Source organism: Desmodus rotundus, chromosome 12 (assembly GCF_022682495.2).
Source record: "Desmodus rotundus isolate HL8 chromosome 12, HLdesRot8A.1, whole genome shotgun sequence".
In the NCBI taxonomy this organism is placed as follows: Eukaryota; Metazoa; Chordata; class Mammalia; order Chiroptera; family Phyllostomidae; genus Desmodus; species Desmodus rotundus.
In genome coordinates this window covers 63440517-63498253 of record NC_071398.1, presented here as the reverse complement: position 1 = coordinate 63498253, position 57737 = coordinate 63440517, and the positions used below count along the sequence as shown (strand labels likewise).

The window sequence follows — 57737 nt, the reverse complement described above, 5'->3', positions numbered from 1 at the left end:
GATCAATTGCAATAGGTTAGCAAGCCAGAAATGAGATTTCATATTTCTCTTTAGTAGAAATTACCCTTCTTACTGCCAGTTGAAGATACATGATGTATTCCTTTGTCCTTTCCATTACTATTAACTCAAAATGGTTAGTTTTGTGGTATTTGACCTCTGAGGCAAAGTCACTGTTTTCACTTTGCCTAATGCTTTTCTGTTCATGAAATAAAATTCTTCTGTCTATGCATTCAAACTAGTTCCCAGCAAGTGCAATCTCAATTGAATGATATATTGGGTTGGCCAAAAAGTCTGTTATGTTTTTTCCATAAAATGAAAGACATATTTTTCATTTTCACCAATTACTTTATTGATTTGGATATTTTGAGTACATCAGCTATTTCCTGCTATTGGCCTCTAATGGGTAGAGGCCAGGGGTGCTGCCAAACTACTTCCAATGCATGAGACAGCCCCACATCAAAGAATTATTTGACCAAAATGTCAATAGTACCAAGAAACTTCACAAACCACTTTTGACACGTTTGATCAATCACAGCACCTTCTGCATACACTGCACAAATCTTTTTTTGCATTTCAGTTGTGTTTTTACCCTTCTGGAAATAATAAAGCATAATGTGCCCAAAATGTTGCATGTCTTTTTCCACTTTCAGTATTAAAATGGCTGCACAAAAATTCACCAATTTTGGTAAGTTTTTTAAATGCACACTGATATGACAGATGTCATGGTACAATCCAAAAAAATTGTTTCAAATGAAGTTAAAGACAACTAAGCACTACTAGAGCCATCTTATGGAAAAAATTCAATGAGTATTTTGGCCAACCCAATATAAGCCTATGTCTCAAAATGCAGAATATATGTTGAAAAAATTGAAAAAACTTATTGTAAACGCAATGGCTACATATGGAATCTTATTTCCTGTATCATTTCATTAGAAAATAAAATTACAGTGTTCCACATAAATGGTAATTTCATTAGGAAGTATGGAAGTCATGTCTAAGAATGTGGAAACCTCCAGTTACATTTAGAAATGCAGACGATTGTTTGTGGCACTGGAAAGTCTACAAGCTGGGGTGCTTGTGTGAGGGAGGTGTTGAGACTTTCTGCCTCAGCTTATGAACCCTCTTGTTCCCCGAACCCCTGTCACAGAGGAACAGAAGAGCCGAGGGGGGCTCTCACCCCATGTGTCGCAATAAGATTGTGATTTCCACATTCCCATCCTTTCTCATTTTCCCGTTGTTCCGTAATGCAGTCTGTTCGGTTCCTTTTTTCTCTCTCTCAAAAATGGGAAATGTGTGCTTATTGATCTGCTGAGCCATTTGAAAGGTAAAGTTTTTTTGAGGTTGTTTTTCTGAGGACACACTTGTGACTTTCCCATTAGGAAGTCAGTGTCAGCACCTTGTGGGAATAAACCAGGATTCGGGCTTCCCATGGCACTTTCCATAGAAGCAGGTAGCATTTTTATCTCTCACTGCAGTCACTTACTGACCATGACTCTCTGTGTGTTTGGTTTCTGACAGAGTCGGAGCAAGCAGGAGGAAAAGAGGGGCTGGGGGAGACTGAGAGATTACCGGGAGGCCAGGAGAGCGGTAGTGGTGTAAACCCGGGAGAAACTACAGGGAGAGCGGAGCAGATTCGAAACCCGTAAATGCACACTTAGCCTAACTTGCAAAACTATTTGTAAGGTTATGAATAGATAATCTATTCATATACATATGTACAAACATAGGATCCCTGATTACCATCCAACTAGCTCAGAACCTCAGTCATTTTTTCCTTTTTCCCATTCTTCTCACCCAAGTAGTCTTTGTCACATATTTCCGTCCTTTTTGTTCTGATTCTTTTTAAAAATATTTATTTTAGTTTTAGACAGAGGGGGAGGAGACAGAGAGGAAGGGAAACATCAATGTGTGGTTGCTTCTTATATGCCCCCTACTGGGGACCTGGCTGAACCCTAGGCATGTGCCCTGACTGGGAATCAAGCCAGCAACCCTGTGGTTTGCAGGCCAGTGCTCAATCCACTGAGCCATGCCAGCCAGGGCTGTTCTGATTCTTCCTGTAAGAGTTTATCACTACCTGTCTGAGCTATCGGTAAAGACTCCTAGTTAAGCTTTCAATTGATTCTCCTGTTCTAGGCTTGTCCAATTCCAGTCTGTCCTCTACACAGTCTGCCACCAGATTGACCGAGGCTGTGGTTCCTTTGTCTGTGGTTTTATTCATTTTTAGATAGGGTATAACTCATTTTGAAATTATGAGGCCTGTCCAGAAAAATGTCCAACCATTGTTAATATAATAAGAACAGTTTGCATGACATTGATGTAACCTGGCAGCCAAGAAGAGTGGACTGGAATGCACATGCGTGAATAATGATGGCTTTACCGTACTAGTCAGTGGGGGCAGTAGATGCCATTGAGTGAGCATGTGTACTGTGTGGCTGTCACATTCAAAATGAGCGAGTAGAGCAATGAGTCTGCATCAGATTTTGCATTAAGCTTGAACATTCCTCCATAGAAACTATTGGGTGATCAGGAGGCTGTGGCTATGGGCAACTGGTGACTGGCAGCTTCATCACGACAACATGCCTACTCGCGCATCATGTCTCATGCAGAGTTTTTTGGCGAAACATCAAATCACCCAGGTGACTCAGCCCCACTACAGCCCAGATTTGGCACCTTGAGATTTCTGTCTTTTCCCAAAACTAAAATCACCTTTGAAAGAGAAGAGATTTCAGACCATTGATGGGATTCAGGAAAATATGGGCAGTTGATGATGACTGGGAGAACTGCGTGGGGTCCCAAGGTGCCCTTGAATGAACTGTGACATCATTGTCCTGTGTACATTGTTTCTTGTATCTTGTATCTTCTTCAATAAATGTCTCTATTTTTCATATTACCTGGTTGGATGCCTTCTGGACAGACCTCATATGCCATATTTTGCTGTGTGTAATGCATACTTTTTTGCCCAAGTTTTTGAGGGAAAGTAAGGATGCACATTATACCTGGGTAGTACTAATTCCATATCTATATAAATGTTTTAATTCTTTTATTTATGATTATGCATTAAAAGTATAACTCTAGAAAGTAATAATGATATCTGTATTCAAAATAAAACCCTGGACTATGAGAATCAGTTTTCTTTCTAAATATAAATAAATAAAAATTGAATTAAAAAATTAAAGTGAAAGATTTTTTTCTTGAAAGTTTGGGCCAAAAATGTGGGTGTGCATTATACACGGCAAACTATGGTTACATGCCCTGGCTAGTGTGGCTTGGTGGATTGAGTGCCAGCCTGTGAACCAAAAGATCGCTGGTTCGATTCCCAGTCAGGGCACATGCCTGGATTGCAGGCCAGGTCCCCATTAAGGGGTGCATGAGAGACAACCACACATTGATGTTTCCCTCTCTTTCTCCCTCCTCTCCCCCCCCTCTAAAAATAAATAAATAAAATCTTAAGAAACAACCCCCCCCAATACTGTACATACCACTGAAGGAAATTACGAGGCTTTCAAAACTTTATCAGAAGGGAGCATTTATTTATTTATTTATAGCAAGAAACATTTTCCCAAAGCATTGTTTTGATTGACATTCTCTCACAATCTTCCAGTGGAACTTCTGAAGGGCATTGGGTGTGTTCATTACCTTGACTGTGGCCGTGGTTCCGTGGGTGCCTGCACATACCAAAACTTGTTAAATTGTCCACTTTGAAATGCATGGTTTATTGTATGTCAGCAATACGTCAATGAAGCTGTAAAAAAAAAAATCCTTAAGTGGTTTTCCACTGCCCATCAAATAAAGCCTGGCTTTAAAAAATATTTTATTTGTATATTTTTAGACAAAGGAGAAGGGAGGGAGAAAGAGAGGGAGAGAAACATCAATGTGTGGTTGCCTCTCGCATGCCCCACACCGGGGAACCTGGCCCGCAACTCAAGCATGTGCTCCGACTGGGAATCAACCGATGACTCTTTGGTTTGCAGGCCAGCACTCAGTCCGCTGAGCCGCACCAGCCAGGGCTAAAGCCTGACTTTTCAGCCTGGTTCTCAAACTTCCCTTGCAATCTGGCCCCAGTGGCCCATTCCACCCTTATCCATCAAGGCTCCTCTCCATAACCAATGCTCCAGTCACGTGGAGCCGGTCACTAAGCTGTCCTCCTGCTGTTCTCTGTGTTTCGCACGGCTTTCTCTCTCGCTCTGTGTCTTTAAGATCCAACTCAAATGTCACTTTCTCCACGAAAGCTACCCAGATAACCTGAATGAGAAGTGATCTTTGCCACCTTAAACTTTGGTTTGCACCATATTTCTTATCACAATTGCCTTAAATTGTAGTTATTTGTGTAGTTACCTTCCCTGGTAGACTAAAGGATCCTCAAATGAAAATAATCTGTGCAACACTTCTGCAGCTCCCCTCCCCCCTCACACTCTTGCACGTGTGTGGGTCTCTGAATGAATGAATGAATGATGGAGGCTAAATGGACATTAAACAAAACACAAGGCTTCAAGTCTGATTACATTTTGAACACGATGCCAACCAAACCTCACCAAGAGTCCTGAATGGCTAGTAAAAAAAAAAAAGAAAAGGAAATTGCTTCTATTGCAAGTTATTAGTTGACCTTTGCCTCCTAAGAGGATTGTGTTTCTGAAAGCAAAGGCAGAGTATGATTCCCGGAGTCCCTGTGTTGTGTGTGGGAAGCTCTGAAGTTCACAGCAGGTGACCTGAAGAGCTCGGAGAATCTCAGAATGCTGTAGTGACAAGAAGCAGACTGGAAGGTGGGTAGGGGACGTCCCTGCTGTGGATGATGTGAAAACATGAGCAAAAGGCTTCATTAGAGGAGCTTCATAAACCTCTTCCATGTCTAGTTATAAAAGAAGAAAGGAAGGTCTCTTGTGGAAGTTAAGGAAGTCATATGTTTTTTTCTGGCCATTGCAGCCCTCCGGGGCTGGACCGTGTGTCTCATTAGCAACCCCATTCCTTTCGTAAGACTAGCCCCGCTGCTCGAGTCACCGCGTTCAGGGAGGCCCCTTTGCCAGGTTCCTGGACCTCCCTGCAGGGAAGGCCCATCTGCTCCTGGCAAAGTGCAAGTGCCTCGCCAGCGACAAACATAGACTGTGCCAGGCAAGAGACCTGGAGTAACTGAGGCAGCGGGTGGCCAAGTCAGCGAGGACCCCTCACCAAACCTCATTCTGCAGCTCACTCTATCGCAGTACACTTCTTTCAGATGTGCTGGCGACCACCTTAAGCCCTATGAGTTATGCGAATGCATAGAAGAAACTAGCAATGCCGTTGATAAACTTAAAACTGCAGGGGGCAGTTTTTGTGTTTTCTTTCGAATAAACTCTTAAATAAACTGGTGGGAGACAAGGAACATGTGAAGAAACTGAGAAAAGTTCTATAGCTGAACATAAATATTTATACTGAAAGGATTCGGGCTCAGAGAAGGGTGTGGTGAGGTGGAGATGGGATAGGATTTTGGAAGAAAGGAGTAATGAGGATTTATGGCTTTATTTCCATCTTGGTGAAAATTAGGGGGAAAGATGAGAAGCAGCAAAAGAAGGGGCAGTAGGAGGAAGAAGGTCTACTTGTTCGGTGAGATGGGTGTGTGGCTGGATAGGCTGGGTGGGGCTCCAGAAAGGAATTGGCTCGGTGACAAGCTGGGTGGGGACACTTGATAGGAATTGACTTGGATCCCCTTTCCTGGATCCCAGTGGCAATCCGGGCTTGTTCCCATAGACTCTGCACTAGTAAGTACTTTGGTCCTTCAGGTTAAAGTGGCTTTAAGACCTTTCCCCCAGCCTTGGTTACCAGTAGATACTAGAGTGGGAAATAGAGAGAGAGGAAGATAACTAAGAGCTTATTGCTGTGGGAATGGGATGTGAAAGGGGAATGAATGGTGGTTAACCTGGGAGTTGAGTCTAAAATACATCGAGGAGGAAGGACCAATAGGCCTTGCTGACTAAGAGGATGCTTGTGAAGGACCGTTTCACAGATAGCACACACAGCCCATGTCAAATCAGTGACCCTGGAACGTAGGGGAAGCAGCATCGCTAGGGTAAAACATGCCTCCTCGTAGAGAGAGGCGGATGTTCTGCGAAAACCATTGACGAGGGTACCTCGTCCTCATAATCTCCCCTGACATTCTCTTTGGTTCAAGGTTTTTTGCCATCTAACTCCTGACCTCTGTGATGATATTTCCCCCTAAACTGGCACACTCCCCTCCTGCTGGTGACGATGTGATGGGCACTCTGCTGGCATATTACACCAGAGCCCCATGAGGGAGCGGTGGGACGTTCCTTTCTCACTGCTCATTCACAATTTCACTTTCCACCAGAACTCACCCTTGATGGTTCTGATGGAGAGTTCATGAGGCTTTTACTGCATGGAATTGTTGAGTTCACTCAGGGCTTGGGCCAGACACGTTTAAGCATTTTTTAGGTACCTGACAATCTTTGCTGCAGGACTCATTTCCTCTCCCCTGTTCTTGATCTTCCCACAAGATGCAAGTGAGTCATCAGAATCTCCACCAAAAGGCATCCCGTACCTGCAGAAGGAAATGTGAAAAATTAAGGAGTAGCTTCGATTTATTTAAAACAAAACACATTCTTTGTTTTCTTCTTCCGTTTTTTGTTGTTGTTGTTGTTTTTTGGGTTGGATTTTTTTTTTTTTTTTTTTTTTTTTTGCTTGCTTGCTTGAGTGGTCTGCTCAGGAAGTGGCCTCTCAGCTAAGTGGGTTTTTGAGGTTTGGTAATTTCATGATGTTTCTATAGAGTCGAAGAGGCTCTTAAGAATCACTATTTGCTTCAGAAACGATCTGTGGTTCCGCTAAGACATTATTTTCAGATCCTTATATTTTTGGTAAAAGTCTAAGTAAGTTTTTCTTTCAAATACCTGTCTCCATTTTCTCCCTCCCCAAGAAAATAAGAAAGAGATTGTTCTGAAATATGAGCCTGAGGAAAATATAGATTTAAATTTCATTTTGTTAGGAATCTTCTTGTTTATTCATTAGAAAAGTTCTGGTTTTGATGTAAGTGAGGGCATTCTTAGGGGACAGATTATGAAACTGTATATATCTCTTTTTTGTTCAAATACAGAAAATCATTTTCCTTCTCAGATTAAGCTTTGCTACTCTGAAAATAAGCAAGTTAGTTTGGAATATTTTTTATCAGTAATTAAGTCCATTTCTTTAGTTTCTGAGATGCTTTATTAACTGGTTAATCATGTTTTCACCATATCCTGTCTTGTTTACTGTTCTATACCCAGCCTCTTACATAGTTCTCAGCATTTAGTGGATACTCAGTATATTTTTTGAACAAATAAATGGATTTTTGTCTTTCTTTTCTAATTTAAAAAGTGATATAGTAATTTTTTTAAAGAAGAACTTTTTTATAGCATTCTTAATCCCAACGCTTAAACAATTGATTCTTTTTTACATCTTTTAGTCTTCATTTAAACATGTACATAGTTTGCCCTGGCTGGTGTGGCTCAGTGGATTGAGTGTTGGCCTGCAAACCTAAGTGGTGCCAGTTCTATTCCCAGCCAGGGCACATACCTGGCTTGTGGGCCAGGTCCCCAGTAGGGGGTGTGCGAGAGGCAACCAATCTATGTTTCTCTTGCACATTGATGTTTCTCGCCCTCTCTTTCTCCCTTCCTTCTCCTGTCTCTCTTTCTGCCTTCCTTCCCCTGTAACTAAAATAAATAAAATCTTTAAGAAAAAACCCATGTACATAGTTTTACATGATTTTAGCTATTGTAAACTTGAAATTTTGACCTTTAAAAAATTGCCCCATATTTTATGTGTTAAAATAGCCAAATTAAACATTGCATTATTTAGAGCAGCAAGAAACACTCTTTTAATGCTAAAGGGGATAATTTGAGAAATACTATCCTATTGGCAACAAATATCGTTGAAGAATTATGGTTCATTTTAATTTATTACGTGGATTGGGATTGAAATTCTTTATTGGCTTCACATTGCCGCTAAGCAGCCCACCTCAGCGACCTTTCCGTTCGTGTCGTGGGGCTCAGCAAAGTGGAGGAAGCCTGTACTGTTCAGAATCATGATTTCCTGAAGGGAGTTAATGTTGCAAAACAGAGAGGATTGCCAATAACTAGAGGAAGTTCTCATAGCACATTTAAAAATTTTCTTCAGGACCATTTCAGACTAATTTCGTGAATACAACCGTTGAAATCTGTCCTCAAAGAGGCAATAGGCTGATTTTTGGTTGTTCTCACGCTGAATGAGACACTCTTAGGTAGGTTTGTACGCACTGAGGAGACAATTTATGCAGGCTGAGATGTGGAAGCTTTTTCCAGAACAGCCTGCCTGTCAGATGGGGTCAAAATGCCACACACAGGGTGGCTTCCTGAAACAATGGCCTTTTTTTAAGGCCTGAGCTGCAGAGCAGAAATGTCTTCTCTAGAAGTAGTTCTTCAGGCTTTCTGTCCTGAAAGTTAAGCTGTTGCCAGCAAGGTGGTTGCTTTGCTCTTTTCTGTTCCTTCATAGTTTCCTTCATTACATGCAGGGGATAGTATGCTAACTTCCTGATTGGGTTACCCCCTGGGGTTGAGGGGGGCGCCGAGGACCTCTGTGCTCCTGGATCCTCAATAGACCAATGCTCTCAGTCTACATATCCAGAACCCAAGTGAAGCTCAGAAAGTACTGGGCGCTCGTGGGAGTCCCGAAATCCACCACACTTCCCTGAATGAGGCCAGGACTTCCCCAGCCCGGGGACAGGCACTGGCTTTGTCAGGAGCAGCTGACTTTGCTTCATCCGAAAGAGAGTTTGAGGTCTACGCGGCAGACTTCAGAGTTCTGACTAAAAATGCCTTCTCTTGATGAACAGGAGTTTGCCATTGATCACCGCGACAAAAAACTTAAAAAAAACCTTCTTGACTCCAAACAGCCAAACAGTGTCTGTCTCCCTTCCTGGGCCTAACAGACCTTGGCGGGGTTCATCTGGGACGTGAGGAAACAGGTGTCAACAAGGCCTCTGTGCTCACGGGGGGGAAATGGGCAGAGGCAGAATCCCTGCAGGAGACCTGTCATTCTACCTTTTCTCTAGGAAGCAAAAAAATAAAAATAAAAAATAAAAAATAGAGGGGTTGGAGTGGAACAGCCTCAGAGCTAGCTGACCACACGTTATATTCTGGTTAGTGTCTTGTTTGTTAAAAACTTGAGTTGTAACCAGACTCCTTCCTTGAGGAGGAAGGCGCTAGGGCCCGGGAGGGAGAGGATGGCTTTGTTGTGTGACCACAAAGGCTGGTTACATACTAATTTCCTCTCAGGCTTGTGATGAAGTCAGTAAACCACAGCCTTCAACATGCTCGGCTCAGGCTGCAGCAGTGGCTTCTCGCCGGCGTCTCGGCCATGAGACACACGGGCCATGCCCTCCCATGACTTGCTGGCAGAGGGTCTCTGTCGCCCCGCAGCATGGACCAGAGGCGGATTCTGCAGAAGTTCCTGGATGAGGTCCAGAACAAGAAAACGATCAGAGAGGAGTTCGCCAGTGAATTTCTGGTGAGTCCGCTGCGTGGCCCCCTTGGGGGAGCTGCAGGGACTTTTACTGACTTGGGTGGTCCCACTTTCCGAGACCAAATTGCTCTTGAGATACAGCGAGTATCGGACCGCTCAGGGGAGGAGCGGAAGGAGGCCACCTAAGAGTTTGACTTCTCTGAGCTCTGTGTGCATTTTAGATATTCTCTCCAAGGGACTGGTTTTTAAAACTTTCTTTGCCAGCTCTTGGAGTTTGACTAGAACTCTGCAGCAGACATACCTAGTTCCAGGTGTATAAGTACTAATATTAATTGAACATCTGGCATTCCCTGGTGCCTGAGGTATAACTTATGCTTCCAGTAACTAACTTTAATTAATATGAAGAGGAGAGAGACCAAGGGTAACTTTTCACGGAACCTTTTTATGTAGCCTCCCCAGGGGATTTCACTTCGACGACCAAGAACCTGCTGCCGCAGTTCTTTATTTTTTTTAAATTTTTTTCTAAGATAAAAAAGAAGATTGAAACCTGTGTTTTTGCAACAACAGGGTTTCCTTGGCCTTTTCTTGGAGGAGTGGAAGGGCTAGGATGGGGAGTAGAGAAAATTGAGGTATGCAGTGAGAACCCCTAAACCAGGGAGATTAGGTGATGGAGAGGAACCCCACGTCTGCTGGGGGGCTGTGATTACCGATGCAATGGACTAGGGGGGGCCTCGGGCACCCTGCAGCCCAGCCCACCCCGCAACTTAGGGTGCCTGACAGTACCCCCGACGTATTTTGGAGTGCTCCCAGCCGGTGTGTCAGCGCTAGGAGAACTCCAAACCTTAGCTCTTCAGCTGTGAAGAAACAGGGAGCATGAAGGAACTGAAGTACAATCCTGAAATGAAATTGTGATTCTGTCACCAACCGAATGATCAACTATTTGACATGTTCCCTCCTCTCTCTTCTCTAACTTCTCAAATGGGGAGAATAATTCATGTCCTGCCTATTCTCACAGGATTGCTGTGATGAGTAAGTACCAAGAATAATTAAAGGTGGTCATTCATTCAGTAACATTTTTTGAACACCCAATCTGTTCCAAGTTCAGTGCGAAGATACAGTACTGAGCAAAGCCAAAACCTTTGCCCTCATGGAGTAATACTCTGGTAATAGATAACACGATGCTCTGTGAAGTCTCTAGTGATCAGATATTATGATTGAATTATTTCCTATTATAATAGAAACCTCTGTGTCGGCTCTACTTGGATGATAGTGTGGTGCCATGGAAAGTGTGCTCTAACGCCACTGGCCAGGCAGTCTGAGTCCCTCTGGGGAGAGTCCGTGGGGATGGCGGGAGGGGGAGAGTCCTGCTTAGACAGTTCCCTGCCCATGGAATGTGGTTCCTGAGCCAAATTCACCCAACGCAGAGAGGTAAAATGTGAGCCGAGGGGGCAGAGCCAGCCTCTGTTTTATTTTGGTTGTGTTTTAAAGACATAATGTAGACTAGCCCTGGCCGGGTGGCTCAGTCGGTTGCTTGTGGGTTTGTCTGATCCCTTGTCAGGGCAGAAAAATAGGTTGTGGGTTCCGTCCGGGTCAGTTTGGGAGGCAGCCGATCTACGTTTCTCACATTGGTGTTTCTCTCTCTCTCAAATCAGTAAACATATCCTCGGATGAGGACTAAAATAATAATGATGATGATGATATAGACTGTATCCCTACTGTTTCACCTTTTCTTTGCTCAGTCATTAAAACCTCTCATCGAATTGTACAGTCAGTTCCCCTCCGGTTTTCTCTGCCTGTGGCCTTGCTCCCCCTTCCAATAATTCTCTGTTCAACACCCAGGTGATCTCTTAGTAATTAAAACCCAGTCATTTTTTCCCTGCTTACAAACCTTTTATAGTCTGTCTTCTCAAGCTATGGAAAATTGTGAACTGTAATGCACATTTAGAGAAGTGCAGCAAAGGCGTGAGAGTGTGAATGCAAAGCCACCACCACCCAGCCGGAGGGCTAGAGCATTGCCAGGCCTCAGGAGGCTCCTGTCTATTCCTTCCCCATTGGGTCCCTCGCCCGCACCCCACCCTGCCCTGCCCTGAGAATAATCACTGTCCTGACTTTTACATTAATCACTTCCTTGCTTTTTTAGCTCCTGGTTGAGGACCTTATTTTTGGGTGATTAAGTGGAACCTCACTGTTCACTGACTCATGGCCTCCAGTGGAAAAACAAAGTCTTGCTCTCGGCCCCACCTAAAGGTTCAGCTGAGATAGAAGAGAGACTAGCTTTGGGGGGGGGTGAGGGGGGGGGTGAAGGAGGACAGTTTGCTTGCTTGGGCAAGATAAACACTACCATTGAGTTGCGGGAGAGGGAAGGGGATGTTCCACCTGGTCATGACCCAAATCCCACCTGAAGCCTTTAATGTATTCCCCCAGGATGTGATGTTGCTGAGATCTAAGGACTGATTCTGGGACACAGGCCACTGTTAGCGCTTCTCGGTCTATGGCTGAGCCTTCAGTCCCCACGTGCCCCTGGCCGGCTGTCGCTGTGTAGAGCACGAAGCTGTGCTGTGGCCGCCAACGCCACACCGTGCCACTTAGGTCCGCTCGTCTGGGCCAAGACTAAATTCAGTAACCCTTTCTGTGGTTGAAACTGCTGTTGACCGCTCCTACAAGGTTTTCATGCATTCATTCAAATATTTTATCGAGTGCTTACTGCGTGCAAAGCATTGTGCTGGGAGCTGGCACTGGCTCCGTGCTGCGGTGGAGCCTGTCTCCCCAGGCGCTGGAGGATGTCTTCGAGAGGCAGACGTTAAACAACTGGTTACGCTATTAAAGGTTTAATTATAACTGTGATAGTCTTGGTGGGGTGTCAAGGAAACATCACATTCATTATCTTGTTTACTATGCATTAAAAAAAAATCCTATGAGGTAGTTACAATCTCTGGCTTACAGACAAGGAAACTGAGGCTCGGAGAGTTTAACTACCTGGTCTAAGCTCATTTAGCCATTCAGCCATAGACGTGAAATTTAACCTGGACCTGTTATTTCAGAGCCTGTGAAATTAGTTCCTTGCTTCAGCCAGTAACACTGAGTCCCTCAAAGGGCCGAGCCTGAGGGTGAGGCCCTAGTTAGTACAGTTTCTAATAGCAGAAATGCAGTGTGCAACTACGGTATGGAAAATCTCTTCTTCTTTTTTTAAAAAAATGTTCATTGATTGAGTTTTAAAGTGAGCAAGAGAGGAGAGAGAGAGAGAGTGAGAGAGAGAGATCACTCTGTTGTCCCACTCATTGATGCATTCATTGTTTGAATCTTGTATGTGCCCCCGACCAGGAATCCAACCGGCCCGCTTGGTGTATTAAAGCGATGCCCTGACAAACTGAATTTTTCTTTTTTTAAAAAACCCTATGTTGCTTGTTGCTATTCTTTTTTAAAAAAATCCTCACCTGAGGAAATGTTTATTGATTTTAGAGAGAGAGGAAGGAAGAAAGAGAGAGAGAAAAACATCGATGTGAGAGAGAAACATTAATCGGTTGCCCCCCTTCCACACTCTGATGGAAGGTCGAACCTGCACCTTTCGATGCATGAGACAGTGCTCCAACCCACTGAGCAACCCAGCCAGGGCAAAGACTTATTGTTGCTATTCTTATAAAATAATGTTATTGCAAGTTAAAAGAAAATAAATTCACCATAGTACCAAGATCCCAGCAAATACAATTTTTTTGGAGGGGGGGTAGAAAAGTTCTAGTTCTTGTCTATTTATGTAGTGCCTTTTATATTATTGTAATTATAAGCATAGATACAATTTTTTACTCTTATTTTCACTTAACATTGCACCAAAACTATCAGGTTGATTAAAATCTATTAATGACTTCTGATGCAGTTTGGTATAATGAGAAAAAAATAATCATAATAATAGCTAATGCTTCTATACCTGTTATAGAAACTGTTCTAAATACTTATTTAGTGACTTATTTAATCCATTGAGGAAGGCACAGTTGACACAGAGAGGTTAATGACTTGCTTGGGGTCACACAGCTAATGCACAGCGGTGCAACTGAGTTCTGAGTTCAAGTCTTCTTGCTTCACCATCTGTACTTATAATAACTTTGGGGCCAGATAAATCTGGGTTTGAATTTAGGTTCTGCCTATTATCAGCTGTGTGACCTTAAGAAAAGTAATACAAAGTGGAAACAAATAATATTCACTTCGCAGAGCTGCTCTGAAGATAATAGAATAGCTACACAAAATTCCTGACATGTAGCAGGCACCCAAATAATCAGATTATTTCTCTGTTGTTGGACGTGTAGGTTATTTCTAATTTCCCATGATTATTAATAACCCTGCAATAAATATGTTTGTCCATGTGGTTTTTGGATTATATCCTAAGGCAAGAGTCTCCAAAGTGTTCACACAAAGGGTCACAGAATATTAGTATCAAATTGGTAAGTAGTGCCAAATATTTCCAAAAGAGTTTTTAATTTACAGTATCGTATCATCTTCTCTACCACCTTGCTGATCTTAAATTAATAACTATAAAGGATAATATAGACACCTGTTTTTTGACTGCTTACCTTCTAGGAGGCAGTCGAAGTGGGTTGCCGTATATAATCTTAACCACTACAACTCCAAGGGGAAGTGTTATCTTCCTTTTACCCGTAAAAATGGCAAGTCTAGGATTTGAAACTCTGGTTGGAAACCCTAAAGCTTTCTAACTTTTGAGCCCGTGCTCTTAGTTCTCTACCCTCCTCCACACCCGGTTGCTTCCAGTTTCTTCATTGGTCTTATCATTTTTAACTTTAAAAGAATGCAGAATCTAACATATACACAGAAATGTGCTTTCAACACACATATACAATTTAACAACTAGTAATAAAGGAGGTACCCATGTAAGCACCACACAGGTCAAGAAAAAGAACATTGCCCTCACCTCAGAAATCTGGGTGTCTTTCCAGATCATAACTCGCCAAACTCCCGCCAGACTCAAGGTAAACACCACCCTGAGATGGTTTTTGTTCTTTGTTGTCATGTAGCTTCAAGACCTGGATATGTCACTGAACAATAGACACTCATCTTCCCGGTTTTTGAACTTCATGTAAATGTCTTTGTAATGTCTTCCTTCTTTCACTCTACGTTATATTACAGAATCCATCCTTGCACACAGCTGGGTTATCTCAGGGCCAGTTGAATCTTGTCCCCCGTTCCCGCCAGCAGTCCTCTTGTTCACTGGATTCAGAGGCCCAAGCTCCTAATTCCATTTATTAGCATTTATTTCTCAGTCCTGTTGGAGTCGAGGGAGAGGTAATAACACTGACCTGCAGCCATAAGACACTGAGGAGCTACCTTGAGAGGCTCTGCAGACAGCCGAACTTTTCTTCCCTGTCCCAGCTAGCGCAGGAGGACCAAGTCTCATTGCTCCCCCTCGGAAATATGACTTACGCTATGCCTTCATTACAATAATGCAGTCTTCGGAGGCTAAGATATTGGGGTCTCGTGCTTTCTTTTTCTCTTCTGCAAGTGAACTTCACTCATTTATCAGTAATTAATTTCCTAGGCAATGAGGAGACCGTGCAAAAGACTCAGTCCTGATTTCTAGCATGTGATGGCCAGGCCCTCGCCTCCACTTTCATGTCTTGAAAGGAAAGGGGTAGCATAGTCCACAGATCAAATGAGCTTACTCTTGGCTCCTCCAGCACCCGCAGAATCTGGTCTCTCATCAGGCCCAGGAGGGATGCTGGCTTCTTTTATTTTTCTTTCCATTTTTACTTTATTTTTATTTTATATATTTTTTCAGTTATAGTAAATATCCAGTATTTTATTAGTTTCAGGTGTATAGCACAGTGGTTGGACATTTATATATATACCTTATGAAGTGTTTGCCCCAGTGAGTCTCTCTGGTACCCGCCTGGCACCACACACAGTTATTACAATATCACTGACTGTATCCTCTGTCCTGCTCTGGACTCTTTACTGTCTCAGCAGCTCTTCCCCTGAGGTCTCTCGCTGGTGCCGCTGGCAGGGAACTCGCATCTCCTACTCTGAGATTTGCAGAGAAATACCTTCCCCACCTTGGCCTATCTTTTCTTCTGCAGCCCCAACACACCTCCGCGGCCCTGCTTTCTCTTTTATGCCCTTTTGCTTCCTACCCTCAGAGTTTCTCCTTTCTTGGTATGGTTTATCACTTCTGTTCTAATTCTGCTCTGTTTTGTTCTCGATTGGGGTGCTGGGGCCTGGGGGGTCGACGGGGAGAAAAGGGGAACAACAAAAAAGGAGGATTTCACAGTGGTCTGACCTCAAAGTAAGCTATGGGGGGTAGAGGGTGGAAAGAATCTTTCCCACTTTCCAAGTTAACAATTCTGTCGGAATTTCCTACGTGCTGTTTTCTGTGAGTGTCCCCTTTGTCATCCAGCCGGATGGCTCCAGGAAGATGAATGCAGTAGGGAAGAAAAAGCCACCCTGTCCCATTGTTGAAGGTGGCGGTCAAGGCAGGTAAACAAGCACAGCCCCCCCCCCACACACACACACTCACATGTACGCACACAACCTTTATCTGTGTTCTAGGTGACTCAGAGACGATGGGGCACGCGGTACCTAGCTAACAGTCTGAAGCCCTCTATTTTCCATACTTAATTCAAATTAGGCTAAGCGGAACACATTAAGTTCTCCTTTCTGAAGCAGGTTTCTCTGTCTGAATCTCTTGGGCAGGAGAGGAGAGAAGATCAAAGATTCTTTCTGAGTCTTGTTTCTTAAGAAACAACTTAAAATTAATATCCCAAAAAGGCAGCTTCAGGGTGGTGAAACTTTGGTCCATGTGGGGAGAATCTTAAGCACCTGGCTAAGGAGTGTAGACTTTTCCCTGGTAGCAAGGGGGATTCACTGAATTGTTTGGAGCATGAGCAAGATAAAAAGGCAATATTTTAGTAAGTTTATCTTGGTACAACCATGCCTAACAGATTTCAGTGGGGAAAGACAGAAAAGTGGGAGGAAGAGTTAAGAAACAACTGTTAACGGGCCACCGTGAGGGGAAAGGGCCTGAATTATGGTGTGTGCAGTGAGCATAGGGAGGAAGGCGGATGCAAGATACTGCGTGGAAAGAATCAGTTGAACTTGCTGACTGAATCAGACGTAGGAATTGTGGGAAGAGGGGAACCAGAAGTGACTCCCAGTTTCTGGAGTGTGGCTACCTGGGATAAAGACAGTGCCATTGGCACTAGCAAAGGGAACAACTATGATAAGATACCCAAGCGGGAATGTCTAGGACACAAGTGGGAATTCAGGATTGAAACTTAGTGATCTAATCTCCATATAGAAATTTGAGACATCCAGTAGGGGTTGGAGGCGTAAGTCAATTTTGATCAGTTAAGTAAAAAATTTAAAACCATTGCTATGCCTTCTGTAAGAGTGTATGATATTCCTGTGCAAACGTATACAGTGAGAGAAGAGCGGAGAGTTGAGGACCTTACTTGGGAACTTCGGATAATTCACAATTAGAAGATGGAAATGGACAGAGAGCCAGTGAGACTGAGAAATGGGAAAGGGAAGTCAGGGAAGAAAGAGGAGAAGCAAGATAGAGTAGACTAATAAGGGCCGCTAGAGGAGGAAATTTCAAGAAGGAAGTTAAGAGAATGAAAACTGAATAAACGCTGAGGGGTCTGACCCATAGGAAGTGGTTTATGATCTTCATTGGACCAATTCCCTACTAAATAGTGGGTAAATAATACCCATTATTTTCTGTAGTTAAATTTGACAAATATGTATTTGCTATCACAGATGTCTTACCCTTATCTTTCTCAAGTCGAATAAGGGTTCCCAAAGGTCAGATTTATTAAATGTGCCTGGTGCTGGCCCTGCCCTCCCCTCCCCTCCTCCACCTTCCTCCCCTACACCCCAGCATGGTCCAGGACTTCCAGGCTCTTGACTTGCATGGGAAAGAATTCAAGAACGAGTCCCCATGAAAGCAAAAACAAGGTTTATTCAAGTAAAGAAAAAGAGGGTAGGACACGGGTTCCTGGAGACACGATCAGGGGTTGAGCCGTCCACTGCCCCCCTCCCCAGTTGCGAGTCTCACAGGGCCCTGCTGTGAAGGAAGAAACTACACTTCTGAGCGGACGCAGGTGCACTTGAGACTCAGTTTCGCGCCGGTCATTCAGTTCTTGGGATTTTGTGTGTTTCCAAGGGTGGGTTGTTTTGAACTCTGTGGTGCCAGATTCTGGCTCTACCTTTTGGTTGTGGTTTTCTTTCTAATATGGTCTGTTCCGGAAGTGTCATGGCGCTGGTTCCCCTTGGCCCCACTTCTACTCGTGGTGTCAGTTTTCATTATAATGATGGTATAACGAGCTTTGGGGTTGTTCTCTGGTCAGTTTTTCTTCCACCTTGGCTTGACCTGGTTTTAGCCGGTCCTTGTTGTTGAGACTTCTGTGACCACCATAGGAGTTTCCTGCCATAAACTGTTTTCCTTTGATCACGCATGGAGGTGGGGGGGGCTCGCAGAGGAATTCCTCATTCCCCTTGTGGGGAGCTTTCCCTAACTTCTTCCTATCCTGCCTGTTTCTTGGAATGATAAGGGCGTTAAACAAAATTTGGTACAAGATTGATTTATAAGAAGGAGCTAAAGAAGAACCATCATTTCTTCTGACCTGAAATTTGGTCTGAAGTATAATGTTGGCAAATGGGAATAAATTTAAGGAGTTACTTCACAATCTTAAGGAATCTTGTTCAACCGTATTATGCTAACCCCTGACTGGTCCAGGTGGTATTCTACCAACACAGAATGATACTATTTAAAGATCGCTGGTTGAGGGGTGGGCTTGAAGTTTCGGTCATAAAATAGTGACTGCTTTGGGGACTGAATCTTTGAAATTTTGTTAGATCTAGAGAGATTTAATTCAGCGTAAGCTCCATGTCTACTTAAGATAGCCTATCGTAGCTGTAAAGAAAGTAAATTAAACTTTTATTATTTGACCCATTGGACAACACCTATAGTTTGTTTTCAGAAGAGGCCGATTTCTTAAATATTCACCAGTTTCAGCTCTACGTTTTAGCTATTTGTGGCTCAGTGGCAGTAAGTGTGATCATTTCACTCTTCCAAATGTCACTGAACTCTCTATCCTTATTCTCTGGGGCTCTGTCACAAATGGACTCAGCCTTAGAAGATGCTAAAGGGGCTGAAATAGAGTGTTGGGGTAGTGAAGAAGGAAAGAGTGGGGTAAGAGTAAAAAACATTAATACTTTTCCTCCCACCTTCTAAGTTCTTCTAGGCTAGGCTAATACCCAATTAACAGAGACAGATTAATGGGAGAAAATCAAAGTTTAATACATGTGCATGAGGAATTCACATAGGCATGATAATTCCATGAAAATTTCAAAAACAGGGAGGCAGCATTGGGTAGATGACATTTTTGGACAAAGGAGAAAGTAGGGGAACGGGGTATTGGGTTTCAGAAGTGAGAATGGGCAATGAACAGGTATTTGAGGAAGAGCGGAACACACGCGCACACGCACACACACAGGAAGTCCTTGCTAGGTGATTCAGAAGCAGTGGGATACAGGGGGGCCTGAGGCCCTCTTATTTACCATACTCGATTCAAATTAGCCTAAGGGGAGCCTCCTGAGGTCTCCTTCACGAAGCAGGTTTCTCCGTCTGAATCTCTTAGTCAGCGAAGGGGGAGGATCAAAGTTTCTTTCTGAGTCCTGTTTCCTTAATTAATACCGCCAAAAGGCAGCTTCAGGGTGGCGAAACTTTGGTCCCTTCAAAAGCTCTCTAGAGATAGCTTTTTGCCTCTTTTCTCTAGGAAGATTTAATTATTGGAATTTTATTACAGAAGCTGAAAAGACTCTCCACCAAATACAAGACAGACAGAACCTACCCCACGACTGTGGCGGAGAGGCCCAAGAACATCAAGAAAAACAGATACAAGGATATCTTGCCCTGTGAGTTTCATTTCTCCCTATAAACTCGTACCTCCTCCCAAGTTCAGTTATTCCTATCTCTTCTCACCCATCGCTTGCTGTTCTTAGTCCAGGAACACGGCTTTGACAAGTTAGTTTGTACTAGTTACGACTACAAAAGAACGTTCATTCATTCATTCATTCACTGATTCATTCATCCACTCACTCTTCAAACCGCTGTTCACAGTGCTAGTCCCTGACTTACAGGAAACCCTCGGACTAAGCCCCCGTAATTATCCTATGTTTTTCTTTTGTATCCTAGATGATCATAGCCGAGTAGAGCTGTCCTTACTAACCTCTGATGAGGATTCCAGTTACATCAATGCCAATTTCATTAAGGTACAGTCCACATTCCATATTCCCTGGGAACCTAAGAAATGGGGGAGGATAGTGGACTATGTTTCTCTAGCTACCTAAAAAAAAGGGAAGGAAATACTGGACAAGAACAAAGGGGTGTTGTTTGTAGTCACCCTATGTAATAATTTCTGTTCCCTGTTAGGGAGTTTATGGACCCCAGGCTTACATTGCCACCCAGGGGCCTTTGTCTACAACTGTCCTGGACTTCTGGAGGATGATTTGGGAATACAGTGTCCTGGTAAGAGCAGCATTACTTTCGTTACTGTTCTCTCATTTTTAGGGATAGAGGGGCTAAGGGCACCGGGATATGCGACTGAGGTTTCCCATGTGTTAAATTAGTGCTTCTTTTGGTTAGTCACCAGAATTTCGGTGTTCTGCTATGTCTTAGTCAAAATCATGATGTCACTCTTCAAGGAAATGAAAGTTCTCATCTTGACAGGCTCATTTGTTAATAAGAATTTACTGATTTGAATAGAGAAAAAGAGAAGTGGGGAGAGAAAGAAGGAAGAGTAGGAGCAACAGTTTGTAATTTATCAAGATTTCTTTTTTGGTTAAAAAACCCCCAGAAAAGAATAATTAACACTTTCTGACCCTGGGACCCTTGGACAGTATTATCTGCTCTTTCTAACTGGAGCAGTGGTTAAGTTTCTGTCCCTTTCGTCCCCCAGATCATTGTTATGGCATGCATGGAGTTCGAAATGGGGAAGGTGAGTGCACTCTAGCCTACCTAAAGGTAAGGGAAAGAAGGAAAACAAGGGGCAAAATTGGTAGCAGAACTTTTCTTATGTGCCACCAGGTAAAATTTGTGCTCATCTTGCCAGTTTTCAATTTGGGAATGCCAAATGACTCTCAAGACTTCTTTTGTTTGTTTGTTTTTTACTCCTACGAACCCCTTTTGTCCATTTTCCCAGTACACTCCTGTGTTTTCAGAGAAAAATAAGGTATGCTTTTTAAAGTAACCATTTATCTTTCCGTTATATTAATCAGACACCTTTAAGTGCCAGGAAGAGCTCCTAACCCTGTGCTATCCAACGTGGCATCCACTAGCCACATGTTGCTACTGAGCTCTTGGAATATGGCTGGTGTGACTGAAGAACTCAATTATTTTATTTTAAGAAATTTAATTTTAAAAACTGATATGGAATTCAGTTATTGGAAAACTTTAAGTATGTTTGGAACAACTCAGGTATCTGAATCTTTTTCAACTATACATTTTATGGACTCTAAATGGAAATAAAGTATTGCCAATGAAAATTTAGCATATTAATGTAGATATACTATGAAATTAAACACATACTGTATTTTGAAGACAGCTTAAAGTGTCAAATATCTAATGGCTGTTTTATATTGATTACATGTTGAAAATGTTTTTGATGTATTGGCCATGTAAGTTATATTATTAAAATTAATTTCCCTTTTTTCATTTCTGTTTAAAATGTTTTTTTATTTTTTTAAATTTACTTATTTATTTTTATTCAGTTACAATTGTCTGCATTTTCTCCCCATCCCTCCACCCCACCCCAGCCAGTCCCACCTCCTTCCTCCACCTCTACCCTCCCCCTTGATTTAAAATTTTTTTTAATTTATTGATTTTTAGAGAGAGAGGAGGGGACAACATCCATTTGTTGCCCCACCCATTCATGCACCCATTGGTTGATTCCTGCATGTGCCCCAACTAGGGGATGGAATCCACAAACCTCATGTGTTGGAACGATGCTCTAACCAACTGAGCTATGTGGTCAGGGTTGTTGTTTTTTTGAATGTGGCTATTAGAAAATTTAAAATTACATATATAGCTCACATTATATTTCTATTGAACAGCATTCTTCTAAGCTATCGTTGCCATTCTGAATTGGTACAATTCCAGTTAAAACCAAGGGAACTTAGCTTGTGCAACTTTTCGTAGACGTGACTTGTGTTGATCTTTTTGAAATACAAGAAATTTGTATTTCTCGTATTTCCTGTTTCCACTTTTTCAGACTTCTAGGAAGTCTGTCATCTATATAGTCTTTCATGTTTGTTTTCCCATCCTTGGAGATTCCAGACCATGAAGTTGGGGTTGAAGGCCAAGGGAGTTAGAAGTTCCTCACCTAAGGTGAAGGACGCAGAGCTGAATTGGCTTCTGAATGAGGGAGTGGGTTTTGTTACTTGGAAGAGACTAGAATATATGGAGGGAAATCACTGTCTTCTGCTTTGTGCAACAGAAAAAGTGTGAGCGCTACTGGGCTGAGCCGGGAGAGTCGCAGCTGCAGCTTGGCCCGTTCTCCGTCTCCTGTGTAAGTGTGATGCCCGTTTCCACACGGCTGAGCCAACGCTTGGGATCTACTTTACAGAGAGTTGTTTTTGAATCTTAGTCCTTGAAATAACTAATATTTTAATTTACTTCCTAGGAAGCTGAAAATAGAAAATCTCATTATATAATCAGGACTCTAAAAGTCAAGTTCAACAGCGTAAGTATAGAATGGGGCGGCAAATTCAAAAGCCTGCAGAGATCAGGCAGGTCGACATATATGTATATGACTTGGGCTGGGCCTAAGACAACGGGGAGTGATGGGGGGGCCTGTGTTGTTCTTGAATCATCTTCATATTCAGAAGAGATCTTTGGTGGCATCTGGGCTCCCCAATCTATTTCACACCATGACCACGTATAAAACAGTTTTTGTAGGGTGAAGAGAGGCTGCAAGCCAACTGGAGAGCTCAGGCTGCCCAGTCTCTCTGAGACGAAGGGATTTAATATATCAGCATATCTATGCCCCGTGTGAAGTTTCTCAGTTGGGAAGCTCCAGGTTGGACTATCTTCGTATCTACCTCCTCTGCTGAGTGGGGCAGATAGGGACAGGCCAATAATAAGTGACCTGAAATCACCTAGTTGTTCTTTGTAGACATACGGTCACCAGAGGTCTATAGGGAAGAAAGCAGCATAAATTGCAAAGAGGAAAAAGTTGATACTTAGCAAGTCAGAGGAGTCTTGTGGTAGAATGAGGTGGAGCCCTAACCTTGAACTCTCCTTTTATGCCGGCTACTTTTTGTATAGGAAACTCGGACTATCTACCAGCTTCACTACAGGAACTGGCCGGATCACGACGTGCCTTCATCTATAGACCCCATTCTTGAGCTCATCTGGGACGTGCGTTGCTACCAAGAGGATGACAGCCTGCCCATCTGCGTTCACTGCAGGTATGATGTTCTTGCGTGAGCCTGCTACCCAGAACGGCCCCCTTGTCGCAGTCTGGCCGGGACTCTTGCTTCTACGGAAGGAGGACTGACTTAGATGGAGGTTAAGGTGGTGTGAACATATAGGGTATGGGCTCTTAATCCTCGCCTCATTTTTTCCAGTTGATCAGAAAGGAAAGAAGCTTAGAAATGTGATAGAGAGAGAAAGCTCATGGTAGAAGCAAACTATAATAAATTCAAGCCAAGCATTACATTAATATTTTTTCTGATAAGTTGCCTGTGACCAGGACAGCTCTAGAGACTCTTGCTGGGAGCCGTTGCCCAGGATCTGTCCTGAAATTCAGAGTGACAAGTGGCAATCTGCAATCACGTTTGGGAGATGGTAGTGTTTAGAGAGTTTCATTGTCTTAGGTTTCTTCTTCCTCAGATCTGCTGGTGAAATTTTCCAGCGACTGTTAAATGACCCACTGTCTGCAGTTACAAATGCTCTTGTTGTGATGTTTTATTTCAGTGCCGGCTGTGGAAGGACCGGTGTCATCTGTGCTATCGATTATACATGGATGTTGCTAAAAGACGGGGTGAGTTTCTCTCGGCAGGCACTTCCCATTTGTTCACCCTGCTCCTTTCAGGCTTAGGAAGTGTTTGGGTCTTCAAAACACCCACCTCCGCAATTCATCTGTCTTTTCGAGAAGGTTGACTCGTAGACCTGCTTTGTCAGATGATTCAGTGAGTTGAGTGGCTCAGTTGGTGGTTCTCAACGTGAGGTCCCCAGTTAAGCAGCATTAGCATCAGCACCCGAGAACTTGTTAGAAATGCAAAATGTTAGGCCCAGCCTGGGATGGACTGAAGCAGAGACTCTGGAGCTGGGGGCCCAGCCAGCTCTCCAGCTGCTCTGACACATGGTATAGATGGAGGGGCCCACTGCCCTAAGTGATGTGGTCACCCTTCCTTTATCCAAACTGCTTTAATAGATGCACTCAATTTACCACCATCAAGCTTTGTGTTCCAATCTATACTTGGTTTTCTAGAAGTCTAATAAGAGGAGGGACGTTTAAGATAAGGGCTTGAGAACTGCCTGCCAAGCCCTTTTATTTCATGAAACTCATACTGGCTCATCTACTGAGTCTTCTTCATTTTAACTTCACTTTACCTTCAGACACTTGATCACCCATGTGAAATCAGGCTGAACAGCTGCTTCAGCCTTTTCTAGGGAAAACACCGGGCTGTAAATCATGATGCAAGTGACGAGAATCTTCATTAATTTAAAAACTATATCTATTTTCTGATATTATCCCATGTTAGGAGAGCAGATATGGAAGCCACAAGACTATGAGAAAATGGCAATGATTTATTAACAAATACAGAAACAAGGGAGTAAGATATTTTTCCTTTTATTTGATAGATAATTCCTGAGAACTTCAGTATTTTTAATTTGATCCAGGAAATGCGAACACAGAGGCCTTCGTTTGTTCAAACTCAGGTACAGACTGTGGTGAATGGATCCTAATATGTGTCGGAGTCTTGCCCCACCTCTCCGTTCAACAGCAGGGCCCCCCAAACCAGCCGACTGCTTAGCTGTAACAGCAGTTTCCTGTTAAGTGCCTTAGTCCATTCCCATTTCCTCCAACTCTGAATATCCCAACATTTTCCCCAGTATTCCTCGCCCTGGGTCAAATTCCTTTCATCCCTTGTATTTTACTGTCCAGAAAATATCAAGAAACCAATATAATATTTCTTCCAAAGGATGCTGAAAAAGTTCAACAAGTTGTTTGACTTCCTAGAAAGAAATAGTTGGGTCAGGTTAACTTGAAACTCTGTAATACTAATTAATTTCTGAAACTGTAGAAAATCAAAGATATTTGCTACTTCAGGACGTGGTAACAGAATCCGGAGCATGCAGTCTATGCTCATTTTAGGAAAGAATGAAAAATGAAAGTAAAATCAACCATGATCCTATCCCTTAGGTAACCGCTGCTACTATTTTTCTGTAGTCTCTCCTGCTCCTTAATCTATGCACAGTTAAAAAAATAGAATTACAATCACACTATATATATGATGATATACGTATCACAATATCCTAACCCATCCCAGATTGCTCACACTCCTTCACTCCATTAGTAATGCTCTTCCCCGGTGTTCTCCTCTCCTGTCCAAGTTCAAGTTCTCCCTCCTAGGTGAAACAGTCCCAGCCCAAATCCATCGCTTTTACAATGTTAATTTCACCCAAATTTCCTCAGCAGTTATTTTACCCACATATCTAAATGGTCTCCATCTTTAGGCTACAGTTTCTCATTCATCCATCAAACATTCATTGATATTAGGTGTCAGACACTTTGGCATAATAAAGTTAGAGCTACTTTTTCCTGCTTAAATAGCAAGGCCGTCCCATGTTTAAGGCAAACAAACTGACACAGGTTTGGAGGCAGAACCATCGACAGCGGCAGTTTGGATATTTTCATCTAGAAGCTGTGAACCAAAGGGAAAAAGTGAAGAGCTATTATAAAATAAACCTTCTGTTTGGCCCACACAAGTTTTCCACTAATAGCTAGTGGAAAAATAATTTTTTTTCATGTGTCGACTGTAGGTGTTTTCTATATTCGACCTGGGAGGAGGAAAGTTTATGTGAAATGAAAGCCTTGGCTGGTTTGAGACTGTCAGACTTAAAAGACGGCTGACCACGTCCACGTATGCAACTAAGTTGTAGAATATTGAGTTGTAATATTGACTCAATTAATAGAACCATTCCCGTGACAGAAAAAAAGTCCATTTCAGGCCTATTTTTAAGAGTTGGGAGGTGGCTAACACAATTTTAAGTTAGCTTTCACATTCTGGCATTATCAACGACCAGCTGAGCAAACTTCTTACCGGTTGGAGCTGCTTTTTCTGACACTACTGTAACCAGGAAATAGCACAGGAACCAGATGAGTGCTTCCTGTACGATTTTTCTCTGTTCTTAAGAAGTTTAAAAAGTGTACCAATGGCCGTGCTGGTTGACGCAGACTCTGCATTGTTCTCCTGCTAAAGTTATATTTGGAAAAAGTTGGGCTTTACTTGTATAAGATTGTGTAAAGGGTCACGGAAAACCCTGAACAGGCCCTTTCAGATGGAAAGTAGATACATACGGTGTTTGTCTTTCTCTGAGTGGCTTATGTACCATATGATTCACTCATTTGTGGAATCTAATGAACAAACTGAACTAACAAGCAAAATAGAGACAGACTCACAGATAGAGAGCAGGCCGACAGCTAAGGGCGGGGGTTTAAGGGGTGGAGGGATTGAGCAAAAAGGAAAAAGGGCTCATGGGCATGGACAACAGTGTGGCAATTGCTGGGGGGAGGGAGCATAAGGGGGACACATGGTAATGGAAAAAATACAATAAAAATGAAAAATATATATAGAGAGAAAAAAGTAGATACAAAATCAAGTGCTTGAGCTGGTAGAGAGGAAAGAGCAGAGCAGTAAAAACCTATGAACATTGTGAGTATAGAAGACTCATTTCTCTACAGTGAAACCACTTTATAACCGTACATTTCCAAACTCTACTCAATGATGTCTTATTTGACGTCTTCACTGGGACAGAACTCCAGCAGTCTGGTCTAAGTGCACTATACTGAGGGTCAGAAGATTCAGGTTCTAACCCAAGTCCTGGAAGTACTTCCGAGTGACCTTGGACAAATAGTCTACAAACAGGAATAACAGCCTAGCTTGTTTATAGGTCCGTTATAAGGGTCAAGTTAAATATTACGTATTCAAGCCGTCTATCTACCCATCAGCCACAATGTATCCACCTTTTTCCAGAAAAGGTAGAGGTAGCTCACCAAAAAACAATGCATCCAATATGAAATCAAATTTGTAACATATGAGCAAGGAAAGCGGAATTAAAGGGATGGTGATGGAAGGACAGATCGGTGAGAAAGTGGGGTTAGAACATAAAAAACATGCTGCAAGTCCCTTCCTTGTATATTAGTTAGAAGTAGAACAAATAGTTAGTTGTTTCTAGCCACCTAAAAGTGCTTTGAAATCTGAAGTGGGCTATGCTAATATCAGGCACTGTCATTAAACTAATGTTAATGGCTTTTTCGGGTTTGTTATCCTGGGATTTGATTGGTTGATTGGTATCCCTATTTCTGCAACCTGGTTCAGTTGTTCACCAAGGCATGTGTTTATTTTCCTTGTTCTGGTTGGTGATGCTCTCCAGGAACAGTATGAGCTGGTCTACAAAGCTGTATTAGAACTGTTTAAGAGACAGATGGATGTCATCAGAGATAGACACTCTGGAACAGAGGTAAACTTTGAACTTGATGTTTTGTTAATTTTTAAAGAAATGTTTGATTTGGTGAGGGGATCTTAGATTAATTGAAGGACTTAGCTTGTTATTTATCGTCATAACTAACTTGGAGCGTCCCGTAGGCATGGGCTGCATTGCAGATCTCCTGTGGAGAAGGGCAAATAATTGAGGTACTTAGAAAATGCATCGTTGGGTAAACCTCTTGCGCACGACGTTGAGCTAAATTTCGAAGCGAGGTGAGAAAGAGCGAGCACACACTCTGTTCCCATGTGTTAGACAGCTGTGCGGTAACGTGGAAATGAGAGTGCCGGTGCCAGAGTGAAACTGTAGTTGGGTACCGATGTAGTTTTTCAGTTACTCCGGCCTCACTTTGTTTGTGTGTGTCTCATCAAATTTTGAGAATATTTTACGATATCCAAAGGATGTTTAGCTGAAAGCCTTAGGTATGAAAGAAATTATGATTTCACCAAATTCCAATGTAAAAATACTGAGTATTCTAGGGTATGCTATTTTGATCTTATTACAAAAATTGGTAAATCAAATACTGTGTAATCACAAAATTACTGACTTACTGGTACCTTCCTAGGTGTATATAACATATACATATTAATTTAATTTTTAACATCACATTTTGGATAGATAATCTGAAAATATTCACTGAAGACCTACTGTTTTCACAGCATTAAGAGGACAAAATGTAGCCCTGGCTAGGTAGCTCATTTGGTTAGATCATCATCCCGATACACCAAGGCTGTGGGTTCGATCCCTGGTCAGGGCACAGACAAGAAGCCACCAATGAATGCATGAATAAGTGGAATAATACATCAATGTTCCTCTCTCTTTCCCTCTCTCTCTTCCTCTCTCTCTCTAAAAATCAATAAATAAAAATTAAGAAATTAAGAATACAGAGTATATAAGAGATGACCCTGATCATAATTCTATCAGTTGATGATGAAGCATGGCAAGGGAAAGATAGCCAGAGAAACTGTTGAGGCGAGGGAATGACCTAAGCAATCCTATAGTTACTGTCAACTCCAAGGAGAAACGACACGGTGGAAGATGGTGGAAATACAAGCATAACTGCCAGAAAATGTTACTTACATCCTATTTGTGACTAGTACTCCCTGAACAAGGTTAAATAATAGAGGCGATAGGGCTGACCTAATTTTAGTGGGAAAGATTCTCATGTTTCACTACTAAGTGTGATGCTGACTTGATTAGAGCTATTTGTATTTTAATTGTTTAAAGAAAGTATTTGTTGATTTCTACTTTATTAAGAATTTTTTCAGGAAGAATGTTAAATTCCGTCAATTGCATATTTTTTGCATTTGTGGGATGGCCACAGGGATTTTTCTCCTTTCACCTGCTAATACGGTCACATCATTGGCTCTGTTAGTGTCAAACGATATTCATACTCTTAGAAAAAACCCTTCTTGAACAAAAAACATCCTTTTAATGTGTTGCTAGAGTAGTGCAGCTAGTATTTTATTTGGGTTTCGGGAGCTGGCGGTAGAACTGAGCCCGGTAGCAGTGCTGCGACTCTAGCCAGTTGGGTCCTTTGGGTCAGGTCCTCGGTCAGTAGACGGGAACACGGGAATATTGCTCATGCTCCCACTGAGGAAACTGGTTAAAGATAGAAAAGAGAACTTCTGTTTCTGGGAATATTGAGTAGGCATACTCTTTCCTATTCCTCCCACTGAGGGCAACCAAAACCCCCTGGACATTACATATAAAACAAATTTAAGAAGACAGACCAGCTAGGGACTTGGACCCAAGAAAAGACATAATGGTGAGTCCTTTAGGTTTTCCTTTGCCTCATATATTCCAGGCTCAACAGTGCAGACAAAAGAAGAGCTAACAAGAGCCTGCTCTCTCTAGCCTAAGGACCAGGAAAGGGGAGGCCCAGCAAGACATAAAACCTTTAGATAATAATCACTCTGCTTCAGTCAACACCGAATAAAAAAAATAGCCCTCAACCCCATGCTAGCAAAGGCTGAGTGGGGAGCCTAGATTCCCAGTGGCACGGGACCATGATAAAGTGCAGGGGTGGTGTCCTAAAGGTCAAGCAGAGAGCTAGGACTTCCATCCCCACCCATCTGCAAGGTGGTTTCCCTGCAATGCCAATGAAGACCACATGGAGAGTCTGAACTTCTCCTTGGCAGTAACATGGCGCCCCAATGCCTCCCCACTGAAGTTAGGGTCAGAAGAGGCCTGACGGATAGTCGGGACTTCCACCATCATCCGACAGGAAGAAGGCCCCCGCACCACAGTGTCAGGGGCGACACGGGAGCCTCTCCCATGGTGTGCCCCTTGAGTATCAACAGAGGTCAAGTGAGGAGACAGGTGGAGGACATAGAATCCACCTGGTAGTGACAAGGCAGCAGCACCCCCTTCTCCTGTCAGAACGGAGTCAAAAACAAACAAACAGCTAAGAGAGAAGGTTAAACTAAGATCCAGAGCATCGTATCTCAAACCAAATGAATGAAAGACAAGACTGAGATGACAGAGATGTTAGATTATCTGCCAAACTTATGAAGGCAGCTATGATAAAAATACTTCAATAAAAGCACTTACAAACATGCTTAAAACGAATTAAAAAAAACCCAGAAAGGCCCAGCAAAGAAATATAAAGACTCAACAAAGAAACAAGATATAAAAAAGAACTGAAAAATACAGCAATTGAAACAAAATAGCTTAGTAAATAGGCTCAACAGCAGAATACTGGGTACAGAAGAAAGAATTAATGAAGTAAAAGATAGAAAAATAGAAATTGCCCAATCTGAACAACAGAAATAAAATAAACTGAAAAATAAACAGAACCTTAGAGAACTAAGGGACTGCAGCAAAAAAAAAAAAAAAAAAAAAAAAAAAAAAAAAAAAAAGTAGCATTTGTGTCATTGAAGTCCAAGGAGCAGAGGAGAAAAAAGACTAAAGGCTAAAAAAGTATCGAAAGACTCATCATAATTAAACCTCTGAACCTAAAGACAAAGATTCTGGGAAGCAGCTGGAGAAAAATGACCTAAACTGTAGGAGGAAAACAGAATGACAATGGATTTGTCATCAGAAACCAGGGAGGCCAGAAAGAATGGCACAATATTTTTCAAATAGTGAAAGAAAAGAACTGTCAACTGGGAATTCCACACCCAGTGAAAATATCCTTCAGGAATGAAGGGGGAATCAAGACATTCTCAGATGAAGAAAAACTAAGAGAATTTGTCACCAGCAGACTTACCCTAAAAAAATAGCAAAGGAAGTTTCCTAAACAGAAAGGAAATTATGAAAGAAGGAAAAACATGGATAAACACAATGGGTTTTCCTTCTCTTAAGTTTTCTAAATTGTTTGATGATGGAAGCAAAAATTATAACATTGTCTAATGTGGTTTTAAATGTATTAGAGGAAATATTTAAGATAATTACACAAGCAGGGAAGAGTTAGGAATGTCCAGGGAGGTAAGGGTTCTGTACCTGAACTGGCAAAATGATAACACCTGGAGACTGATAAGTTGTGCGTATGTATGAGGGGGACCTGAAAAATCTGGAATTTATTCATAAAAAAATTGTGTATTTATTCTTACATGTTTAAATTTCAGGCACCTTCAAAGTATTATCCATTTGATGCAACACACCTATCGAGACATTTTTTCCACTGCTCAAAGCAGTTTTTGAACTTGTCGATTTTGATGCTTTTTAGTGCTTCTGCCATTTTTTTGTTTCACTTCTACATCCACAAAACATTTCCCTTTGAGGACTTTTTTCGTCAAGGGAAACAAAAAAAACTTGCTCAGGGTGAGGTTGGGTAAATGGGGAGGGTGGAGCACGAGGGTCATGAGATTTTTTTGATCAAAAACTGCTGAAAACTCAGCACAGTATGGGCAGGTGTGCTCCTAAATCACCCATGATGAAATGAGCAAATGCATTGAGTCGTCAAAAAAAATTCACTGAAGCTGAACACAGCCTCTCACAACAACGCCAGCTGGTATACTGATACAGATGGGTTCCTAGAACACTCATCTCCCTGGGGAAGCCTGAACTACAAGAGGTCTGCCCTCCAGAAAATAATTCCAGGGTTTTTTGGGTCCCCCATCATAATGTATTACCAAGAACTACAGCTACAAAAGCTATACAAAGACACACTTGAAAAAAACCATACATAAATCAAAATGAAATTCTAAAAAAGTACAGGAAGAAGAAATGAGAAATGTGAAATTGAGAGAACAAACGGAAAACAAAAAATAAAATGGCAGACTTAAGCCCTAAAATCAATGATTACACTAAATGTAAATGGTATAAAGACACCAATGGACAGAAAGTTGGCAAAGTGTATTGAAAACATGACCCAACTATATACTGTCTGTAACAAACATACTTCAAATATATAGGTTAGTTGAAAAAAAGATATATCATGTAAACATGAATAAAAGGAAAGCAGAAATAGCTGTACAGGGTGAGGCAAAGGTTTATAGTTGTATGTGAAACACATGGTGTATTCTTGTATTATTTTTATTAACTATTGTATTAATTTCCATACAAACAACTGTAAACCTACTTTTTCCCCACCCTGTATTAACATCAGATAAAGTAGAGCAAAGAAAATGATCACAGACAGGGGGGGACATTATATAATAATATAAGGGTTAATTCACCAGTAAGTCATAGCAATCCTAAGTGTGTATGGACCAACAGAGCTGCAAAAACTGATAGAAATGAAAGGAGGAATAGACAAATCCACGATTATAGCTGGAGTCCTCAATGTCCCTTTCTCAACAGTTGGTAGAAGAACTTGACAGAAAATCTGCAAGAATACGGCACTGAACAAGACCATCAACCGACAGGATCAAACTGATATTTACAGAACACTCCACCCAATAACACATGAATACACATACTTTTCAAATGCTGATGGAACGTGTAGCAGGATGAATCATATCATGGGCCATTAAACAATCTGAAACATTTATAAGAATTGAAATCATATGAAATGTATTTCCTGATTACAATGAAAACAAAATAGAAGCCAATGACAAAAAGATAACAGGAAAAGATCCAAATACTTGGAAACTAACCACACTCCTCTAAATCCATTGAGTCAAAGGAGAAGTATCAAGGGAAATTTTAAAAAATGCATTGAACTGACTAAAAATGAAAATATACATCACATTTGTGGGGCAGAACGACAGCAGTGCTGATGGGGAAGTTTATAGCACTCCAAGTGTATACATCGGAAAACAGGAAAGTCTCAAACCAATAATGTAAACTCCCACTTTGAGAATACAGAAAAAAAAAAAAGAGAGGAGAAAATGCCAGAGAAAATGGAAGCAAATAATAAAGAACAGGAATCAATGAAATTGTGAACAGAAAAACAATAGAGAAAAATCAGTGAACCAAAGAGCTGGTTCTTTGAAAAGAGCAATAAAATTTACAAACTCCTAGGAAGAGTAATCAAGAAAAAAGGGCAAAGGTAACAATGACCAATATCAGGAATGAAACGGGATATCTCTACAGTCTCTGCAGATAGAAACGGGTAATAAAGGAATATGACATGAACAGCTCAACACGTTTAATTTTACCACTTAGACAAAATGAGTTCCTTCCTCCAGAAACACAAACTACCACAACTCACTCAGTATGAAATAGGTGATTTGAATAGCCCCATAATGATTTGTAAGTTTAAAACTCCCACAGAAGAAATCTCCAGGTCCACATAGTCTCCCTTGAGAATCCCACCAAATGTTTAATGAAAAATTAACAGCAATTTTATACAAGCTGTACCAGAAAACAGAACAGGAGGAGACACTTCCTCATTCATACTTACCATTTTAACCATTTTTAAGTGTACAGTGTAGTGGCATTAAACACCTCTACAATGTGTATGACAATTACTGTTTATTTCTAGAAAATTTTCAGCATCTAAAACAGAATCTCTCCATTCCCCCTACCCCAACCCCTAGTAACTTCTTTTTGTCTTTATGCATTTGCCTATTTTAGGTACATTATATAAGGGGAATCATATGCTTATTCTTTTGTATCTGGCTTATTTAACGCAGCATGATTCCTTTGCCCGTTTTTGAATTGTTTCTTTTGTTTGTTTGCTTGTTGTTGTGGAGTTTTTAGAGTTTTCTTTATACTCTGAATTTTAATCCTTTATCAGATATGTGATTTGTAAACATTGTCTTCCATTCTGTAGACTGGCCTTTTATTCTGTTGATTGTGTACTTTGGTTCATGGAAGTTTTTAATTTTTATAAAATCCAATTTGTTTATTTTTCCTTTTGTTGCTAATGCCTTTGGTGTTACATCCAAGGAATTGTTTCTGAATCCAATGTCATGAAGCTTTCTATGTTTTCTTTCTCTTAAGAAAGGAGTTTTATAGTTTTAACTCTTATGTTTAGGTATTTGATTCATTTTGAGTTAATGTTTGTATATGGTGTGCAGTAAGGGTCCAACTTCATTCTTTTGCATGTGAATATCCAGCTCTTGCAGCACCACTTGTTGAAAATACTGTCTTTTCTCCATTGAATGGTCTTGGCACCCTCATCAAAAATCAAATGCCCACATATAGAAGTTCCTTGCCAGGCTATTTATTCCATTGGTCCTATGCCTGTACCACATTGTCTTATTACTGTAGCTTCGTAGTACACCGTGAAATGAGGCCGTGTGAGTCCTCCAACTCTATGCTTCTTTTTCCAGATTGTTCTGGCTCTGTCGGCAGTGTTTTATCATTTTAAACATACAAGTCTTTCTTGGTTAAATTTATTCCTAAGTACTTTTTTGTTGCTAATGTAAATACAATAGTTATTTTTAAATTTTCCTTTCAGATTGTTTTTGCTGATGTACAGAAATATAACTGGTTTTCGTGTGTTGATTTGTATTTGTCGACTTTGCTGCATTTGTTTATCATACTAACAAAAAAAAGCTCTAGCTTTTTTTGTATGTGGTATCTTTTGACATATAAGATCATGCCATCTGCAGATAACAACTTTACTTCCTCTTTTCCAATTTGGATGCTTTTTATTTTTTATTTTTTCCTGCCTAATTGCTCTGGCTAGAACTTCTAGTACTATGTTAATTAGAAGTGGCGGAAGTCAGCATCCTTGCCTTATTCTTGATCTTAGGGAAAAGCTTTCAGTCTTTCAACATTGCGTATGATGTTAGCTGTGGGTTTTTCCTGTGTGGCCTTTATCATATTGAGGAAGTTCCCTTATGTTCCTAGTTTGCTGAGTGTTTTGGGTTTTTTTTACTTCTCACTCAAGGATATGTTTATTGATTCTTAGAGAGAGAGGAAGGGAGGCAAGGAGGGAGAGAGATGGAGAGAGACAGACAGAGAGAGAGAGAAACATCTATGTGAGAGAGAAACATCGATTGGCTGCTTCCCGTACTTGCACCCTGACCAGGGATCGAACTCGCAACCTTTTGGTGTACAGCATGGCCAGGACTTACTGAATGTTTTTATTATGAATTTTGTTAAGTGCTTTTTTTCTGCACCAATTAATATGATTATGAGGTTTTCCTCCCCCTTCATTATATGAAGGTGGTGTATTACAATGATTTTTATTTGCTGACCCATTCTTGCATTCTGGGAATAAACCCCACTTTGTCATGGTATATAATGCTCTTAATGTGCTGCTGAGTTCAGTTTGCTAGTGTTTGGTTAAGGACTTTAGCATCAATATTCATAAAGGATAGTAGTCTCTAGTTTTCTTTTTTCTGTAGTGTCTTTGTCTGGCTTTGGTATCGGGGTAATGCTGGCCTCATAGATGGACTTAGGAAGTGATTCTGCCCTTTCAATTTTTTGGAAGAGTTTGTGGAGCATGGGTATTAACTCTTCCTTAAATAATTGGTAGAACTCACAAATGAAGCCATCTGGTGCTGGGCTTTTCTTCGTTGGGGGCCATTGATTACTAATTCAGTCTATTCACATTGTAGGTCTGTTCTGATTGTCTGTTTCTTTCTGAGTCAGTTTTGGTTGATCACATGTTTCTAGGAATTTGTCCATTTCCTCTAGCTTATATGATTTGTTGGCATATAATTGTTCATATCGTTGTCTTATACTTTTTATTTCTGTAAAATTGGTAGTAATGTCCCACTTCTTTCCTGTAACTTGAGATTTTAAAACTTTGAGTCTTCTTTTTTCCTTAGTAAATCTAGCTAAAGTTCTGTCAATTTTATTGATCTTTTTAATAGATCCACTGTTGGTTCTGTTAATTTTCTCTACTGTTTTCTTAGTCTCCATTTCATTTATCTCTGCTCTAATCTGTAATATTTCCCCCTTTCTGCTAGCTTTGGGTTTGGTTTTCTTTTTTTCTAGTTCCTTAACTTGTAAGTTATTCATCTGGAAATTTTCTTCTTTTTTAAGGTGGGCATTTCCAGATACAAGTTTCTTGCTGAGCCACTTCTTTCACTGTATCCCATCTATTTTGCTATATTATGTTTTCATTCATTTCTAAATATTTTCTAATTTTCATTGTGATTTCTTCTTTGACCCCTTAGTTGTTTAAGACTGTTTGTTTTACATATATTTGTGAATTTTTATGTTTTCTTTCTGTTATTGATTTCTAGTTTCTAAACATTGATTATGATTTAAAGAGATACTTTGTATAACTTCAGTCTGTTAAAATTTATTAAGACTTGTTCTGTGGCTTGACATGTGGTCTGTCCTGGAGAATGTTCCATATGCGTTTGAGGAGAAGGTATATGTTGTCGGGTAGAGTGTTTTAGGATTAATTGGTTTATGGTGTTGCTAATATCTGCCCTCTATTGATATTTATTGATTCCTTATTGATCTTCTGTCTGTCTCAATGTTCTATCCATTATTGACAGTGGGGTAGTAAAGTCTCTGAATCAGTTGCTTAGTCCTGCGGTAACAAGTACCACAAACCGTGGAGGGCTCACACAACAAATTTATTTCCTCAGTTCTGGAGGCAGGAGGTCCAAAATAACGGTGTAAGCAGGACCACGCTCTCTCTCAAAGCTCTGGGGGAAAAGATCCTCCTTGCTTCCTCCTAGCTTCTGGAGTCCGCCAGCAATCCTTGGTGTCCATTAACTTGCAGATGCGTTACTCCAGTTTCCTTCTCTGTCATTACAAGTTCATTACACAACACTCCCCCTGTGTGTCTCCGAGTGTCTATTTTCTCTACTTGAAAGGACACATGTCACCATGTTAGGACCCACCCAATCCGGTATGGCCTCATCTTAACTAAGTACATCTGCAAAGACCCTCCTTTTAAATAAGGCCAGTTAAAGATATAAGGGGTTGGAGTTTAACATATCTTTGTGAGAGTCACAACTAAACCCATAACAGGTGTTATCTTACAATTGCTGGTGACTTTTTTTTTTTTTTTACATTTAAACATCTCCGAAATCAAGATCCATTTTACAGTCAATGGTACCTTCGATTCCGTGAGCCTCGGTTACAAATGTCATAATGGAATCATTACTATGAAGAAAATACAGGCTGAGAGTGGCTGGGCAAATGAGCTGGAGTGTGGTTTTAGGTTGAGGGGTCAGGGAAGGTTTCCTTATGTAGCTGACATTTAAGTAAAGAATAGTTCCGTAGAAGGAGCCAGCCATGCAAAATCTGGAGCGAGAGTATTTCAACCAGAGGGTAAAAGCTTTGCATTGGAAAGAAGTTTGGTGTGCCTAAGGAATGGCAAAACAAACAAAAAACAAAAATAACAACAACAACAACAAAAGCCCCAAACCAGTGTAGCTGGAGCATAGTAAGGAAGAACAAGGTAGAACAAGATGAGGTACGTATGGGACCTCATAAGCACCCACTAACATGAAGGGTTGCGATGATGAAATCTCCGGAGGTAGAGTGTTCTTAAGAATACAGCCACCCCCAAGAACATTGTAAAACTCCCACGTTTGAAAAGATGATGCTGTAAGTAAATCCTTTCTAATTTCTGTAACACCATTGACCCTTTATTCTGACCCTTCGGGTCTCCATATATGAACATGCTCTTGTTGGGTTCAGTATTTTGGAAACTCATCTCTTTTATGAATTATTTTAAATCTTTATATCTTCTGGAAAATGACTTCTCAGCCTTATGAATATAAACTATGTCACTGTCATCGCTTCACTAAAAAACAATCTCTTATTTCTCTTGAAGATTCAAGCAAAGTATTCAGTTCCTGAGCAAAATCCCAGTCTAGAAGCAGATATTTATTCTCTTAACTTACCAAAAAGGTGAGTGTAATTTTACATGTCTGAATGTGTCTCAGAGGCACACGTCCTGCTCACGACTCATTGTGAATCTGGGGAAAGTGAGGAAGAGGCCCGCTGGGGGTGTGGTACCATTGTTACTTTCTTTTTCTTCCAGTGGCACACTAGCAGCAGAAGTGACGAACCAACAGCTAAGGGGGGAAAACGCAGAAGCTTCTTCCTTTCACCTTAGGACTTCTGAAATGAGAGAAAAGAAAGACTTAGCTTTGCACCCTGCTCCACAGAACAGTACTTTTGAGTTTTTGGAGCTCAACTGTGGTTGTAACAAAAATGCTGACCGCGCCATGAAATGGGAGGCCAAGGCGTTCGCCGTGGCTGGGGAGCCTCTTCAGAAGCACCAGAGTTTGGACTTGAGCTCCATTTCGTTTGCAGCATGTCCTAATTCTAAACCTGTAAATGCAGCAGAAAGATATTTCAATTCAAAGGGGTGCATAACGCGGACCAAATCCACTCCCTTCGAACTGATACAACAGAGAGATGCCAAGGAACTGGGCATCAAGGAAAACTTTTCTCATTTGGAACCTCAGCCGAACAGCTCTTGTCTTGAGGCAGCTTGCAAAGCGATGCCTGTTTCTTCAGGAGAACTGAATTACACACTGTTGTGTGACTCGGGGCCCCAAGTGCCGCAGGCCGCTAGCGCAAAGCAGCTCCACCCAAGTGCTTTCACTGCGCGTTCTCACCTGTCTTTAGTAGAAGGCCCTTATTTCCCTTCATTGTCTCCAAGCAGTACTGGTTCCAAGATGTCTCTTGATTTACCTGAGAAACAAGAGAGGACTGTGTCACCTTGTTCTCTGTTTCCAACGTCCCCTGCAACCCTATTTCCTTATTATGAGTCACTCGATTCTGCAGCGACGAATCCTCCAACCAATGCCCCCCCCACACTGAGCCAAGACACAGCCATAGTTGGTAAGTTATTTTTACAAGTTTGTGTGGCCTTTTAGGTTTTGTTTCTCCAGGTTTGGTTTCTTTTCATCCTCCCCCTTGTACTTCTCTGTGTGCTTCCTTCCCCTTCAATGATGTGACACATTGAAAACAGCATAAACAAACATGTAACGTTCCACGGTCTATATGACCTCCGATCCAGCATCTACGCCAACGGGAGCGCTTCTAACAAAGGCAATTCTCAGTCCTGGGAATGTATGTCAAAGGCCCACAACTCACCCTTAGGCTACAGAAGCAACTTCCGAAAGAACACAGGGACAGATCTGATCAGCGGCACCACACGGTCACTCGGAATTTTTGCTGCACAACCACGTGGCTACACTGAGCTGAACATGCAGCTAAGGGTGGTGGTCTCTTGATGAGGCAGTTGGAGGAAGAGCGCTGAAGTTTCTCCTGCCTTTTTGTGATAACTTATTAGATGAGAATATGTTTTCTATATTCTGTGTAGGATTTTAATCACACATACTACTTCACGTTCATACATAATACTTCGAGATTTTTGCCTATTACGCATACTGTTTTACCGAGTGGTTTGATATTAGAAGTAAATATCTTGTTAGAGAAAATTATAATAGTTTGATGTGGAAGAAGAGAAGGAGAGCAAAGAGTAAGTTTAACTCTCTTAGGTAGATTATCAGAAATTTATAAAAAATATTCCACCTGAATAAGAAGTAGAGCTTTTACTTTGTAACATTGTTGTACAGTTCCTTAATACAGGGCTGTCAAACTCATTTTCACCGGGGGCCACATCAGCCTCGGGGTTGCCTTCAAAGGGCCAAATGTAATTTCAACTCATTACTAGTTAAGGAGTAGTTACAGTTATACAGTCCCAAAATTATTTTGGCCCTTTGAAGGCAACCGTGAGGCTGATGTGGCCCCCGGTGAAAATGAGTTTGACATCCCTGCCTTAATAGATGTGTAGATGTGTAGCTTTGTTACAAAAATATTTTACCTGGGTCTACTTCCTTCTTTGATTAGGTTATTTTATATACTTTGATTTTGTTTTGTAAATTAAAGGAATTTTCTTCTTTTTTTCATTTTTTTGTATGTTACTACAGTCGTCCCATTTTTTTTTCTCCCTTTCATTCCCCTCCACCCCCACCACCCCTCCCACCAGCCTTCTCCCCCCTTAGTTCATGTCCATGGGTCATACATATAAGATCTTTGGCTTCTCCATCTCCTATACTATTCTTAACTTCCCCCTGTCCATTTTGTACCTACCATTAATACTTCTTACTCCCGGTACCTTTTCCCCCATTCTGCCCCCTCCCCTCCCCGCTGATAACCCTCCCTGTGGTCTCCATTTCTGTGAGCCTGTCCCTGTTCTGGTCTCTGAGCACCAATATTAAAAGATAAATCCTTATCTTCAGGGGTTGGAGCAACATACACGTGTGCCCTCTGGTGTCAGTTTATTATAATAGCATTCCATTTTTTCTATAAAAATTCTGAGTATGTCTATAGAAATACAGAAAACCCTCAAAACCAAGGGGGAGGGAGCGTGGAGGCAAAGGAGGGAGGTGGGTTTGGCTGGGGGAAAAAAATAAAGCCCTGTTACAACCGTGTTTTGTAAAAAAACCCAAAAAACGTACATAGTCTTCACTTTGTAAAATGAATTATAGATACTAAATCTTTATGATTTAACCTAGCTTGTAACTGAATCTTAAAGTGCTTTTATGATGCTATAGTGTATATGCCATGTGAAACAAAAAATAATTATGTAATTTAAAAAATTGCATTTATTAAAAGATTGCATTTTTATTTTTAGAGAAAGGGGAAGGGAGGGAGAAAGAGGGAGAGAAACATTGATGTGTGAGAGAAACATCCATCTGTTTCCTCTCGTTCCCCTCCCACCGGGAACTGGGACTGCAACCCAGGCATGTGCCCTGACCGGAAATCTAACCGCTGACCTTTTGGTTTGCGGGACGATGCCCAATCTACTGAGCCACACCAATCGGGGCAGGAGTTATGTAATTTAATTAATATGATATTTCATATATGGTAACTGATAATCAGTGACTCAATCAAAATATGTTGGAGCTTTTAAAAGAAAGAACACATTTTGAAGAAGCAAAACCCTCCTGGGTTTGCAACTTAAGATGAGAGAATTTATTTTGCTTTTCCCTTGAGTGAACAGATGCCATCTTAAATATTGTAACGATGCTTGATGCGATTTACATAAAGATTAGAACGTAATAATTTTCTTTGGATTTTCCTGATTAAAAATTATAATTATATTTCTGACATTTGGATAGCAACTTCCCCAAGAATAGATGATGAAATCCCCCCTCCACTTCCGGAACGGACACCTGAGTCTTTTATTGTGGAAGAGGAAGCTGGTGAGTACAGTTCAGTAAGTGTAACCAAGTGTGGATTAACTGGGTTACGTCTCACGTCCTTTCAATGTTCTGTGTGCTATTGCTGAGTAACAGTGGCTTTCAGGAAGATTTATAACTCTTGGGAGACTCGGACCATATTTACTCTCTTCCAGGAGAAGTCCCACTGACTGTTCCGAAGTCTTTATCTTCAGCTGTGATGACAGAAATGGGAAGACCACTAGAGTGGGGTGGAACATCTGAATCAGACAAACCCGATGAGCCTGTGAGACTTAGGCCAAGCAAGGTCAATAACTTTTTTTTTCTGACTCTACTCATTTGGATTCAACAGACTATAGTCCTACTCCTTGTATTTCTAACACCTATTAATTACCAATAGACATTAACCAGATCCCACTTACAAAATGATCTGCTAGGGTACGTGGTAGATAAAAAGATGTGTAAGACCCGATTATTGCCCTTAAGAAATCTGGAGTCTAGCAGTGGAGATGCAGGAGGTGTACACGAGTATTTTGCTCCGTTCGTCATCACAAGGCAGATGGGACCAATGCCCTGGGAAAGACAGAAGGTTTGAAAGTGTGGGAGTCCCTTCAGGTGGGAAGTGGTCAAGGAAGGCTTAGTCAGGTAGAAACATTGGAGCTGACTCTGGAAGGATAGTTAAAGCAAAAAGAAATGTTTCATAAGTAGATAGCTTGTTTGCAATAGTCACTTGTTTGGCTGTATCGTGTTAGCTGTGATAAAGTATTTATGGAGAGAAATTTTTTTCTGAGTGACAGATGTCCATAGTATCTGAGTTAAGCCTCTTGGAATAATGTTCTCTGCTTCTGGAAGAAAAATCTACACTTTCAACCATCTGATATGCATTTGTATATATTCTGTGAACCAACTGTCTTACGATTTCAGAGATCAGAAAAGTAATTACCTAAAACATTTAAGCATGCCTACAACTGCGATGCTGGTAGGCAAATATTCTCTACCTTTTGAATTATACTTTTAAGTTACTACTAATTGGTATTATTATTGTTAAAAATATGCTACAATCAATGATCTTTCACTTAATAACTCCCAGAGCAAAGAACAACCCCTCCTTTTCCAGTGCCAGGAAATAACTTCAGTTTCAACAACTTACCACCCGTGAACATTTCAGGGAAATGTTCTGAGTAGGGAGGAGATGGGTCAACACAGGATCAGTTTAGGACCAACCATCCTGACATACAAAAATTACTTTAAGAGTTGATGCTTTTTTTATAATCCAGCACACTTATAAGTCACAAAAAATAGGGTCAACATTTCATAGCTGTCTCTTACTGGTATATGCAACGTAATTTCAAAAATGCCACGTATTGCTTTGAGCTTGTAAATTTGTGTACATGTTCTTGTTTCACTTTTCCTTTCTTTTCCCTTTTTTCTTTTAGAGTATAAAACTCCAGCGTCCCAACTCAGGTAAAAAAAATTCTCTTGGCTTTAGATGAGATTTTAGCCCTAAGTATTTGTATGTAGGGATGGCTCATTAAGCTTAGAGTGATCCACCTCAGGAGGTGTCAGGGTTCTCAGAATAGCGCCCACTGTTCATTGATTTATTTCTGGTTCCCCCAGGCTAGGAGTTTCGTCAAGGGTGGGGTGAAGACAGGATGTTAGGATCTGCCCCTCGATATATAACCTGTTCAAAAAACTATTTCAGGTAGTATCTCTTCCGCCTTTGCAGCAGTTCATTTTATAGGTTTCATCATTGTTCACAAGGTGATTCTAAAAATTCTTTGTGGCCGTTTAGATCTTTAACTTGCCGCTGCTTTACCAGGGCTTCCCTGAGCTTTGCTTGTCTTAGACATTGTAAAACATCATCAACAGCGAATGTTTATTGGGCACTGATAGGTACTTTCCATACGCGATAACAGGTGGTAGGTGCCCTTAACATATTTATTCATATTAACATATTCCCTTATGGTAGTCATTATTGTGCATAACTAGGTAGATAACATAGAGGTTTAAAAATGGGGCGTCTGTGTCAGACAGACATTAATTCAAATCGCCGAAGTTCCAATAGTTATCAAAAAGCACAACCTTGGTTAAATGATGTATTCTATCCATTTCTCTCATTTATAAAACGAGGATACCAGAACTCCTTTTTTAGAGGATTTCCACGAGGATTAAGTGCGATGATGCACATGAAGCTTTAAGCACAGAGATTGTCAAATAATAAGCGCTCATTAAATGTTACCTGTTACAATTTTCATTCGATAATTATTAAGTGAGCATTTCCTGGGCAAGCTCTGGGTACCTTATATCGTTTTAGGAGGGTGTATAAGAAAGGGTGCTTCTAGAAGGACAAACACCAATGATTTCACTTACATGTGCAATCTGAAGAACAAAATAAATGAACAAACTTGAAACAGGCTCACAGACGCAGAGAACAGACTGCTGGTCACCGGAGGGGAGGGGGACTGGGGACTGGGTGAAAAAGGCAATGGGATTAAAAGTGCAAATTGTTAGTTACAAAATAATAACTAACAGGGACGTAAAGTACAGCACAGGGAATAGAGTCAATAACATTGTAATAAGTATGTACGGGGCCGGGTGGGGACATATCAGGGGAAACGCTTTGTACAGTGTATGCTTGTCTAACCACCACGCTCTTCACCTGAACTGATACAAAATAACATTGACTGTAAAAAAATGGTAGGCTGTGAAGAACATAGAGGATTTGCTTTAAAATAATTTAGCAAAGATAAAAGGGTAAAAGGATATGATTGAGCAAATCTGGAAAAATCGTGAAAATTGTTGAACTGAGGTTGTGGAGGTTCATTGTACTAATTTCTCTACTTTGAAGTATATTTGAAAATTTTGCTTGAGAAAAAGAGAGAGAAGGGAAGGGCACTGGCAAGGGTCACACTGAAGTCGGGTAGACAGAGTCAACACTCATCTGGAACGACGCAGCGGTCATCGGTGTGGCTGTGCTTACAGTCACCCGGAGTCTAGGAAAGAAGGAGGGTGTCACTGCACGGCTCAGGGGAGGCTTCCCTGGGGAGAAGAAAGAAACCCCAGACTGTGGGTGCCCGGTGGTGGAGGAGGAACGCCAGGGGCAGGGGGCGGGGTCACAGTGACGCCAAAGGGGAAATCAGCAGGACGAGTGGTGAGCCGGTGAATTTAACCGCAACGGAGGCTCTCCTCTGGGAAGTACGGGCGATAAATTGGGCTAGGTAAAATATGGGGAGATTCTGAAGGACAGAAGCAAGGCAGATGAAATAGCCAGAACAGGCGACTCTGTGGAGAAAGCAGACTCGTGGTTGCCAGTCTTCCCTGGAGGGAACGGGGAGAGACCACTAACGGAGTGCGGACTCTGATGTCCTTCGGGGTGGTGAGAATGTTTTGGAATTAGATCGCGGCGCTGGCTGTACAGCACTGTGAGCGTACTCCATCAGTCACAGCAGAGTTTGTCACCTGCGTTTTATCACACAGCGAGTCAGGCAGAAGAATGTAGATTTAGTGCAGCGAGTAGGAAGCATTGCAGGTCCTTCATCGGGGCAGTATCCAGATTAAAATGGTATTTTAGGAAGATATGTGGAAGTTTATTGTTAACTGAAAGTTCTCAGAGTGTTTTCTAGTAGCGAACTAGATGATAAGCTACCCAACGTTGTTATCAAATGTTCATTAAATGCCTACTGCATGCCACTTGCTGTGTTAGGTGCCAGAAACAAGTGCGGTGTCGTCCTTTACTTTTGCATTTTACCCAGGGCACAGGGATAAACGAGAGAACTTGCTTTCTAGACAAAAGCGAAGGCCTAAAAAACCAAATGACCAATGGCAGGTGAAACTGGCCCTTACCCCCATTTTCATTTTCAGGAGACATTCATGTAGTCTATCGTTATACTCAGCACTGTGTGATAAGGGCCTCTGCTGACAGAGCAGCATTTGTATCTCTAGGACTTATATCAGGGGAAAATAGTCCCATTATGAAAAATTTCAACACTTATTTTAAACCTACTATGGTAGCATTATGACACCAATAAAATCAACTAGTTTCTTAATATTACCTGATACCCAGACATGTTCAGTTTTCTCAAACTGTCTTAACACTGCCATTTCACCGTAGGTTTATTTGAACCTGGATTCAAACAAAGTCTACACATTGTATTTGGTTTATGTGTTTCTTACATCTTTTAAAATTTGTAACAGGTCTCCTTCCTTTTTACATTTTGTCATGCCATTTTATTTGTCATGCGGAGAGCGGGCCATTCGTAAAGAGTGCTAGTGTTCTGGATTTGGCTGTTTGCCTCCCTGTGGTTTCACTGACCAGTGTTCCTCTTTCCCCAGCCTGCTCTACAAGATGCTAGTGAGAACTAGGAGCTAAATTAACTTCCGGTTCAGCTTCTTTGGAAAACCACTTTTGTAAATGAGCTTACGAGTTTGTAATCAATCAGAGGCTCAGTGGTTAGAGAGCTAGCAGAACAAAGTTCTCGAGGCTCCAGTCCGCGTTCAGATCAGTTTTTATTTGGTTGTTGTAGGTGCATAATGAAAGACTGGAAAGGGTGGGGAGGAGTGTGGGTGGAGGTGGACGAGGGTAAAAGGGGGTAAATGGGAATGGAAAAAAATACAATAAATAAATAAGTAAATAAGTAAATAAACGGGAAAGTCACACAAAACCCAAAAGGGGTCTTGACCTTGACTTTTAAGTGATGGGTGTTTAGTTTGCCGCACACTCTTCTCCTTGCAGACCTGCAAGAAGACCGCTCTTCTCCCCCACCTCCGCTCCCAGAAAGAACCCCAGAGTCCTTCGTACTTGCCGATGAAGACTGTAAGTGGCAACACTTTCTCCAAAAAGTTCTAGAAACAAGGCTGTTAAAAGGTTAACGATAAAGCAGGACCTAAATGAGAAAGGTACAAGGAATGATTAAATAAGATAAGAATAATACATTTCAAAATCCCATAATGTATTGTAAAAACAATGCATAAACACTCCAAGCAAAGATTACTGAATATATATCTGTATAAAACCCGAAAGCTTAAGCCGCTATGTAACAAAACACTTTTATTTTATTTATTTATTTATTTATTTATTTATTTATTTATTTATTTATTTATTTATTTTAGGTATGCAGGCTCAGCCCATGGAGATTCATTCTGCTAGCTGTCCTAACGCCATGGAAAATTCAACATCTTCAAAACAGACACTGAAGACCCCTGGAAAAAGTTTCACAAGGAGTAAGGTAACGAAGATGGGAGTTTATGGAAACGTGCCGGAAGCCTCTCATTACTGAAAGTGTGCCCCCTTTGTTCCCCACCCCCGCCAGCTGCCAGCATTAAGATGAAAAATTAGATTATATATCTTCACGGAAATGGTTGGTCTTACGGCTTTCAAAATTAATAGAAGGAAACCAAAAAGAAAAAAAAATACAGCTTAGTTTAAACCTGCCCAATAAAACCATCAACTTTTTTTTTGTTCTGGAATGAGACAAACTGATTCCAAAGTTCATATGGAGGATGAAAAGAGCAAGAATGGCCAGAAAAGTGGAAAAAAGTGAAAATAAATGTATAAACAGTGGAAGGAGGGTAGCCTTACCAGCTAGGAAAACATTGTAAAGCCCCAATAATTAAAATAGTATGATATTGATGTATGAAGAAAACACACAACAGCAGAGCAGGACGGGGAGTCCAGAAATAGACTGAAGCATGTGCAGGCATTTGGTATGCAGTTAAAGATGGGTGTCTTAGTGAGTGTTGTGGGATGAACTGAATCCACACCTGAAGAAAAAGCTAGGATCTGTGCTTCACAGCTGTACCAGAATGTAGTCTAGGAGGGTAAAATGTTTAAATGTTTTTTTTTAAAAAAAAACAAAACAAGAAACAAATGAACAAAGAAAACCAACCCCCAAAAGTACTAAAAAACCCCACAAACTTGCAAAGATTACTTTACAACCTGTGAGTGGGAATGAACTATATATGACTCAGAATCCAGGAACCATAAGAAGAGGTTCCTAAATAAAACGGAAAATACATTCTCTTAAATAAAATGGAAAATTTCTGCATGGTGAAACTAAAATCACCTTAAAAATCAAAAGACAGAGGACAAATTGGAGAAAAACATCTGCATCTGGCATTGTAGCTAAGGAGTTATTTCTTTAATGTATAAAGATTCCTAGAATTCATAGAAAATAAGAACCCTAGTAGAAAAATGGGCAAAAAAAAGAGATGAGATCGTTTAAACCAAAATAAGTATTCACGATCTACCCATTAAACATTCGATATGTTCAACCTCACTCATAATAAGAGAAATGCAAATTAAGAACACTGTGACATGCTGGTTTTCAGTGGTCGGAATGGCAAATTCCAAAGTTTGACTACATGCTCGCAGGGACAGGAGCACACGCCTGCATTGCTGGTGGGAACGTCAAGGTGGTAGAATTTCTGGGGAGGACAACTTAGCGATATCTATCAAATGCATATACCCTTGATCCACTTCTAGAAATTTACCCCTCAAATATGTACGTACCTACATGAAATGAACTGTATCCAGGCTATTTACTGTGGTATTATTTGTAAAAGCAGACTATTGGGAACAACATAAGCATTAATCATTAGGGAAATTGATTAAATAAATCATGGTATGTGCAGACAATGGAATACTATGCAGCTAAAAAATGAGGACTTTCTCACTATATTTACATATGAATTAACTTTTGCTTAAAAGGAACAAAATGGAATCTGTATTGTATATTTATACATAACTCTGGAAGGCTACAATGGGTATCTGTATGAGGAGGGTTAGAAACTGGGTAGACAGACAACAAGAACGCTAGCGTTAAAAATTTTGTAATTGAATTTACTGGGGTGACATCGGTTCACAAAGCCGCCCAGGTCTCCAGCGCACAACGTAACAAACATCACCTGCACACTGCATCGTGTGCCCATCGCCCGAGAATGGTCGCGTTTCTACTAAGAGAGTTTGAATTATACATAAATGATCTATTTAAAAAATCTAAAAATTTTTTCAAAAAAAGAATTTATTAAAGATCTAGTATATAGAAGACTACATTTCTGTTAGGTGTGTTAGGAAAACAAATGCCATAAAGGACACCCACCTGCCCTCGAAAAGAGTACAGGTTATGGTTACGACGGCATGCCTGTGTAAGAAACCACTCGGAAACTGTCAGGGAGAATTGAATACCATGGGACAGATTAAACACACAAGCTGAGGGTATGCGGAGAAGAGAAATCTGGGTAGCTTCCCAGAAGAGACAAGCTAGACACTCCACGATGAAGGGCACAGAGGACATGGTTTGCTGTAAGGAAAGAGAAGGGAGGAGCGTGGCTCACAGCGTGGATGGGACCTTAGTAAACTGAGGGCCGAGTATGACTGACAAAACTCCTTGGCCAGAACGGCAGTGGCTGTGGATCACAGCTGTCTTCAGGAGCCGTGTGGGTTCTCGAATAGTCCCAAAAAGGAGAAGTAGGGAACTCTGTTTTTTCCTCGTGGTCCGATAGAACTATTTCTAAATTCACAGTGTGATTCTCAGATGGGTGGGCAAAATAGCAAGACGAAATCAAGTGGAGACTTTGCACTGCATTAAAAGTGGCAAGATGGAAAAATAGTTTTGTGTATTTTGATGGCTATTTTTAAAGGAAATTAATCCTGCCCTGGCTGGTGTGGCTCAGTGCGTTGAGTGCTGGCCTGCGAGCCAAAGGGTTGCGGTTGGATTCCCAGTCAGGGCACATGCCTTGGTTGCGGGCCAGGTTCCCAGTAGGGGGCACGTGAGAGGCAACCACACATTAACATGTCTCTCCCTCTCTTTCTCCCTCCCTTCCCCTCTCTAAAAATGAATAAAAAAATACAATTTAAAAAACAATAAAGGAAATTTATCCTTTTGACTGAAGTCTGTATTTCTACTTGATTAAAGTATTTTGGATTTCACACACAAAAATTAACATTTTCCTTTTCTTCATTTCTGTAGAGTTTGAAAATTTTGCGGAACGTGAAAAAGAGTAAGCATCTTTACACTTATTTTTTTAGAACATATGCACTGCTTTTATAATTGTTTAATTCTTCGTTACGTAACCACTCCGTGAAAAAGTTAATATACTTCCTCAACAGAGGCTTGCTAGGTGCTATGGATTGGGTCACTCCCCAACCTTGTGCTGTGCTGCGTTCCACAGGGATAATGCTGAGCAGGGCGTAAGGTGATGGGGTGGGGGGGCTCCTGTGACGGACTGGAATAATACAAAGATGTTTGGCACTTTCTACTCATCCTAAGATGCTGTTATCCAAATGTACTGTTTAAAATTCCCAGCAGTCTAACCTCAAATGTGTTTTCTTTGAAAACAGTCACAGCAAAGCATATTGTGAGACAAATGTGTTGATTTAATGAAATAAAGTATTGACACATTTCTATTTTTACCAAGTATTATTAGCAATAGTGAGTCTGTTGCTTACTATTTTGCTAAACTGTGATGAAAACAAAACCCAAGGACTACTGAAACTATGGGAACTCGATTATCTTAGAAAACCTTATTTACAACTACAAAGCACACAAAACGTGGTGATACAGTTTTTATAGCTTTGATGCACTTGATTCATCACCCAGGACCACACAGCTGCTTGGTGTCATAGGGAGGCATGAGGAACACTGAGAAAACTTACCTAAGGTATTATAAGCGTGAAAAGATTGTAGCTGAATCTTACCCTTCTTCCGAGTTTTCACTCTATCTTTCTGTCCATAAAATTGTTCTAGTCTTCATCTCCAAAATGAACTGGTTTCTCAGCCGATGGCTAAAGTGTGATGGAAAAGTATGACGGCTAAAGCCAGCCAAAAGAGAATGTAAACATGCCGAGAGGAGGAAAGTATAGTATAAAACACGAGAATCAAACAGTTAAAAGCAAAGAAATGAGTGGCTTGAAGAGCCAGCCAAAGATTGATTTGATCAGCTTAGCTTTTAAAACACCCAGGTTTCTTTTTCTAAAAACCAAGCCAAACCAAAACCCTTCTTTCTCCAGGTCCAATCCTGTCTTGGGGATATCAGATAAAGACACAGAAACTTGAGGTAGACGTGGGTTGGCACAGATGGAGTCATGGGACTCTCTGCGGACTGAGTCTTATATCTAAGTGAGAGCTCCCAGGTCACAATCCAGATGGAGGCTAATTCTACTTCTCAGCTGCCTTCACCCTCTGCTCTTTTCCCCTTAAATGAAGAACAATTTCTAGCTCCGAAACGGATGCTGAAGCTTTAGCCCTATCTGCCTATACTTGCCTGTGTGTCCTCTTCCCCTCCAGATGGCTCGTGACTACTGACTCGGTGTGCTTCCCCCTTTAGCCCGGCTCTCTTACTGCTTTACAGTCGAAGCGGGTCCTGAACCAGTTATTGCCAGTATATTCCATGCTCTGGTCCAGGAGGGTGGTGTCATACCTCATATTTAACAATTGTTATTCGTGGACACTGACCAGTCACGAACAAGGTCAGGCCTCAAAAACTGGTGTGACCACGGCAAAGTCCTGCTTGAAAATCAGCCCTAGTCCCAGGTCATCTGAAGGTAGAATCAGCTCCACCAGAAGTGGGGAGCTGAAAACTGGGGACAGGTGATTTCCTAAAGGAAAATGCAAGTTCTATTATCAGAGGTAGGAGGAATTAATGCTGGGCAGGTGGCATAAAAAATACCTATGACAAACCAATATGTAAAATAATGGTTCTCTCTGACATAGATGCAGAATCTTAATCTCCTGTTGTAGAAAACGGTATTCTCTTTTGGAACAATTGTTCTCTTTCTGAGGGATGTGTATAACTCTCAGCTTATATGCAACCGACACGATGATTGGTATCTCCTGAACTTTCTCACCTGCTCCCACTTCTTATGCCTGTCCCTATTGTCAGTGCCTAGCCCAGTGCGTGGCACATAGCAGGTACTCAATAAATACATTTTAATTGAATCTGATTGAAATTCAGCATGCACCATAGTGACTCACACTCAAGTACCTCCAGGACTGGGGAGGTGTTTCTAGAATCCTAGGATTAGGTATGTCCTAATACTGCTTCCTGAAACTGTTGACAAGAAAACAAAAGACGACTATTTAATCATTTTTTCCCAATTATGTGCTGTTTCTTATAAAGTTTATACAAACCTGAAATTATCTTTTTTCACTGCTAGACAGTGCTCCCACAAAATACGGAACATGTTTTCAAAACTGGGCAGAAACCGATACATGAATTATGAAGGCACTGGGAAGAGAAATACAGGGGTGGGTAAAAGTAGGTTTAGAGTTGAAATACAAACAAATAATTCGATAATAAATAATGAAACAATAAACTCTGTTTCATGTACTCACAGCTGTCAACCTACTTATGCTCACCCCTGTGTATATTTTAAGCCTGTCTGTAAGTAGCTGAAGTAGCAAAACGAAGAAACGTAATGCTTTTGGGGGTTTCTGGGCCTAACTAGAATCGTCTATAGTGGGGGAAAAATCATCGATAATGGAAAGTGAAGAAAGATAATCCAGGAGCAAAGAATAGTGTGAGAAAAATCGCAGACTTTGCCGTGCATGAACCCCTGTGGAGGACAAATGATTGAAAAGTGTGTGTGAGCCGTAGGAATGCAGTGAGGTGAACTCGAAAGCAAGCCCCCCCAAAGTTGTTTCACAATGTAATGGCCCTCATTCATAAAACCTCCAGTGACCTTCTTTCGTGTTGGGTTTTACTATACAAACAACCTGTTTGCAAAGAAACCTTTTAAAAATACATACACACACAAATGAGATTATAGTGTTGCCCTACTGGTAAGCATCTATGTTTTGTTACATTTGATGTGTGTGTTTGAGAGTATTACTTTGAAGGAAATGTTCCAGCTCAATAATTACGTGGCCCGATACAGTTATCTCAGTTTGTCGTTCTTCCCCTTACATTTTTTCCTTTCGTTTCTAGGTCTCTGTAACTCTTCCCCACCAAACAAGCCTGCAGAGTCTGTTCAGTCGAATAACTCCAGCTTCTTACGGAATTTTGGTACGTGTGTTTTATCCAGCAAAGTTAAAAAAAAGTTTACCTAAATTATTCATTACAGTGTAAGAGAAACAACTTTAAATCGGGTTTGAGGTTGCATGTATAGGTCCTTATATTCATGTTCTTTTCCACGCAATTTATCTTTTTATTTTTGACCTCAACTGCTGCTTAGTATCTTACATAAGACTATATATTCTCTTACATAAAATTACCTAGCATTCGCAGAAAATAAATTAGGTAACCAAATGACTATGTTGGCATGTAGCGAATGAATGTGACTAGCCAAATGAAAGAAATTCTGAGATGCCATAATACTCCAGTTCATATCTAAGCAAAGTTATAAAAGATACAGGAGTGCGATTAAAACCCCCAGCAGTTGTTGCTACCTTGTGTAACTCATCAAACAGCAGGAGCTGAAGCAGTTCTGACAGTTTAAAGGAACTGTTTGTCCAATCACCCTTCAGTATCAGCTCTAAACTTAAAATAATTGTATATGTAAGGTGGCATCATGTATACTATACATATTTTTCGTAATAAGTGCAGCAGTTAATGTAGGACATTACTACTAAAAATTATTATTAACCAAAGAACGGACTCCCTGAAAGGGTCTGGGGACCCCGCCTTGAGAACTGCTGCTCTGTGGTATTGTCCCTATGGGGGGTGTGGTCAAAATTGGGCTGCTGCCGCATCCTGATGGCAGGTGGCAAGAAGAGAGAGCAGCATGGAAGAGGGGTGGTCCTAAGGCACTGCCCTGGAAGGGGCAGCATCGCATCGCTCACGTTCCCTTGAGAATTTAGACACGTGCTATGTCTAAATTGCAAAAGACACTGGGAAGTATAGTACAGTTGCCCGTTTCCAATTCTATTTCTGAAGAAGCAGCAAGGCAAGATTTTGGTGGGCGGGTAGTGATCTCTGCCACTCCTGGGCTATGGTCCCTGTCTCACCCTATTTCTTGGGCTGTGAATTTTATTTGGATCACATTAACTCAAAGGTTTGCAATGTTATAGTTAGATAAAAAGAAGTTAGGATGAGAAGAAGTCATTCTCATGAAATCATTTAGTTGAACACATTCGTATAGAACATTATGAAAAAAGCGCCGAATTTTGCCTGGAACACAAATGTTCCCTGCTTCCTTCTTTTTCCCTGAACCAGGGATACCACGTGAGTAACTCATAGCCATTCTAACCTGACAATACTCTTGTCTAACATGGGGGTAAAATATTAGACAGCTGCCTCTGTGTCATTTCTCCTGAGAGTTGGACACTGTATCTATTAAAAAAAACAGCACAACTTTCTCATTGGCTTTCTTTTATAAGGAGGTAATATAAATTGTAAGGATATTTCACTTAAAAAAGTATTTGAATTAAAAAATTTTAGTCATTTATAAACATTTTAATATTCCAGGAACAGGCCTACATGCAAAAATAAGTTCACTACTGTTCCAAACTATTGAGAATTGATTGGTGAAAAGGACGGAAGGTAGACATCCCTCAAATGTCAAACGCTCAGCACTTGCACATTACATCCTTCTTGTCTCAGTCCGCTTGGGTCGCCATCAAGCTATGTGGACTGAGGGAATGATTTTGTGACTGTTGTGTGAAACTCTTTAGTCCAAAATATATTTTCTTTTTTACCACTCAGAGGGATGAAGTGTACGTGAACTAGGATGTACGCCTCCTCCCCCAATTTTTTTCAACATCACCATTAATAAATTTTACTGGGCTTCTTATCTTTTTATCTTCTTTTCCTCTTTCCTCCCCTCCTTTTCTTCCAGCTCTGGTATAGTTTTGCAGTGGGTTAGATGTAAGCAACACTTGGGCTGTGAGGGGCCAGGCCTTGTACGGAATGCTTTAGTAAATACCTCATTCGATGCTTTCATGAATTCTGTAGCTATACCCACAATTTTGCAAGACGATGAAATTAAGGGTTTAGGAATATCTTTGAACTTACCATTCTCTGTTCTCCTTTTGTATTTCAAATCTTTCATTGCTCAATTTGAACCCCTAAAGGTGCTAAGTGTAAGAGTACCTTGAAAACATACCTCCAACAGAGAAAAGCGAAGTCATGTGTTGCTGAAGTGACAAAGAACCCGTGTCATTATTTGTCTCATATTTCGAAAGAAGCCAGAAAAAGCCTTCATTGTGCAAATCCTCCTTCTTTGGGGTGGGTGGGGGAGGAATGTTGGAGGGAGAGACATTAATGATTAACTACATACTTAGTTCTCCAGGATTGTTCACCACTTTATTTTTTCTCAGCCTTTCGAACATAGTCTTTCAGTAATTGAGGGCTTTCTGGGCTGAAGCAGAAGTATAAGTGCATTTAATACCATAATTTTATAAAGCAATAGTGCTTATTTTTCTGTAATTGAAATTTCCCAGTTTTGTTTTATTGATGACTGGGCAGTGGGTGAAAAGATGTAGATAAAGGATTTTATTTTTAAAATCAGAATAAAAAATAGGCAAAGAACTTAAGTAGACTTCTTTTTTCCCAAAATACACATGTAAATGGACAGCGGACATGAAAAGACGCTCAACGTCACTAAGCATCAGGGAAATGCAAGTCAGAACCACAGTGAGATTCCATCTCACACCTGTGAGAATGGGTGTCACCAAAGACAAGAGGCGAGTGTTGGTGAGGCTGTGGATGCAAATGTAAATTACGTGATGCAGCCACTATGGAAAACAGTATGCAACTTCCTCAAAAAATTAAAAATAGAACTGCCAGATGACCCAGAACTTCCACTTTCAGGTATATACCCAAAGGAAATGAAATCATTGTCTCAAAGAGACACCTGCCCTGCACCCCGTGTTCACTGCGTTATTTACAATAGGCAACACACAAAACAACCTGAGTGTCCATCGACAGATGAATGGATAGAGAAAAGTTATGTATATGAATATTATTTATCCATTAAAAAATAGGAAATCTCGCCTTTTGTGATAGCATGGATGGACTTGAAGGCATTATGCTAAGTGCAGTCAGTCGGAGAAAGACAAATACTGTATGTATGTCCTTACTCATAAGTGGCACCCAACACCCTGAACTACAGAAATACAGAGTAGAATGGTGGTTGCCGGGGCGGGGGTGGGGAGAATGGGGAGGTGCTGGTGGAAGGGCACCAACTTCCGGCTCTAAAACGAGTAAGTTCCGGGGATCTCGTGTACAGCAATGGTAACTACAATCAACAGTACTGTATTATCTATTAAAAAAAAAAATTCCAAAGACAGGCTTAGAGGGGGGAAAGGAGGAAGGAGAGGGAGAGAATCAGTGATGTGACAGAGAAACACTGACTGGGTGCCTCTCCTACGGGCCCTGGTCAGGGATTGAACCCACAACCTAGTCAAGTGCCCTGACTGGGATTCAAACCAGCAACCTTTCAGCTACAGGACGCCGCCCAGCCAATACTGGCCGGCGCTGCATCCTATACTTAAAAGTTGTGGAGAGAGTAACCCTTCAATGTAATCAGCACAGAAAATTCATGTGAGGGGATTGGAGGTGTTCAGTAACCTGAATGTGGTAATCATTTCGCGATACACATGTGTATCAAGTCACCGTGTTGTGCACCTTAAACTTACATGCAGGGTGGGGCAAAAGCAGGTCACATGGAAAATAACACAATAATTAATAAATCGAAGAATAAACTCTTTCATGTTCTCACAACTGTAAACCTCCTTTTGCCACACCCTGTGTGTTATGTATCAGTAATATCTCCACAAAGTTGAAACAAAAGGGTATGTGCTGAACTACCAAAGGCTATTATACCAGGTTTCTTCATCTAATTATTACCATTATTAAATTAGTAAGCGTTCTACGCATTGAAAATATTAGTATTCTATTGTTATCGGTGAAGCATTAATTACTACTACTACTAGTAACAGTAATAATGCTATTACTAAATTGATTAAAGATGCTGCCTAACCTCTTGAAAAAATCCATGTATTTGCATATATAATAATATACTCTAAAATCCATGTATCTATTTCTATATAAAAATCTTTTTTCAATTTTATTTAAACTATTTATGTTTTTTTCAATAACAATCGATATACAATATTATATTAGTTCCAGGTGTACAAATAGTGATTAGACATTTCTATAACTTACGAAGTGATCACCCCTTAGAAGGCTAACATCCATCTGACATCACGCAGTTATTACAATATTATTGACTATATTCCCTGTTCTGTACTCTGCATCCCGTTTTTAGTATTGGCAATTTGTACATTCTAATCCCTTCCTCCTTTTCACCTTCAACTTTATTTTTGTTCCCAGGTTTTGCAAATCGTTTTTCAAAACCCAAAGGACCAAGGAACCCACCACCAAGTTGGAACATTTAACGCAACTTTGGACTGTAGTCTACAGGTGCCCTGCAAAGAAGTATGACCAGAACACGGCTAGCTAGTCAGTGCTCTGTATTCGTGATGCCGCCAGTGCAGACAGGGCAATTGTGCATTGCCTTCCTGAAAATAAGTGCAGTTTTAGGTTTACCCTCATTTATATTGGGTTGGAAACAGCAGAAAGAGTTCGACACTTGAGCTTATGTAGAGAATGCTGTAGGAGAAACAGTTTGGGCACAGACTTTTCATTTTTGGAAGTTATTTTTATTTGATTTTTCTACATAAATATAAACTTTAAAAGATTTGTAAGAATTGGATCTCAATTACATGTCTACACTGCCAGAATTTACTGTAAAAAGTTTTTAAAAATCTCACCTTGTGCTTGCAGTACAAAATTACTGCTTGCGACAATTCCCTTGGAGTTATTTTTGCCTAAAAGGGAGTTTACCTTGTACATCTTCCCAAATGTTGTGGGAAATCGGAGAAGTAAGAAAAGAATTTATATTTAAGAGAATAAAATAAAGTAAATAATGACTGTGATCACTTTTATTTGTATATATAAACTAACAAGATGTTCAACTACATTCCTGATACATTTTAACCAAAGTTATGCAATTACCAAAGCTAGAATAATAATCAACAAAATAGCTATATTTTGGTAGCACTTTCTTCATTTCAAAGGTTCTGTGTAAACACGTGCAATTTATATTCAACCAATCAGAGGCACTAGTCTAATTTTTTCTATATGAATATGGATCTGACATTTTAAGGATGTCTGATCTTTCAAATCTAATTTTATGTAACAAATAAGTTAGTGGGTAATTATTACAAAGGATTCTCCGAAATGACGTGACTTATTTTTAATATCAAAAAGTCTAACTTTCAGAAGCACGAAATACTTAAAGAGCATGCGTTTTCCACTATTTTTCATTGGGAAGCCAAATGAAGGCGTAACTTGGATGAAATATTACTACCTGTTTGTTGTAGCACACAACAGGTGCTCAATAAAATTGGTTTTAAACTAACATCACTGTAGTGTTCAATTAGCTGAACACGTACGTCTCCAGGCACGAGTGGTATCAAAACACAGTAATTTTATCTGTGTGCTTCATCGTAATCAATCATCTCCGAATATCTTTATCAAGGACCAATATATATTAAAAGAGTCTTAGGTAAAACCTAAAGTGACGACGAAATTGTCAATGACTTTCTGAACGGAAGCGTTGGTGAACAGCGACGATTTGGGGCGTGTTCTCTGGTACGCACACTTCTCTAATTTATGCAACCTTATACTTAGGATTTGACAAACCTTTAAAAAAAATGAGAATACGTTTTCCCATCCAGACTTTTTCCCTAACTGTAGGAATGTGTTCAAAATAACGCTGGACTCCACCTTTCCAGGCACTGGACGGCGACGTGGGGCGGCGCTCTTGAGGCTCCGAGAAGGTTCTTGCACCTGCCTCGGAGTTGTCACCATGGCAACACCCGCGAGAAGGGTCAAAACGCTTCTGAATTGCAGCCCCATTAGATTTCAAAGCAAACCCTCCCTCATTTTACATGTTACTAAGTCCCTCCCTTTTCCTCTCCGTCTTATCACTGGTTCAAGGATAAAAGGCCGGAGATTCTTTTACCTCACAAAGGTTAAAAGAGGAATACGAAATTTAAAACTATGGAGACCAACTACTCCGCGTAAAATGACGGAGGGGCACAAGA

The 57737-nt window shown here is 40.9% G+C and overlaps 1 protein-coding gene across 1 annotated transcript; it reads left to right on the top strand.

Annotated features, from left to right (window-relative positions):
* Positions 1-9270: 9270 nt before the first annotated feature.
* PTPN22 (protein tyrosine phosphatase non-receptor type 22) lies at positions 9271-57042 on the top strand. The gene is made up of 21 exons (XM_045203477.3): positions 9271-9504; positions 19269-19377; positions 19658-19734; positions 19895-19990; positions 20421-20459; positions 21957-22028; positions 22143-22202; positions 22787-22929; positions 23438-23504; positions 24329-24406; positions 27125-27211; positions 37323-37399; positions 37533-38341; positions 40630-40713; positions 40866-40996; positions 42126-42153; positions 45422-45502; positions 45799-45914; positions 48657-48687; positions 51613-51690; positions 55960-57042. The coding sequence occupies exons 1-21, from the start codon at positions 9418-9420 to the stop codon at positions 56022-56024; spliced, it is 2415 nt and encodes an 804-aa protein (XP_045059412.2). The 5' UTR covers positions 9271-9417; the 3' UTR covers positions 56025-57042.
* The last annotated feature ends 695 nt before the right edge of the window (positions 57043-57737 follow it).

Coding starts and splice junctions, on each gene's coding strand:
- PTPN22 (XM_045203477.3), top strand. CDS start 9,418: ATGGACCAGAGGCGGATTCTGCAGAAGTTCCTGGATGAGGTCCAGAAC. Junction 22,930..23,437: donor CCCATCTGCGTTCACTGCAG/GTATGATGTTCT, acceptor GTTTTATTTCAG/TGCCGGCTGTGGAAGGACCG. Junction 45,503..45,798: donor CGTACTTGCCGATGAAGACT/GTAAGTGGCAAC, acceptor TATTTATTTTAG/GTATGCAGGCTCAGCCCATG.